Genomic DNA, 72089 nt, shown 5'->3' with positions numbered 1-72089 from the left:
TATTTTGAGAAAGGAGACTACCCAAATTATTCAAGTAGAGAAAGTTTGATTGCACATTTGAGGTAAGAGATTAAGAATTTCTTTCTTGTCAAATCTAAGTTTTATTTAGAATTAATTTTTTTTTTTATGTGGGTATTTTGGCCAGTAGTAAAACTATTTAAATATTCGAGAGTTTGAATGATGCATATGAATAAAAGTTTAGTTTTATTTTTTTGGTAAACTGGATGATGTATTTGCAGATTTTTCTAGGTTCTGAGATTTAATCTTTTTCTATAGTTTTGTTGTGTTATATAAAGATAGAGGCTATAAATTTTTGGGCTTAATGGTCAGGTTTCTGCACGGTTTTCTTTGATAAATAGTACCTAATGTGGACTTCTTAAGGTATATGGCAGAACTGAAGTGGTATTGGGGGAAATTCAGAAGCCTAGTAGTCTAGGCATGCTTGGAAGTCTGACATAGAGTCGTGTGTAAAAACAAAAACAAAAACAAAAACAAAAAACAAAACAATGAGAAAACATTAAAACAAAGTAGAGCTCAACTTCTTTCTTTCTTATTATTGTTATTATTATTATTATTTGTTTATTGATCTTGGTAGAAGTGAATAGGAAAGTCAATGAGGTCTGACCAGTTATTAAAAAAAAAAAAAGAAGAAGAGAAACAAACAAAGTAAACAAAGGAACACACGAAATTGAAGATGGCCCACGTGCCTACATAGTAATAGGAGTTATGGTCTTATCTTTGGGGCTTTAGTTGTGCCAGAAGAAAAGAAAAAAAAAAATATATATATATATATATAAATATATATAAAGAAAAATATTATGATTAGGAGGAATTTTGGTGTGAGATAATAATGGATAGTGTAGGGGCAAAGTTTGGAGCCCAAGCCCGAACTGTATGGAATCCTGGTCCAAAAAGCCCAATACAATGAATTTTGTAGAGTATGGGTCAAAGAACTAGGTTTAGATGAGTTGAACAACGGCTTGCATGGGATTAAGAAACAATCAGACAAGAATAAAAGCTATTATGATCAAAGAACCTTCTGTCCGAAGAGACTAGAATTTTACTTATGAATACAGATCACCACATTAGGGTTCTTTTACATGCTACAGTATTATCTTCTTCTTTTTTGTTGTCCCCTCTTCATGGGGGTTTTTCCACATTATATAGGCTCTTCCTGATCATCTGGACCTTACACTTGTTGATCACCTAGATCCCCACTTGAGCACCCATCCCATCAGACACCCCTTTTAGTCTTCTGTGAGTTGCGGTAGCCAAGGCAACACTGTTCAGGAGTCTTCTCCACATTAATGCGGCCAAAAAAGTAGCTGCAATATATTTAATGTGGTGGTGGCAACTCTTCTTGAGATATTTTAAGTTTTCTTCCCTTTCACGTATTCAGAGGACTTACTTCAACTGCTCGAGTATATACTTGGTCTGGGTCTGCCATGTCAGAGGAGGAGTTCCTCCTCAGACCTTCTTCTCTATGTCTCCCACCGAAGAAGCTTGTAATGTATATAATCTAAGTCGTGTTTCTCTCCTCGGACTTATTAGTGTCCTCGGACAAGGCCCAAGGCCCATTACATTATTTTGGGCCATAGTCCCCGCAAAAGCCCCTCAAAATTTCAGTTTTTCTCTCCATCCGAGGAGAAAAGCGGGGTTTTGATTTTTTAAGAGATGAGACCAATTAATTTTTGGTTCACACGTGCGGGAGTGGTTGCTTCTAGCACGTTGTAGATTACGAGGCGCTATTAATTGCTCCAGGCGGCTTTGTGTTCCCCACATCTAACAGCGAAGCGTAGATCCAACGGCTGACATTCCTCCTAGAATTTTGAGCTGGAGCAACCTTTCCCCTCCTCTCCTATATAAAGCCTTGAAGAAACTCTTTTTGCCTTTCTTTTTTACGAACATCCAAGAACTTCAGAGAATTTTAGTGCCTAGTCTTCATAAAACGCACTAGACCTTTGAGTTTCCGTAGTCATTCCTGTGAGAAGTTTTTCCTTGAAAAGATCTCTGAAAGCTTCAAAGATTATTGTACGGATACCCGTAAGTTCTCATTCCTTTACATTACCCCATTTTCATCTCGGCATTCCTCCTCGGCCCTTCAGTTCATCTAGATGGGTAAATTCAAGTGTTTAGTAGATACACCAGCCACCATGGAGGCTTTTAGAGCTAGGTACCACATTCTGCAGGGGGGTGGTTTTGGAGTATTGTCCCCCGGACCGAGTACTTACCGATAGGGATGTGGGTGAAGTTGTCATTCCCACGATTGCTTTCATAGAGGAAGGAATGACGCTTCCCATGCATAGGATTATCCGGGATTATTTGCTTGACCATAGGTTGACACCTTATCAATGTGCCCCCAACCTATTTAAGGTCTTGGGCAGCATAAATGCCCTGAACGAGCAGATGGGCTTAGGTCTCACATGGCACGACGTGGTTCATATGTACGAGTGCCACAATCTTGCCAAAGCGGGATACTACCTTAAATCTCAGTCCAAGGTCGTTAGGCTAATCTCCTGTCTTCCTAAGTCCAATAAGGGTATGAAGGATGACTACCTGATTGCCTTGGGGGAATGGAGCGACGGTCTTCATTGTCCAACTCGGGCAGGAGATCCAAGTGCAGTACCTTTAGGATCAATCCCTTAGGAAGGGGATTTAACCCTTTAGTTTTATTCCTTTCGTTGGGAAATTTAAACTTTTTTTTTTATAGAAAATATCTTTTTAGCGATCTGACTACAATCCCTTCTCAGCTATTTTGCAGATAGAGCCCACGTTGCTCCTCAGCTCAGCCATACAAACGTTCAATCCCTCAATTACCTCCTGAGGTCAGAGATCTTTGTTCACAAGGACGGACAATTACGTGCTGCTCACTTGATCTTGGGTTACGAACCCTTGTCCCGCACTTTCTTAGACGTCGACCAATCGATAAGAGCCGGTAGTTCGAGGTTATCTCGGATTAACTTGTCGAAGCCGGGGTTCTTGGCTTAAAGGGACTTTCCGCCAGTTACCTTGCCCATTCTTCAGAATCCACAACTAGCTGCACAGCTACCTCCACAAGACAATCCCGGAGCTACAACATTTGTTGAAGAGGAGACTAAGTCATCTCGTCTTTCACTAAAGGAGGAGATAGACAAGTTCTATTTTGAGGAGGATAACCCAAAAGCTCCCCAAGTTAAACTCTCGGAAGCCGAGGGCGAGCCGGATAAAAACTCTACAATTTGCATTCCTCCTCTTATTATTGCCTGCCCAGACGATTCCTCCGACGAAGAGGTGGACAACATGGCCTCAAACAAAGGCAATAAAAGTCTGCGGGAGCTTATGGCTGCTCGAGGTAAAGGGACAACCTTGAAGGCGCCCACTAAGTCCTAGGCTCCCTTCAACCTTCCTCCTGCTCCTCCATAGGTCCCCGCCGACCTCGGCCTGAAAGTCAATCCCGACTTGAAGAAGAAAAGGTCGATCAAGTCCCTTTAGGAAGGCGAGGTGGGTCCTCACCAGGGCACGAAACAACAAAAGGTGACTAGAGAACCTCGGGACAAAAGGGCTCCATCGGTGGAGAGTCAAGATGAGCTGGAAAGGGCTGAAATGCACGTGCCACAACGTACTTGGAGCCCTCAGCTCGAGGTGGACGGAGCACCAATTCCGTATAATGCCTCAATCTGGGAATACCAGAGGGGCCAAGCAGGGTACATTGCTGAAGCCCTAGAGCAGCCCATGGATGCTTACAGGCGCTTTTCGCAGAATGAACTCTTCTTGTCCCTGAAGAGGGACCTTGCTATGGTAAGGCAACTTGTCCTCTTACAGGCATAATTATTGAATCATACTCTATTCTAACTCATGTCATTTTGTGATTTTTGGGCAGATTACTCAGCAGGTCTTTGTGGCCGAGGAGTGGTGTCGCAACGCTCGCAAGATGGTCAACGTTAAAGCCATCTCTCGTGTCGAGATAGAGAAGACACTAGGGGCCCTCAAGCAAGAGCAATATGAGCTAGTTGAGAAGTTCAAGGAGGCGGAGTCAGGCCGTAAGAGCGCTGAGGCTAGCCTGAAAAATGCTGAAAAACAAGTTGAGGACCAACGCCAACAGCTGCACGTGATTGAGATCAACCTTGCCACCTAGAAGCAAGCCGTTCTAGATCTCAAAGCCGTGTTGCAGAAGGCTAAGGAAGAAGTCTAGCTAGCCAAGGAAGCAGTCGAAGCCAAGAAGAGGGCTGCTTATCAGCTTGGAGTTGAGGAGACAGAAGTAAGGCTTACCGAGGAACTGTCAGAAGTATGCAAGGACTACTGCAGCATTACATGGGATAAGGCTCTCAATGCTGCAGGTGTCCCTGCAGATTATGCTTGAAGGCTGCCTGAAAACGTCTTCCATCCTCCAGAGATCCGGGAGGTCCTTGCCGATGCCCCTGAAGCTTCTGAGCAGCCCGCGGCTATCCCTGGTGCCACTCCAATAGCCGAAATTACTAAGGGCTCTAGCTAGGTTATCGTCCAAAGTGAGGATGCTAAGGGGGAGAAGGGCAAAGGGAAAAAGCCCTCTTCCAAATCCAAGGATCCCTCTAAGGAGACAGTTATTGAGGCCGAGGGTCATGGGGTTTACCCAAAAGCCAAGGATGTTCCTCCTCCTCAGCCAGAGCAAAAGGAAGATCCCCCTGCAGAGGCTTAGCACTTAGGGTTTTTCTCATTCTTCTTTTTGTATCATTTTGAAAAGGAGTTGTATTATATTTTTTTTTTCAAAGACTTCTCATCTGATAGTATTGTATTATCTCTGTTTCTTAATATAAATGCTCTTTCTCCCATTCTTTGTTCTTCTACTTGATGTTGATTGGATTTTATTGCATTGTTCCGAGTCAATGTGACTGTGCCTTTAGTTGAAGTTTACAATGACATTTCGCCAATATAACCAAGTGTTAAAAGTAGGACTATGCAATGAATTTTAGGCAGTGAAGGCTGCCGTGCAGGACTTAGGTTCTGTTTAAAACCTGGATAGATGTCATAAGTCATTAATTTCCCCTAAGCCTGTGGTCCGAGGAGCCATGCAGAACTTAGATTCTGTTTAAAACTTGGATAGATGCCATAAGTTATTAATTTCCCCTAAGCCTATGGTCCGAGGAGCCATGCAGGACTTAGATTCTGCTTAAAACTTGGATAGATGTCATAAGTTATTAATTTCCCCTAAGCCTGTGGTCTGAGGAGCCATGCAGGACTTAGGTACTGTTTAAAACTTGGATAGATGCCATAAGTTATTAATTTCCCCTAAGCCTATGGTCCGAGGAGCCATGCAGGACTTAGGTTCTGTTTAAAACTTGGATAGTAATGAGCCGGAAGATGTGCAGTTGTCATGAAATATAGTGTAGGGAAAACTGCTTTTATTAATAATAATACATTCTTAGGTTATTTACATTTCATGGGTGGGGTACAGCTCTCTCATCTAAGTCTTCCAAATAATATGCACATATTCCTGCTACTGAAGTGATGCGGTACGGGCCTTCCCAGTTGGGTCCCAGCTATCCCCAGGATGGGTTCTTGGCATTACCCAAAATTTTTCTCAGCACTAGGTCTCCTGGCCCTAGTGGCCGTAGTTTTGCATTGGCATCATACCCCTGCTTAAGCTTCTGATGGTAATAGGCCAGTTGGATCATTGCCTTTTCTCTTTTCTCCTCAATTAAATCTAAACTTCTTTCTAGCAACTCGTCGTTGTTGCTTGGGGTAAAGGTGCCTGTTTTCAACGTTGGAAAGCTAGTTTCTAAGGGGAGTATAGCCTCGGCCTCGTAAGTCATAGAAAAGGGAGTCTTTCCTGTTGACCGTCATGGCGTAGTTCGATAGGCCCATAGGACGTGTAGCAGTTCTTCCACCCATCTTCCCTTCGCATCATCCAATCTCTTCTTCAACCCATTAACTATGACCTTATTTATAGCCTCGGCTTGCCCGTTTCCTTAAGGGTAGGCCGGATGGAATATCGGTTCGTAATTCCTAGGTCGCAGCAGTATTTCCTAAAGGTCTTACTATCAAATTGAAGGCCGTTGTCTGAGATAAGGGTATGAGGAATTCTAAAGCATGTAATGATGTTCCTCCAGATGAATTTCTTTGCATCCACGTCCCTGATGTTGGCCAGGGGCTCAGCTTCGACCCATTTGGTGAAGTAGTTTGTGCCGACCATCAAGTATCAATTGTTTCCTGCTGCTTTTAGGCAAGGGCCTACAATATCCAGACCCTATTGAGAGAATGGCCAAGGACTGGAGAGGGGATTAAGGACCCCTCCCGGGTGGTGGATATTTGGAGCAAACCTCTAACATTGGTCGCACTTCTTGACATATTCTTGGGCCTCTTTCTGCATGCCTGGCCACCAGTACCCCTAAGTGAGGGCTCTATGTGCCAACGATCTTCCTCCTGTGTGACTCCCACAAATTCCCTTATGCAATTCTTCAAGTAACAGCTCGATGCTTCAGGGTGCACGCATAATAGATATGGCCCAGAATAGGAGCGCTTGTACAACTTGTGATCCTCTGACAGCCAGAACCAAGGAGCTTTCCTTCGTACTTTCTTGACTTCCGATTTCTCTTTGGTCAATAAATCATCCTTAAGAAAACTCACTATGGGGTCCATCCCACTCAGACTCACTCTGACTTGATGGATTCGAACCATTTCCTTTTTTATTACATCTGTCTTGTACAAATCCTCGACGAGGATGATTCAAGGTAAACCCTGCTCCGAGGATGTGGTAAGAGTGGCCAATGAATCTGCATGTGTGTTCCCGCTTCTAGAGACGTGCATCAAGTCGAAGAATTCAAAGTCCGATTGCAAGCGCTTGACCTGACCAAGGTATTCCTGCATTCTTGCATCCCTAGCTTCCAACTCGCCCCTCACCTGGCCTACAACCAATCTGGAATCCGAGAACACTTCTAATGCCATTCCCCCCATTTTCTGCACCATGGCCATTCCCTGCAATAATGCTTCATACTCGGCTTCATTGTTTGTAGCCGAGAACCCTAGTCTTAATGACTTTTCTATGGTAATCTTCTCAGGGGATATTAGAACCAGCCCTACCCCGGATCCCCTTTGATTTGCCACGTCATCAACATAAACTTTCCACCATGAGGCTCCTTGTGCAGAGATTGTGCCAACCGATTTTCCATCCATATTTTCCTCCTCTACTACTACTTCTATTGGGGGTTCAGTAAATTCGGCTATTAAATCGACGAGAACTTGGCCCTTAACGGAGTTCCGAGGCATGTATTTAATATCGAAAGCCCCTAGGAACATGCTCCACATGGCAATTCTTCCTGTGTAATCGACGCTCCGAAGTACCGACCTGAAGGGAAGTTGAGTTAGAACAACAACATTGTGTGCCTGGAAGTAGTAGGGGAGTTTCCATGTAGCATGCACTACTGCCAGAATTGCCTTCTCTAATGGTAAGTAACGCACCTCTGCCTCATGTAACGATTTACTCACATAGAAAACTGGCCATTGTACGCCATCGTCAACTCGTATTAATACCAAGCTCACAACGTGAGGGGCCACTACGATGTAGGCGAACAGAACTTCGTCAGCCTCAGGGCTAGACATAATGGGTGGCCGTGACAGGTACTCTTTAAGTTGTTGGATGGTTAAGGCACAGTCCTCGTACCACTCAAATCCTTTCCACTTGTTCATCAGGAGGTAGAAAAGACGGCACCAGTCTGCAGATCGGGAAATAAACCGATTCAATGCCGCAATCATTTCGGTGAGTTTTTGGACTTCTTTTGGGTTCCGAGAAGCTTGTAAATTATGAATTGCTTTGATTTGATCTGGGCTCACCTCAATTCCCCTGTGAGTTACTATATAGCCCAAAAATTTTCTGGACCCAACACCAAATGAGCACTTAGAGGCATTGAGACGCAGTTTGTGTTTTCTTAAGATGCCAAAGATGACTTCGAGATCTCTCACATGCTTAGATACCACTTTACTCTTTACTACAATGTCGTCTATGTAGACTTCAATACTCTTGCCTAGTTGCGGTTCAAACATTCTGGTCATCATCCTTTTGTAGGTAGACCCCACATTTTTTAAACCGAAAGACATCACTTTGTAGTGGTAGTTTCCGATAGGAGTCATGAATGCTGTTTTTTCTTGATCTCCCGGGGCTAGTGGTATTTGATGATAACCCTGGAAGGCATCTAAGAAGCTCATTTGAGGGTGGCCTACAGTTGCGTCGACCAACCGATCTATCCGAGGCATTGGGAACGAGTCTTTTGGGCACGCCTTGCTCAAGTTTGTGAAATCTACGCAAACTCGCCACTTCCCACTCTTCTTTTTTATCACCACTGTATTCGCCAACCACTCGGGGTAAAAGACTTCTTTGATAGCCCCTGCCTTCTTTAGCTTTATTACCTCGTCCTTAACAGCGTCGACATGCTCTTTTGACGGGTGTCGGGGTGGTTACTTTTTGGGAATAGAGAATGAGTTAACGTTTAGGTAGTGGCAAATGAGATTCGGATCAACCCTTAGGGTATCGTAGGCTTCCCATGTAAACACGTCAACATTTTCTCTCAGAAACCCAATCAATTCTTCTTTCTCTTGGAGGGGTAGTTTCAAGCCAACTTGAAAGAATTTCTCTGGGTCATCGTCAACAGTAACCCTTTATAGACTTTCGCATTTTACCTCCTCGGCTAGCTCATCAGCGATTATTGTCGAGGTGGCTGATTGCTATAAGTCCTTTCTTATAGAGGCCAAGGATTCTGCATTTGGTTGGCGTGAGATGGCAGCCACCATGCATTGTCTAGCCATGGTTTGATTTCCTACAATCTCCTCTACTCGACCCTCTAACGGGTATTTCACCTTCTGGTGAAGTGTAGAAGAAACGGCTCCTAGGGCGTGGAGCCAAGGTCTAGCCACTACGGCTGTGTACGGTGAGTATGCGTCGACCCCAATGAAATCCACCTCCACCACGTCTGAACCGGTTTGTATGGGCAGTCTGATCTGTCCCCTTGGTGTAACAGTCTTCCCTTCAAAACTTACCCAAAGGGAATCATATGCCGTTAGGTCCTTAGGCTTTAGGTTCAGCCCCTTGTACAGATCAAGGCACATTACTTCCATAACACTGCCCTGGTTTACTAGTACTGTCTTCACGTCAAACCCCCCAATCCTAAGTGTAACTACCTAAGCATCGTCATGGGGTTGGATGGTTCCAATCTTATCCTTGTCTGAGAATCCTAGCACAGGTGAGGCTCCCTTCTTAGACCTTTTGGATTCTCGATTGTTGTCCACGGTGGAGAGCCGAGCCACAAACATTACCCTAGAGGAAAAAGAGCCGATTCTTCCCGGAGCAGCAAGGATGACATTTATCATACCCATGGGAGGTTTTAAAAATATGTCTCTCCGAGGTTCTTGGTTTGCCTGACCCAGATGACCGCTGAAAGGATGTAAAAGGTGCCGCAATTTTCCTTCTCAAACCAACTGATCCAGGTGGTTCCATAAGTTCCTGCAGTCTTCGGTGGTATGTCTGTGGTCTTGGTGGTACTGACAATACAGACTCTAGTTGCGTTTTGAGGAGTCTCTGGCCATTTTATTCGGCCACTTGAAGAATGGCTCATTCTTGACTTTCTCCAAAACCTGTTATACCGGTTCTCTAAATACGACGTTAACCGTTTGCATGTTGGTTGATCCAGATTGCCCCGTAAAATCTCTTCTCGGATGGTTATTGTTGTATCGTTCCGACCTAAAATCATTCCTCTTGTGAGGGATGATCTTCTCCTTTCCTTTCCCTTGTAGTTGGTCCTCTTCCACCCTTTTGTATTTGTCAATCCGGTCCATAAGTTGACGAATGCTAGTAACAGGTTTACCAATTAGGGATTTCCTTAAACAATGCTCAGTAGGGAGACCGCTTTTAAACGTGCTGATCGCGACGTCGTCGTAGTTACCATCCATCTCGTTGTACATTTCCCAATATCTGTCCGAGTATGCTTTTAAAGTTCCCCCTTCGCGCATGGACAATGACAACAATGAACTTAGAGGCCGAGGAACCCTACTGTTCGTAATGAAACGAGAGCCAAAGGCTTGGGTGAGTTGCTTGTAGGAATCTATGGAGTTCGTTTTCAAGCTGTTAAACCACCTCATCGCCACGGGTCCTAGACTGGACGGGAAAACTTTGCACATCAAAGCATCATTTCGAGAATGGATGGCCACTATTTGATTAAACTGGCTCATATGCTCCACAGGATCTGTTCAACCATTATAAATGGTGAACGTAAGTTAGTCAAATGCCAAGGTAGTCTAGCCCCTTCTATCTTGTGCGTGAAGGGTGACTTAGAGATCTGATCCAGAGCTTTGTTCATGTCATCATTACCCAGGCCCTTACCAGATGTGCTCTTATGTCTCCGTCCATGACACTGCTCTTTTTCATAAGAGAAGGTTTCGTTTGGGAGAGTTCTTGATCTCCGCCTATAACTGACGTCCTCCTCCTCATTATAGGATATGTCGGAGCTAGACGGGGACCGCCATTATTGTGCATGGCGCAATCTCTTTTTCAAGTCGTCTATCTCTCGCTGCATGGCCTAACGGTTGTTTTGTCTTTGGGATATGCGACTACTTACTTGGGAATGGCCTTGGCTCGTCTAAGTAGTATGCACACTCCCCTCTCGATTCCTTTCGTTACCCCGATTTTGCTCAAGGTCAGGAGGATTACTTAGCCGCTGAGGCCCAAAGGGTTCTGTCCGCTGGGGATCGGTTTAGCGTGGGTTTTCTTGGTGTGGACCTGACCCTACCATGTTTAATCATTGCACTCACTAACACCCAAGTTCTTTCCCACAGATGGCGCCAATTGTAAGGGCAAAGTTTGGAGCCCAAGCCCAAACTGTATGAAATCCTGGTCCAAAAGGCCCAATACAATGAATTTTGTAGAGTATTGGTCAAAGAACTAGGTTTAGATAAGTTGAGTAACGGCTTGCATGGGATTAAGAAACAATCAGACAATAATAAAAGCTATTATGATCAAAGGACCTTCTGTCCGAGGAGACTAGAATTTTACTTATGAATACAGATCACCACATTAGAGTTCTTTTACATGCTACAGTATTATCTTCTTCTTTTTTGTTGTCCCTTCTTCATGGGGGTTTTTCCACATTATATAGGCTCTTCCTGATCATCTAGACCTTACACTTGTTGATCACCTAGACCCCACTTAAGCATCCATCCCATCAGACACCCCTTTTAGTCTTCCGTGGGTTGCGGCAGCCAAGGCAACACTGTTCAGGGGTCTTCTCCACATTAATGCGGCCAGAAAAGTAGTTGCAGTGCATTTAATGTGGTGGTGGTAGCTTCTCCTTAGATATTTTGAGTTTTCTTCCCTTTCATGTGTTCAGGGGACGTACTTCAACTGCTTGAGTTTACACTTAGCCTGGGTCTACCGTGTCCGAGGAAGAGTTCCTCCTCAGACCTTCTTCTCTTTGTCTCCAACTGAAGAAGCTTGTAATGTATATAATCTAAGTCGTGTTTCTCTCCTCAGACTTGTTAGTGTCCTCGGATAAGACCCAAGGCCCAATACATTATTTTGGGCCATAGTCCCTACAGATAGTTATTGGATATTTTTAGTAGTCTCTCTCTCTCTCTCTATATATATATATAAAGAAAAATATTATAATTAGGAGGAATTTTGGTGTGAGATAATAATGGATAGTTATTGGATATTTTTAGTAGTCTCTTTATCTGATTGGGTACCATTATAAGTCCTTCTTAAATTATTTGATTATTGAGTAAGGATATTTAAAAATTGTTCTAGGTGATATCTAAAGATTTTAGAGGAATTGTTAAGGAAAAGTTTCTTTTGGAATAGCTTTTGAAGGCAGGTAACCTTATCCTAATTGGGTTTTATTTTGCTTATATTAATGTATTTTAACTACTGAAAATTGTTTATAAATGTGAGAATTTTTATTTCTATTGTATTACTGAATTCAAGTAAAGGATTATTACAAATATATTTTAATACTGAGTATATGATTTTTATATACATGCTTGAATAAGATATATTTTTGTTAGAAAATATGATGTCATATATATGATTATGAACAATCTGACTATGAATTTATTCTGATACCCAGCCAATGGGGGTTATTCATTGATACTCTAATACCCAAACCAATGAGGGTTATTCATTGGTACTCTAATGCCCAGTCATAGGGATATAACATGATCATAGTCATAAGATTGTTAAGAGTATGAATTATGTTTGAATATTTGAACTATTTTGAGTCCTTAAAACTACATATGTGAATTTAGAAATGTTTGAGTATTTGAACTATTTTGAGTCATTAAAACTGCTTATGTATTTTTGGAACCTATTGTAAGTTATAGATTTTGATTTATGGAAAACTGACTATTTTCTAAACCATCTATGATATATTTGTAAGATTAAAGTATGTGATCTATGTGCAACTTATTATTTTAAAATTACAAAACTTCTTCAGTTATTTTGAAAACACATATTACATATTTTCCTTTATAGATCTATTGCTTGATAGAACTTATTAGGATTTTGGTTACTTATTAAGTTGTCAACTCACCCCCTCCCCCAGGGGCGTAGCCAGGAATACATACTTGGGGGGGCCGGGTTGTAACGCAAGGTAGACAATATAACGCATCCATTGAAGGTGAGTATTCCAACCAATCCTTATGTGAAACAAACCGTGAAGGTTGAAATCGACGACGATGAGTATCATCATTGTATGGATAGACTATATTTTTAGGTTGGTATGGACCTTCTATGAGATAAGCTCATCGGATTTCATCTTGTTTGTTGATAGGAAATTCACATATTTGTTTACGTGTTCCTGGATTACGATCTATCTCTTCACATATTTGTTCATCAGGCATTGAAGTATTAACATTTGTTTCTACAACTACAGCTGTCCTAATTTCTGAATTGCTAACATCTTTTTTTCTTAAAGAATGCATCAATTGTTTTTCGTTTGCTCATAATTCTTTTAGCTTTAAGAATATGACTCAAAAATTAACCTAAAAATAATTTTAAAAAATAAAATATTAATTAGAAATTTTTATTTAGTTATATGAATGTTATTCATACTCAAGAAAAAAAAAATTCCACTATAATTTAAACAGTCAACCCATTTTTAATACAACTTTAATTAATAATAACCCCTCAAACAAAAACAAAAATAATTTAATTAATTTGTCTTTTATAATGTATTAGTTAATTTAATTATATAGCTTTAATTATTGTTGTTTAGCGTAACAATAAACTATATTGCTTTAATTTATTTATCATTAATTATATTGTTTTAATTTGTTATATTGTTTAGCCCCTTGTACATATTACATTAAAAGAGCCGAACATTATACATTCCATGTGCAGCACAATAATTAAAGTAGTGTAATGTGTTGCACATTATATTACTTTAATTATTGTTTACCCGGCCCCATGAGCCCATCTACCCCCTCCCCACCCCACTCAATAGACAACAGACAAGCATAACATGCGCCTCAATTACAATAACCAGCTGCAATCAAAAAATTTCGCAATACCAATCACAAATCACAATATAGTAAACACACGTTACACTAAAGGCCAACACACTGACTTTTAGCAAAAAAAAAAAAAAAAAAGACCAACACACTGACCAACAAAAAGGGAAAAGATAAAACCAAATTAACAAAAAAAAAAAAAAAAAAAAAAAGGTAAAAGCCAGCCAATAAGAGACCGTTCAAAAGAGAGAGAGACTTGCTGAGATGTGAGATCAGATAGCTATTAAAGTTAAAAGAATAAAGAGAGAAACGTTCACAAATTACATTTCATTTTTTCATTTAGTAGTTCAGTGAGATAGAGAGAGAGAGAGAGACTGAGAGAAAGTCAGAGAGAAAAACCTTGAGGGAGGGCCGGACTGCTGGAGGGAGCAACCGACAATGAGCACCGCTGCACCGGAGCAGAGGCAGAGCCAATCTCCGATGACGATCTACGATCTGCGGCCGTCTGCGAAAATTTCATATCATATTCTCATTTTTTCATTTCAGTGAGAGAAAAAGAGAGAAATACCTTGAGGGAGGGCCGGAGGGAGAGCACCGAGCACCGGAGCAGAGGCAGAGGCGCAGAGCGATCTTCGATCTGCGATCACCGATCTGCCATGAGGGGCGAGAAACGACGAGCTGCGGCGTCGTGGCGACGTGACCGTGGGTTTCTGGGTTTGGTTTGCTGGGGTTTGGTTTTGGTTTGTGTATTGGGGATTTTTTATTTTTTTTTTAGATAAACACCTCTGTCACTCTGTGAGTTTGTGTTTGGTTTTGCTGGAGTTTGATTTAGTTTTGCTGATTTGCTCTGTATAGGCAGTAATATTGGGGTTTGATTTCTCTGGTAGGGACGTGACCAGCGACGTGATGGGTATTTTCTGATTCTTTGTATTGATTTTTTTTTTTTTTTTTTTTTTGGTTGAGAATTCGTTGGCTTGCCGTGAGGGAGCCACCTCTGTCATCTATTGGGCTCACCGTGGGCTTTGCTTGCCGTGGGCTGGGCTCTGTTAATTTTTTTTTTTTTCAGATCTTAGTTCAAATTTTTTTTGGGCTTTTTTTTTCTTTTTTTGCTTGGAAGTAGAACAGATAATTTTTTTTTTTTTTTAATTTGAGGTGTTCCTAATTTTTGGTTGAGGGCTGGGAGAATGGGTGAGAAATAGGTAGGAGGGCCAGCTGTCTAATGTTGGGGGGGCCGGCTGTCTAAGGTTGGGGGGGCCGATTTATTTTTTCTTCATAGGCTAATGGGAAAAATTTTTTTTTTTTTTTGCAGGGGCCACGGCCCCCCCAAGCCACTATGTGGCTCCGCCCCTGCCCTCCCCCCCCCCTTTTTCCCTCCTGTTAGGACATATGTGATTTGATATTAGGAACATATGTCAACATTTTATATAATTGGCTAATCTTTTGACAAAACGCACTTTACTTGTGATTGGGTAGATCTAGGATGTGTTTAATGCTTCAAGAAACAAGGTTTCAAGTTCAAGTGTTAAAGCCATACAAGTCTATCCAAGAATCAAGTAATGAAGTGCATCTATCGAGGTTTAAAAGCTGCTAAAGCCCATGGCTCGACAGCTAGCTCGATAGATGGCTATCTATCGAGGTTTATGAAACTCAGTTTTTTAGAACTGATTTCAATCTAATCCGTGGGTATATGTTTGGGCTTTCTTTTCTCACAACCCTAAACATATATAAGGATTGTTTTAAGGGCCATCATAGCTGATGCAACTCAATGAAAAAGTTTTTCACAAGCATATTCTGAACCGAAGACATATGCCCTAGTTCATCTTTTTCTTGAAGAAGCTGCTGTGTTTGTACACCGTAGGGTTTTGTGACCAAGGAGCTTCTTGATCTTCATCGTGTGATAAACTAAAGAACTTTGCAGCCAACATCTTTCTCAAGTTGGTGATTAAGTCGCGTACTGGAATTCGCACATCAATTGGTTAGTCACATACTGGAAACCGTGCATTGAAATGAGAGATTGTCACGACAGAACAAGTCCAATAGGGTATTGGGATAAAGGTTCAATTGTAGGTTGGTATAAGGTACTGGGATTCCTTTACTTGTAACCGCTTGTTTTGATAATAGTGGATTCTCAGGAATGGTAACCTTAAAATCACCCAGTGGGGTTTTGCCGTGTAGGTTTTCCCCATTTGTAAACAAATCACCATGTCAATTTAATTTCCGGTGCATACTTAGTTTAATTGGTGATTTGTTTGTAATGCCACGTACATTGCATGTTAATTTGATTAATTAATAAACTTGGCTAATTAATCAATTAATATATCATAAGGGGTCAATACATTTTTTGCCTATCACCTGCTATTTCAGATTATGAAGAGTGGCAATTTTTGGAAGTTCTAGTGTTGTAATGTAAGCATGAAAGAAGCTTAGTGATTTGGGATTAGATGATCTTGTGACAGTCTTATATATTTTGGCCGACTGGCGTTATGTACATGACGTTTGGATTTTGTTCCTTTTAAATTATTAGAGATCTATTCATAAAGAATAAAGAAATTGATGAGGTATTTTTAATTTGATTGTTGAAATTTTAAGGATAAATTTTAGTTGCTAAGGGGGCCTTGCACACTTGTAGGGTGCTTACTTTATAAGTGTGCGGCCGTTGTCATGTGTCTATCTTAATAGTTGGGTTCCAGGCGTGACATTTGGTATGGTGCGCTCTTTACTATTTTCAAATGGTAGGTTTTTCTTCAATTGGCGGGTGGCACCAATGCTCACACAGTTGACAAATTAAAGAAAATGGGACTTTTAAAACCATCCAATACTAGTAATTTTATCGCATCTTTTTTCCAAGTTATTTTTAATTGTTATTGGAGAAAATAACATTGTTTGTGTTTTATTGGTTTGTTAAAATGTGAAATTAAAAAAAAAAAAGTGGTTACATTAAAAAAAATGTCCAAGCAAAGATTTATCGGACAAGTTAGTAGGACAAAAAAATGAATGCCCTCCAGAATTAACAAAGTTAATTATAAAACAAATAGTACAAACAAAAATATAAATATGATATTAAAAAAAAGGAATATTAAACAAACCGCACACTCACATCGCGTGCAAAAGAGGTGGGGTTGTCTAATTATATTTATGGCATGGCAGCCAAGCTCCATACCATTATCCATTTTAAAAAAATGGGAGATTATGTAGGTGGGATGTGTGGTTGAGTGAATTAACCTCCTGCCACATGCACCACTCAAAGCACGTGCTCACATGCATGCTCAAAGGCTCTTCTAACTTTTTAGGTAAAAATTAATAATTTGCATCTATTATAATTTTGAGATTACTACATTTTCTAATCACAGAAAAAACCTAGGAGTATAATGAAAAATTATTTCACTTGCAAACGCATAATATTCATCACACCCCTAGGTTTTTTTGTGATTAAAAAATGTAGTAATCCCAAATTATAATGGATGAAAATTATTAACCTTTACCCAAAAAAAAAAAAAAGAACCTTTGAGCACATGCATGAACACATGCTTAGAGGCTAGTATTCCGCAATTATAAGCTATTTTTTGGCAATTCTGTTAATGTTCTAATCAATGTTTCAATGATTGGAAGATAATGCTATAATTCAATACTAACCTTTAGGGGATATTAAAAAAAAATTTAAAAAAAAAATCCTCTAAGCAAATCTTATAAATTTAGATATGTGAAAATGTATAATGAAGTTGTAAATATCTAGGTGTGTGATGAGATGTAGTACCCCAAAAAAAAAAAACCACAAATGCATTTCATAAGATTATAGGTGCGCAAAATGTTTTTATTTAAGAGTCTTTATAGGTGTGTAAAAAATTCATTATAGTTTCTTATAAAGTTTAAGATGTATTTTATTTTATTTCTAACCTTTTATAAAAAAATAAAAAATAAAAAAAAATTATATTTGAAATTTCAAATGAAAAAGACAGGTCCAATAATTAATTTGAGTAACATGCTACAAACTATCACTGACTCACTATCTCAACACCATGCTTTATATCAACATCCATTATAAACACCGTTAACACTCTGCACTATCCCTCCATAATATCCAGATTTGACAACATTAATATCAAGAGGGCAAAATGGTCAAATACCACTGTTTGGGAAAATATGTATAGATCTACCACATTTTTTAAACTCGAGTTTGTGAAGCTCGAGTTTGGATCATCCGTTTTTGGGCAATTCTGTTAATGTTCTAATCAATGTTTCAATGATTGGATGATAATGCTATAATTCAATGTTAACCTTTAGGGGATAAAAATTAAAAATATATATATATATATCCTCTGAGCAAATCTTATAAATTTATATATGTGAAAATGTATTATGAAGTTGTAAATATCTAGGTGTCTAATGAGATGTTGTACCCAAAAAAAAAAAACAAAAAACAAAAAACAAAAAACAAAAAACAAAAAAAAAACCCCACAAACGCATTTCATAAGATTATAGGTGCACAAATTTTTTTTTTTTTATTTAAGAGTCTTTATAGATGTGTAAAAAATTCATTATAGTTTCTTATAAAGTTTAAGATGTATTTTATTTTATTTCTAACCTTTTATAAAAAAAAAGTTTTATATTTGAAATTTCAAATGAAAAATACAGGTCCAAGAATTAATTTGAGTAACATAATACAAACTATCACCAACTCACTATCTCAAAACCATGCACTATATCAACATCCATTATAAACATTGTCAACACTCTGCACTATCCCTCCATAATATCCAGATTTGACAACATTAATATCAAGAGGCCAAAATGGCCAAATACCACTATTTGGAAAAATATGTATGGATTTACCACTGTTTGCAAAATATTTAGCAATCTACCACCTTTTTGAAACTCGAATTTGCCGTGTAACTCGAGTTCTAGAAACTTGAATTCTTTGAAAAAATAGCCTTCAAATTTGCCGTGCTATTTTTTATGGAACTCGAGTTCCTAGAACTGGAGTTACATAAAAAAATTTCAAAATTTTTCCTTGGTACTCGAGTTCCATGTGCTATTTTTTATGGAACTCAAGTTCCTAGAATTGGAGTTACATAAAAAAATTTCAAAATTTTTCCATGGTACTCAAGTTCCACGAACTCAAGTATCATGGAAAACTCAAGTTCCCAATTAGTGGTAGATTCCTACATATTTCAGAAATAATGGTAGATTGCAAAATATTTTCAAAAACAGTAGTATTTGGCCATTGTGGTCAATATCAAGAAGTCAAATGTCCAACACCATGGGGTGTGGCTTGGTGGTAGGAGTCCTCATATCTTTTTACATAATGTTTGGCAATAATTAAGCAATTAGCGTAGTGGCGATTCAATGAATGTGTTATGCCCACAATGTTAGCCCTATCAAGGCCTAATGGTACAAATGAAATAGGATTGCTTGACCAAATAGATTAATCAATCAAAATACCTCATGATCATATAAGAGAAACGGATTCTCAAAAAAAAAATATATATATATATATATATATAAGAGAAACGAAAAGTCAAACCAAGTGTGGTACCACGACTTGACAAATGCATCATTCTTTTTTCTTCTCAAAAAAAAAAAAAAAAATTACGACCTGCATATTCCAAAACCACAGACAAAATTGCCTTATGCCCTTTTCACCCAAATTATATAGCCTTATACCCCCCTTCCCAAACTAATTAGAAAATGCCCCTCTTTTAAAACTCGACTTTCTCAAAATCGAGTTAAGCCCTATAGTGACATTTTTAAGGACCTATAGTGGTGTTTTGTAACTCAATTTTATGGAGATCGAGTTACAAAATGTCACTATAGGTCGTTAAAATGTCACTATAGGTCCTTAAAAACGTCACTATAGGGCTCCAATTTTTTTTAACTCAATTTTGAGAAAATCAAGTTACAAAAAAGGGGCATTTCCCTAATTAGTTTGGGAAGGGGGGCATAAGGCTATATAATTTGGGTGAAAAGGGCATAAGGCCATTTTGTCCCCAAAACCACTCACCATACTTCCATTCTACTAACATTTACATTCATTAATTGATCAATAAATTAGGCCAACAACCCCAAGACCCCCCCCCCCCCCAAAAAAAAAAAAAAACTTCTTTGAAAAACTAAACCACATCTTGCCTTTACAAAAAAAATAAATAAAATAAAATAAAATTCCACGCCTAGCTTCACTGCCACTGGTTTGTTGTTTTTCTCAACCTTTCGATCCTTTTCTTACCAGTTTGAGATTGCGGCTTTGAATACACTGATGAATTGTTAAAGTAAAGAGAATCGAGATTTTTGTCTACACTAGATAGTCCTTGATTCGTAAACAAGATGTTGGGTTCTAAAGACGTAGGATTTTATGTATTTAGAACTCTAATGTGTATTGTTGGCAAACCATGATCAAAACAATATGTTTAGACGTGTTTAGACTTGCTCAAAGTTGGTACATTTATGTAAAGTTGGAATAAGCTATTGTAGGATTCATTTAAGCTTCTCAGCCTGGTTCGATTGATCGAAGCTTAGGCTCGATCAATCGAAAATCGGGTCAGAGGCATTTTTCTGTAGAATTCAAACTCAGCCCTAGTTTATTTAAAACGTTTAGGGTTTTCTAATTTTTCCTAAGTATAAAAGAAAAACCCTAGCCACGCTTTAGTGTTGCTCATATTGCTGTTTGTGTAAATCTCTTGTGAGATCTGTGAGGAGCTTTCCTTTACACAAGCTTAGGATTATCAAGAAGGAGATTCGTTCAAGAGCTTGATGATTATTCAGTTGCTGCCATAAAAGCTTAAAGAAACATAAGCGGGTGTGCTTGTACTTGCTGGAGAATCCAAGAAAGAAGGAGTTCGTGGATTCAAAGCTTGCACGTGGTCGTGTCAATAAGTTCTACTGGTGGGTAGCAATAAGAAGTCAAGCGTGGGGGCTTTAAGTCTTATTGTATAAATTTTGATTCTTTCAAGATAGTAGATTCAGGTTTACCTTGAGGATAACTAGATTAAATCCTCCCCAGGTTTTTACCGGTTTGGTTTCCTAGGTGATCATATCTTTGTGTTATTTATCTTTCCGCTGCTATGCATGATATGATTGTTTGATTGTGTTAACCTAGATTTGGAATTTGGACTAAGTAACAACTTGGCTAATTACCTAGGTTAATCCAATTGTGTTTTAAGGGGTCTAAAAACTATCACAAGATATTAGTTCCATTTACCAATTAATTTACAAAGTAAAAAAAAAAAAATTAAAGATAGAGAAAAATAAAATCAAAACATATCATATTCATGTTTTCAAGTGGTATAAAAAAAATAAATAAATAAAAAACCAAAACATATCAAATTTCACGGCTTCATCTATCCATTTATTAAATCCATAAAAGAAAGCTAGACCTGACATCTAGTTGTGATTGGACAATGCAAGCTAGACCTGACATCTAATTTATCATCAGTATAATATTTCCTTTGGATTATGAAAGCCAAGTTTTTGCCTACGTACCCCAATTGGCTAAAGAATTTATGAACCCTGAAATTGGTATTAAATTTTTTTTTTTTTTTAAACTACCATAAAAAAAGCCCTATCAAATGAGTGTAAAATATATGTTAATGCAATTCAATAATGAGAAGGAAGAAATGGATCCAGGGCAATGTACCTTGGACAAAGAAATAGAAGGCATCGATACGTTTATAAAGAATCCAAAGACAATTCCTAAACACAACACTTCCAAAACTATGATTCAATTCTTTTGCTTATTATATATACCTAATCCAAGTAGTAGATTATACCCACGGTGTATGGTCCATCCATTGTGTTTTGCGATTAAAAAAAGTACTTTTTTCCCTTGCAAAAACTGAACTCTCTAATATAAGAAATGAGGAGATCGTAAACTGTTAAGAATGTAAATTTAGTGGGAGGTTTTAATTTGAATGATAACTGATGAGCTGGGATAGAGTTTAAAAAAAAAAAAAAACAAAAAAAAAAAAAACGTGATATATATTAGAGAGTTGGAACTAAAATTTAAGAACAAATAATTGGTAAATTGCTTAACCGTAAGAAAGATATATTAGAGTTGGAACTAAAATTTAGGACCAAGTAGTTTGTAAACTGCTTTTTTAAATTTAACTAAAATTTATGAGTTTTTAAATTAGCAATTTTACATATATAACCCTATTATTTAAGCTTTACAAACTGGTAAATTTAAAGGTATTTTGGGTATCAAAATCGAGATCCCAAATAGGAGAAGCCCTTTAAATAAGAGAGATGATATGTTTACAACATTTTTACAACAAATCACAGGTGGTTAGTTGTTATTGGTTCAAATTTGAAACTAATACTAAAATTACTTTTTTGCCCTAACAATAACAACCAGTAACAACCTACCACTTAGGATTTGTTGTAAAAATGTTGTAGACATATTATTTCTCTTTAAATAATAGTACAAATAGGAGAAATGATATGTTCACAACATTTTTACAACATTTTCATAACAAATCATAAGTGGCAAGTTGTTACTAGTTATTAGTATTGGGGCAAAAAAATAATCTTAGTGTTAAGTTCAAATTTGAACCAGTAACAACTAACCACCAATGATTTGTTGTGAAAATGTTATAAAAATGTTGTGGACATAGCACCTCTCCCTTAAATAGTAGTATTAGCCTCATCACACTAACTAGTCAGTTGAGAAAAAGAATGAGGTACTCGGTTTATTCAATTTCTCTATAAATTAGAGAAGGCTTCAGCAAGCAAAAGGAGGGGAAGACAGAAAAAATAAATAATAATTATAGAGAGAAGCACACACAGATAGAGCAACAAAGAGGAAACAGCAAAGGAGAATGTGAGAGCAAGTGAAAAGAAAAAGAAAAGGACGTAGAGCGTTTCAGCAATAGGTTTGTATGTGGGATTTCACCAGTCCCCTCTTCTCTAAATCTCTCTCTCTCTCCCTCTTTCTCAAAACTAAATTTTTGTTTGGTAAAACAAATAGGATCGGGTTCATGAGTAGTTCCTAACTCCATAAATGAAACTTGGAATATGAATCCCTGACTCACAGATCCTATATGAGGATTAACAAATAAAAATTTTCTCAAGCTTTTGTCCAGTGTTTTCTCAATTAGAGTCCTTGATTCTACCATTAAGAATTAATTTATTAGAGTCCTTGACTCTACCAAAATAAACAAATGAAGTCCTTGACTCTATTATTATGAATTAATGGAGTCCTTGACTCTACCATTATGAATTGATTTAATGGAGTTCTTGACTCTACCAATTTCAATATTAGAGTCTTTGACTCTACCATCATGAACAGATGGAATCCTTGATTCTACCATTATGAATTAATTCATTAGAATCCTTGATTCTACCAATTTAAAATGGAATCCTTGATTCCACCATTATGAATTAAATAAATAGAGTCCGACTCTACCAATTTAAATATTAGAGTCCTTGACTTTACCATCATGAACAAATGGAATCCTTGATTCCACCATTATGAATTAATGGAGTCCTTGACTCTACCAATTAAACAAATTAAAGGAGTCCTTGACTCTAACATTATGAATTAATTTTAATGGATTGGAATATTTAACTCCACCAACTAAATAATTTGGAGTTCTTCACTTCACCAGTTTAGAATGATATGATCCAATGGAATACTTGATTCTTCAAATTATTTTTAATGGAGTGGAACTTCTAATTCCTTCAAATTAATTCAATGAAGTATTTACTTCCAAGATGATTAATTCTTTGGGATTCCTAATTCCTCAACCAAAATTGGAGTTGCTACTTCCCAAAATAAAATGATCATAAAATTGATTTGAGAAAAATTTCCAATTCCCAATCTCTAAAAATGTTCATAAAAATAAAACTGCTTCAAAGGAATTTTCAAAAGCTAAATTAATTTTGGGGACTTTAATCAAAATATAATTACTTGTTTAAATTCCTACAAAGAAGCAAATGAAAGAAAGGAAAATTTGTTTGGACATTCAATTTCTCAAAAAGAGATTCTTTGGTTCAATTTCCATAAAAATATGGGTTTATCCTTGAGATTAAAATGAATTATCTCACCCAAAAACAAAATTAATTCAATGCTTAATTAAATGCCTAGTATTTGACTTAAATGTCTATCATTTAGAGTGGACAAAATCATATTTGAGGATTTAAAATCTAAAACCTCAATTAAAGAACTACGAATTGGCTTGATCCCCACCAAGGGTACGTAGGCAACCTAAATACATTATTAGGTGCAACCACAAATAAATAAAAACGCATATCCCCTCAAATACAAAAATAAACAAACCTATGTTCAAAGGAAATATGGTTGGAATCAAAAGGTCTTCCCTTGAAATAAGGGATTGTAATTAAGAGATACGTTATCTTCAATGAGCACTACTTACATCAATAAAAACCCATATGCCCAAATGTTTATGGCTGAAATTATGTTCGGTGGATTTTACTATATAACAATTTTTTTCCAACATGGTTAATACAATCATGTGTTTGAATTTATTTAATAAATTTAATTTATATCTCCTAAGAAACTATAGCTAGATTTTGCTTTTTTCACTATCGTTTAACTTGGGTGTCATTTGTAGTGGTTGATTTCGCTGCAGGTAGTTGTGGGTGTTACCTTTTTGGGCATTGGGGCCATAGGTCACTCGATGGTGGTGGGTCATGGGTTATTGGGTATTAGTTGGAAGGCACGAACATGGCATTTGGGTTGTCGTGCCCACATCCAACATGTACAGGACACAAGAAACACGTTGGGCATCACACATGCCCTAGCTTCTTTCTTTTTTTTGAAAAATGACGAACAGGGCGGTGACATGGTGGGGACACGGCCTATGCCCAAAAAAATAAAAACAAAACTGCACTACCTCTCACAACACTCTCCTCCCCCGCTGGTCTTCTTCTTCTTCTTCTCCTCCCACGCAAATCTCTTCTTCTTCTTTAGCTCTTAGATCTATCTCTCTTTTACAATTTTCCCTCTTTGCCCTTTTTCCTTGTTTTGTCTATGTGCCTTTTTATTGTTTTGTCTGCCTCACAGTGTCACATGTGAAGAGCTCTTTTATCTCTAGTTTTTTTGTCTTTTATGAGTTAAAGTTCACCACCTATCAAGCCAAGTAGTTTACTTTTTACAATTCTTTTTTCATTATCTATGTAGACAGTAGACTAGTATATATTATTAGTGGCTAGGCTTTAATATGCTTCTAAAAGAATTTTGAAAAATTATTTTAAAAAAAATAATATTTTGGTTAGAAAAAAAAAATAAGCTTAGAAAATATATATATATATATATATATATAATATACATATTCCCATCATGCATACTCGTGTCCTAATTTTTAAAAAATTACCGCGTCACCGTGTTGTACCCGTATTGTGTTCATGCATGGCCATGGATAATTAGGCATTGGGCTATGAAAAAATATATAAATAAATACTATTTTAGAATTTATTAATAGGATGTATTATAAAATGAAGAATGAGATATATAGTGCATTTTTAAAGTGAATAATTAAAGTACAAAAAGTGAATTTTTGAAGAGGTAATTTATGCAAATATTTTTTGGTTTCATTGACCAAAATTTATATTGCCTTTTTGGATAACATGTCACGCCCAAACTCCCAATTGGCAAGATATTGTTTAAGATATTGTTTACTTTGGTCACATATGTTGCACAGTTTTATTCTTCCTGACATGACACAACCTCGTAGGAAAATGTCTTTCTCTCTGTTTAGAGTCCAAGGTATTAAGGGCAAAAAAAATCACCCCCTATCTAGGCAACCTTACCATTTACCATTGTATCTCATGTGAGGAAGAGCAAAAAAGGCCTCTTAAGCATAGTTATAAAAACCGGACCGAAGGTTGACCTGACTGAAGAATTGATTCACTAGTTTATTGGTTCAACCAGTGGTTCATTGGTTGAATTGTAAATTTATTAATTAATTAAATATATTTTATAATTATAAAAGACAACTAAAATAAAATAAAAATACTTCATTTAAGTAAATTAATAAATTAATTATAACAATTGTATCCCCACCCTAACAAATATAAATAAATTATAACAATAAAAAATTACGTCATCTATATATATATATATAGCCAAAACTTAGAGAAAATCTAATTAGATTTTAATTATATTCTCAATTTTGTGTCACGTGTCCCATTTAATTTTTAATTTTGTGCCAAGTTAATTATTGAGCGTAAAAATCAAAGAGTCCAAATCCAATTAGATTTTAAATTGGAGTCTAATTTTTCGCCACGTGTCCATTTAAGTTTTTAATTTTTCTGGCAAGTGAATTATTGGATATACAAACCGAAGAGTCTAAAATCAATTAAATTCTAAATCATATATATATGAGAAACCATTATGTATTTTAGAGATGTATGGTTTAAAAAAGGTGTAAGCTAATACCATGTATAATTTAAACTGTATGATTGTTATTATCTTTAATTGTATCTATGCATATGCGCAGAACTACATACTAGTATGACATAAAGTTAGAGAGTATTAAAAAAAAAAAAAAAAAGCAACACACACACACACATCATTCACGTAAATCATCCAATAAGCAAGTTATATAGTTCAAAAGTCTTGAAACAACATATCTAATAAAAATTCAAAATAAATTTTTAGTTTAATCATTAAATCCTAGAGCATGACAAAATTATTTAAATCTCCAAATACAACTAATGATTAAAATCTGTTCTACACAGACCAATCAGTATTTTTTTGGTTTTATCGTGGGTTAAAAAGAATAACCCGTGCAATCAGGTTAGTGCATATTCGGTATTTTACACGAAACCATTCGGATACTTTGGTTCATGATTTTCAAACCAGAAAATATTGCCTTTTGGCCTTCCTTTTTGACAATTACACCTTTCAAAACATTGCTCATCCAAAATTGCACTAACTTTGGAAGTCGGTGTTAGACTCTAAAAATGTGCACAGCAAAGCAAATTTTGTGACTTGCTTGGTAGGGTGCGCCAGGCCTGAGCAGTAGTGCAGCACAAGGGCAGCGCTTAAGAACCACAGTACCAAGCTACCGAAACAGGCCCTCCCCCATTATAAGAACAGATGCTATACTTGATCTTAGCCAAAAGGCCGAGAAAAGTATGCTTAGGAATGTGCTTTGCGGCATTATTTATCTCACATTCCTCTCTCCTTGTTTCTTTGCCTACCAGTGTGGGATAAAAACCACTTTGCAAATCTTCCACCTCACTGAATGTAAAGTTGAACTTTTCAATCGCTAAAATGGTATCTTTTATCTTCTTCTTTTTTTTTCCTCTTAAACATGTAAGGTACAAAGAGATGTGGACATATACAATTCTTTTTCTCTTTTTGTTCCTATACATTCCTATAAATATTCAATCTAAACTCTTAAGAAGGGACTCGTATGGGGTTCAATCTCCGCATACACCAAAAACTAATTGGTGTCTTGGTTTGATGATAAAAAGCTATCATCAAGAGCGAACGTCATAGGTTAAAAACTCTCTAAAAATGGACTCATATAAATTGATATGTTGAACTGAAGTGCTGGATGCCTTACCCCAAAAAAAAATGTTTACAATTGATGTATGAAAAAGGTCTACTATGGCAAGCATATTTGATCAAATAAAAGACCAAAATTCTCACAGACTATATATAGCGCTGTAGGAATTGTCTTGAATTTACTTCATGTCATGCTGGTTTGAAATTATAGGCGCAGTCTTAAGTTGAAAATAATAATGTCAATCATCATTCACAATGGTCAACCCATGATAAATTGAATGGAAAAACTGGATGGACAGCAGTCCTGTTAAGCTACAAAATAAACTGAATGAACAAATTGACAATTGCGATGCACTGAGGCAGGCAAGCCATTGACCCGGCATCAGCATTTACAATGATCAAACTATGATACCTACAATTAACGCTATATATTATATTGCACGCCTAATTCTAGCATTGCTAAGCTCTTCTTCTTCTTTTTTCTTTTTTTTTTTTTTTTTTGAGAAGAATATCGGCATAAACTTTTATTGAAGAAAATCTTAAGGAATTACATCAATATGAACTAAATAAGAAATATCTGATGGGACCGCTTCCATCCACACCAAGAGAGGATAAGAATTCTTCACTCATCTAGCTAAGGCATGGGCAACTCCATTTCCTTGCCGTCTAACATGAGAGAAAGAACATTTTCGTAGCAAACCCATTATAGACTTACAGTCTTTTATTATGTGACCAAAACTGGAGCGATCAGAAACACCTTCCATTAAAGCCTTGAACATAATTTCTGAATCACCTTCAATAATGCAATTCTGGAATCCCAACTCTACTGCCAACAGAATTGCCCTCCTTGCTGCCATAGCCTCAATCACCTCCACCCCTCCGAATGGCATACCAATCTTTTCTGCTAAGGACGCCATTACCTCCCCCCTTTCATTACAATCCACAGCTCCCAACCCTGCTTCATCTAACTCAGTAAACACTGCACCATCGTAATTTATCTGATAAAAGTCTAACGGTGGTGGGAGCCACTTCTATATGGCTGGATTCTGTTTTGGTGAACCTTCGGCCTCCTTCGCCTGGAATTCTGCAAGTGAATTTGATGCAGCTTCAAACACCTTATCAGGCGATAGACACGGTTCATTGAAGTGACTTTTATTTCTCCTGCACTAGATGAACCAGGCCAAAACAGAGAATTGCTCTACGTTTTTTCCTTCGTTTCTAACTCTGCAAAACAGGTCCATGACAGAGCATGGACGGTGATGGAGGTTATGCAGCCCATTAAAGTCCGAACCCCAGCTTATCTGTATTTTCTCACACTCCCATAAAGCATGGAGTGTTGTCTCTTCTGACTTGCCACAGGCAGTGCATAATGGAGAGGCCACAACCTTCCTATGATGCAAATTTTTCATCGTTGGTAATGAATCAGTGCATGCTCGCCAACAGAAGATCCGGATTTTGTTTGGAATATTTAACTTCCAAATACCCTTCCAAAAACTTCTCTGGGTTGCCTGATCTAAACCTGATGCTGCCCCTCTCTTCTTTCTATTTCTTCAAGAACCTGATACCCAGTTTTCACCGAGTAATTGCCATCCTTGCTCCGTGGCCATACAATGCAGTCTTCTTGCAATGCCTGGCAAAGTGGTATCGCTTTTATACGCTGAGCCAGCCAAGGGGAGATTAATTGATCTATCAGCTGCCCATTCCACTCCCCTGTCTCCACATCAATGAGGCTGGACACCGTGGTATCATCTACAAACTCCTGGTTTTGAGCTGCTGCCTTTAAAGGAAACTCTCCTGGAATCCATTTGTCATGAAACACACGGATTTTGCTTCCATCCCCAATCCTCCAAAGCATCCCTTCTTGCACCACCTGCCTTGCTTTGAGAATATTTCACCACGCATAGGATCCTTTAGAGCTATTGGCATCAAAAACAGAACCTGATGGGAAATATTTTGTGCTAAACACCTTAAAGAACAACGATGTCTTGTCGGTTAGCAACCTCTATACCTGTTTCACCAACATAGCTTTGTTAAACTTGACCAAGTCTTTGAAACCCATACCTCCATCAGATTTTGGCTTACATAATGTTTCCCAATTTTTCCAATGGATTCTCCTTTGCCCACCACGTTCTCCCCACCAAAACTTCCGTATAAGCATCTCAATATCTTTACAAAGTCCCACCGGCAACATAAAACAGCTCATTGCAAAATTTGGGATAGCTTGGATTACCGCTTTTAGCAACACCTCTCTACGTGCTTGTGACAAGAGCTTTTCCTTCCAACCTTGTAATTTTGTCCACACTCTTTCTTTGATGTAATTTAGCTTGCCTTTTTTTTCATCCCCACCACTGCCGGCAAACCAAGATATTTTTCATATTCATTGATCTCCGATACTCCAAGGAAATTCAAAATCTCCCTTTTCTTCTCTTGGACTACCGCTTTGCTGAAAAATAATGTCGTCTTGGTTCGGTTGATTTGTTGGCCCGATGCTTGCTTATACATGTAAAGAATGTGTTGAATGACCTGTAAATCCTCCATTCTTGCCAGGCAAAATAACAAATTGTCATCTGCAAAGAATAGATTAGTAATCCGAGGTCCATTCTTACATAATGAGTAGCCTCTTATTAAGTTTTCCCTTGCTGCCTGTTGAAGCATTCTATTCAATCCTTCAGAACACAAAAGGAAGAGATAAGGGGAGAAAGGGTCTCCTTGTCTAATTCCCCGTGTAGGATGAATATTTCCTTTCGGCTCACCATATTTACCAAAATAGAGTAAGAGATTGTGTTGATGCATTGAGAGAAAATGGCTATCCATGTTTTCCCAAAAACCCATCTTTCTCATGACTTCAAATAGGAACTTCCACTCCACTCTATCGTATGCCTTGCTCATATCCAGCTTCAGAGTCATAAAATCTATATTTTTTTATTTTTGATTCTTCAACTGATGTAGCATCTCGAAGGCCACTAAAATGTTATCTGAAATAGCCTTATTTGACTAAAATGCACTTTGTGAGTCAGAGATAATGTAAGGTAAAACTTTTTTGAGTCTATTAGCAACAACTTTTGAAACCAATTTATAAATAATATTACACAAAGCAATAGGGCGAAAATTTGAAACTCTAGATGAGTTCTTGACTTTTGGAATTAAAGTTATAAAAGTATGGTTTATTGTGGTTGGAATAGAACCTGTATTCAGACAATTGGTGACTGCTTGTGAGACATCCTCCCCAATGGTTTACCAGAATTTTTGGAAGAACAGTGGAGGCAATCCGTCAAGTCCTGGAGCTTTCAAGGGGTCCATTTGTTTCAGAGCTTCATCCACTTCATCCTTCACAAATTCTGCCGTTAACAAATCATTCAAATTCGGCGTGATCAATGTGGGGACTGCTTCTAGAACAGACTCCAAGTTAGAGGGATTGGCCGAATGGAAGAGCTCTTGATAATAGGTGACCAAGATCTGTGTAATCTCCTCCTCATCCAAGCACATCACGCCTTCACCATTCTGTAATTCCTCAATCCGGTTCCTCCTAAACCTATGTGAAGCATGGTTATGAAAAAAACGTGTACTTTGATCCCCCTCATGTAACCACAAAGCCCTTGACCTTTGCTTCAACATTTTTTCTTCTTTTATCAACAAACCATTTATTTCCCATTTCAATCTGTGCACTCTATCCATTGACCCCCTCCTAATTGCTTCCTCCTCGGCCCTCCTTAGTTGCTCCTTTTTTTCTTTCAAAGCCCTAGTGATTTTCCCAAAATGTAAACAACTCCATTATTTGAGCTTTGCCTGGCACTCTTTAATCTTCCCTTCCACTTGAACAATTGGACTCCCACCAACAGATCTTTCCCAAGCCGAAACAACCACCTCTTTGCACCTCGGGTCCTCCAACCACATTTGCTCGAATCTCCAAGGTTTTCTTCATCTCTTTGGAATACCTTTTGGCAGAATGAGTATAGGCCTATGATCTGAAGACCCACACTCCAAATGCCGCACCTTTGTTGCTAGAAACATCCCAATCCACTCCACAGTAGCTACTGCCCCGTCAAGCCTTTGCCATATTATTTTGTTGTCACCATGGCCTCTACACCAAGTGTATTTACTCCCAACAAAGCCCAAATCTTTGAACCCACACTCATCGAGTACCTCTTTAAATGCTTCCATTTGTCTGACCGGCCTTGGTCTTCCTCCAAGTTTCTCATGTGCCTTGGCAATTTCGTTGAAATCCCCCGCACACACCCACAGTAGTGAATGCTTATTCTTCAATCGTCTTAGCTTAGCCCATGATTCATGACAGATATTCATGTCTGGTTCACCATAGAATCCTGTAAATCTCCATTCATCATCTTGTCCCTTATTCACAATGGCGCCTATGTGATTAAGGGAATATGAATCCACTATAAAATCACACTCTTTTTCCACAAGACAGCCACTCCGCCTCCTCTATTCTCTCTGGATACCTCAACCGAACCACCAAATTTATATCGAGCCTTAATTGTTTCTAGCCTAGCTTTATCCAGCCATGTTTCGGCTAAGAACACAACTGAGGGATCTTGTGCCCGAATCATGTCTCCGAGCTCTTTCTCTATCTATGGGTTCCCAAGCCCACGACAGTTACAACATAGGAGATTCATTGTCCTTGGCAGGGCTGAACATCAGCCTCTGCCAATTAAATAAGGGTCTTCCCAGCATCTTGTGAAACTTGTTTTTTCTTCCTTGGCAACTCAAGATCCTCAATGTCCACACATGACCACTTCCTTGTTTGTGAGGAAAGGGGTTCATGGGATTCTGCAACCTTTACTTGAGGAGTTCTTTTCCATGTTGGAGCAACATACACATCTTGCACCCAGGATTTTGCATTAGGTTCGGCTTAAGTAAGTGCCACATGAGGGGTAGCTTTTTTAGGGTTTTCACTTAACTGAGGCACGTGATTGGTGGGCTCACTTAACAGCTCACGTGAATCCATTAGGTTCTATGGTATTCCATTTTCTACCGCCACCTCATTAACTAAGCACTCCGAGATTTTATGCGCGTCCTCAGTAACGTGTCCCTCCTGGTTACCTTTCTCAAAATCAAACTTCTTTAATTCCTTATCTATCTCATTTATTTTATCCACAAAATACTCTCCTTAGATCGCAATTCCTCCTCTGATTAAACGTCCTTCCAGGCTGGTCTTATTCGCGTTAACTTCAGTAACGTCCGCAAAGTCTCCTTTATTAGGCGTATTGTCTTGAAACTGAAACTCCTTCCCTCCACCACCGTGAGCACCATCACTCGTCGTTGTTTATGGCACTCTTGGTTCAGTCTTCTTCCCGTTTACCCCCTTTCTGCCACCAGCCTCGAATTCCTTTCTCTTTGTTTCATAATATCCTTGTACAACGATCACTGAGTTTTTGTGCATAGGTAGTGGTGAAGCATGTAGCCCCGGGCCATATTCTTGGTCTTCTTGCCGTAGGGTGCCATTGCTTTGTATCCAGTGTTCACAGTCTTTATCAAAGTGATTCAGACAGCCACACCAATAACAAACGTTTGGTAAGCTTTCGTACTTGAAGGAGACCCAACCCTTCGATCCATCTTTCTGCGAGAAAACTCTTCCATGATAGAGGGGAAGAGTGACATCAATCCAAACCCTAATCCTCATGACTTCCCCCCTTTTAACTTCCCTAAGATTCACATCCTTGCTTACCTTGCCCACAACTTCACAAAGCTTTTCAGCAACCTCCCGACTCAAAAATTGGACTGGTATATCATGTACTTGCACCCACAAGGAAACATGGTCAAAGATTAACTCCTTTGCCGGTATGCTATTATCATAGCACCGAATCAAAACTAATGGCGTGTTTGGAAGTTTAAAAAAGGAGGGGGAGTAGAGTAGAGGGAGGGAGAGTAATTCAATTACTTTGTTTGGAAGTTTTTTAAGGAAGGAGGGGGAGGAGTTTGGAGGGATTTCAACCATCTCTAACCTCTCATTTTTAATTCCCCAAATTGGAGAGATTTGGAGGGAGAGTAGAGGAGATAAATTATTGACTAGATAAATTTCCCAATTTACCCTTTCTAAATTAATAATAGACCAATGTTGCAAGTCCATTTTCAAATAAGGGTAAATTTATCTATTTTAATCATTTCCTCTCATCTCCATCCTAATTTTTAAAACATCCAAATAAGGGGAATGACTAATTACTCTCTTCCCCTTTACTAATTTTAAAAACATCCAAACAAGATGGAGGGGAACCATTCCCCACTACTCTCCTCTACTCTCCTCCCTCTCTAAACTTCCAAACAGGCCATAAGTGTTAGTCAAAGTTCCACGGCTCCCCTTCAAAAATCCTTTCCACTTCTTCCTCATTGTCGAACACAAATAATAGAATATGGTTTCCCACATTACGTACTTTGAAACCATTTTTTGACCTCCAAATGGAGTTGAAGGTTTTGATAATGGCCTCAGTGTTTAGCGCACGTTTTGTGAGAAATTTTGCTGCAATGGTATAGTTTGGCCCTTCCGTTGTCTTCTCAAATTGAAATTCTCCCCCTTCTCTGTCATTCAAAGACAAATTTTCCCACAGTTGAGTAAGACAAATTTTATTAGTATCAATCACATCATGATATCTTAGAACAATTGTGAAAAAGATTATAGAAATTATTGTATCTCTAAACAGATTGTTTACATATTTCTTAAATGCTTTCCCATTTTGCATGCATTAAAAAAGTTTCCGTTTTTCATCATGTCTTACTTGTTATATTGGCTCAATTTCATGTGTGGACTTTTATGGCCGTTTGGATTAAGGGAGAATGGAGGGAGAGTGGAGAGGGGTAGAATAGAGTTGGCTGAAAATAGGTTAATTTTAGTTAGAATTTCATGTATATAACCTCTCTCTTCTTTTCTTTTTATAATCCAAAAAGGGGGCGAGCTTGTGGATGTGGTCATTGTCCTCCACCCACTTAAACCTAACTCGTGTATAGCGTGGAGCTACTCGAGCAATAGTAGAGCTTGTCACTACTCGAATCCACAACTTCTAAACTCGCAAGTGTGATGAGTTACAAGAGTTTCCTACCACTAGACTATGCACTCAGGTGGTATATAAATCTCTTTTTGTATAGTTTTGTTTTGCTTAATACAATACATATTTAATTCTACTATTACACGCTTGAACAAAGTGAATATTGTCAATATAGAGTATAGTTGTAGATTTTGATAGCTTCTGATTAATTTCTTGTGGCACTCTTTGACTCTTGAGAGTTGAGACTCAAATTCATGAGATCTCACATTTTTGAGTAATTGAATAGATGGTTGTTGGTACAAGCACAACCAACAACCATCTATTCATTTTTCACCAAAAAAAGTAGGTGAAAACTACATTTTTGTCCCTACATTTTCACGCGATTCCCACTTTGGTCCCTATCTTTTTTTTTCCACCGCTTTTACTCCCTATTTAGAAAAACGCATCTCGTTTTAGTCCTTCCCGTCAGTGCCCTAATAGCAAAGTCCTACATGGCAGACGGAACTATTAAAATAATAATAATAAATTTTATTCATCAGCATCTAAATTAAAAAAATTAATTTATTAATTTTAACTAAATAAAAAAATTAAAAATAGAAATAAAAACCAAAAATCATATTAATTGAAATCTAAATGTGTCTTGAACAAGAGCAACAAGAACACAAAATTAAAATCCAAATAGCACAAACCTAGAAAATAAGAACAAAAAGTTAAACTATAGATCCACATCAAATTAAACATGAACACATTAAATATTTGAACAAGAGCACAAACCCAACAAATTTAAAACCCAAAAAATTAAATTCAAACCCAGATTCAAACCTAGATTCAAAAATTTAAATCCAAAAAATTTAGCTCAAATACAAATTCATAAATCCCAAAGCCCCCTTTTTCTTAAACCCAACAAAATCATCAAAAAGACCCATAACAGGCCATACCCAAAATCTCCATTAATGAAGACCCAAATTACCAATTTCTACAAATTACTGATTCTGCCCCTCCACACTCTCTTCACCACCTCGAAGTGCTTCCCATCACTTCCCCCCAAAGCCAAGTACTTCACCGTGCACTCCATCACCGCCACGAAATATGCCGCCTTCAACAACTCTCCAATCTCCACACCGTTGTTTCAGTCCATCTCTTCAATCAATTCCAGCGCCTGAAGCATCGTCTCGGTGACCCAAAGATGGAATGAGTGCGGCAACTGTGAAGAATAGCGTGTTAAAGGTTGGGCAAAGAGTGATGTATGGAGTGCCTAATGTGGAGGCTAATGTGCTTGAGGATCAATCTCAGACTTGTCTTTGGTGTTGGGAGGTAATGGCTTTTCCATTTTTCTTTTTCTTTTCTGAAATGTTAATTTGATGTTCAGTTTTGATTTTGATTAATAGGTCCTTTGGTTTTTCTTAAGTTTTATATTTCTTTTGTGAAATGGTTGGTTTCTGTAGTTTTTCTATACTATTATTTAATGGGCTTCCCCTGTTTGGATTCCTCATTTTCATAGTTCTAAAAAACCTCTACATCCCTATGTTTAAGTAGAGACAAAACTAAAAGACAATCCGGTAAAAATATAACTCTAACTTTTACTAAAACATTGCCTAAAAAATATCCACTTATAAATTAAATTTTCAAAATAAAAATTTTATATATAAAATAAAAACACTTTTTTTTTGCTACAAAATAGGACCACTTAAAAAAAAAAAAAAAAAAAAAAAAAAAAAAAAAAAAAGCCTCACTTATAAATTAAAATTTCAAAATAAAAATTATATATAAAATAAAAACATTTTTTTTCCTACAAAATAAGACCACTAAAAAAAAAACCTCATCACAGGCACAAAGCGAATGTGATTCACTAAAAAAAAAAGCCTCATCGCATGCGCAAAGCGCATGTCATGAGGCTAGTATTTTTTATTTGTTTATTTGGGTGATGGGTTTATGAGGTTCATTTGTGCTTGATTCTCGATGCTGGGTTGTTTTTTTTTTTTTTTTTTTTTTTTTTGCAATTGAATATGAATTTATTTATTTTTTATTGATGGTTGTGTATTAGATCTGGATTTATATTCTTGTTGTTCTCGTTCATGACACACTTAGATCTCAATTAATGTGATTTTTGGTTTTTAATTTTTTTTATTTAGTTAAAATTAATAAATTAATTTTTTAATTTAGATGTTGACGTGACATTTTTTAATGTCAAAAAAAATTTTATTATTATTTTAATAGTTCCGTTTGTCACGTAGAACTTTGCCGTTAGTGAAAGGACTAAAATGAGACGCGTTTTTTCCAAATAGGGAGTAAAAGTGGTGGAAAAAAATATAGGGACTAAAGTAAGAATTGCGTGAAAATATAGAGATGAAAATGAAATTTTCACCCAAAAAAAAGTATAGATGGTTGTTGGTTGTACTTGTACCACCATGACGTTGCTGGTGGTGGTGGGGCCAAATGAAGAAAAATACCTAGTATAATTTAGGTAACCAACAACCATCTATCCATTTTTCACCAAAAAAAGAATAGATGATTGTTGGTGGTACTTGTACCACCATGACGTTGCTGGTGGTGGTGGGGCCAAATGAAGAAAAATGCCTAGTATAATTTAGGTTGAACGTTTCAGCACTTGTCTATTGAGTACAGTTGCAGGTTGCAGCTATATCTCTTATATGATTTAATGGTTAATGATTCAGCCCCAATTAACTAAAATGTAATTACAGAAAAAGCGAGTCGTGGGCTTTGCTTGACCTTTTATTCCCAGTGCTGGTGATGAGCACTGTAAGGTCTGTGACTGACTGGGCATTGGGCAACTTGCCAAAGAATCTCTTCAACCAATTGTTAATTATAAACCCAGTTTTCAAATTGGGATTTTACTAATCTGTATCTTTTTTAATTTTATTTTTTTAGGTTATTTTCCAACCTGTATCACAAGCACCAACAAAAAAGTAAAGTCCATGACTTCACTTATTCGCTTTCATACCCTGAAATTTTATAGAAATGAAGATCGATTATGATATTGAAATTGACTCTTTTGCTGTATTGACCAAACCATCATAGTGGCGAGCTATACTGGGGAAATTGCTGGAGCAGTACTAAGTTGATTTTATACCTAAAAAAAAAAGTTGATTTTATACCTAAAAAAACAGGATTTTATTTATTTGAGAAAGGAACAAATTGACTATGAAACCTGACATTATTTATTTGATGTAAACTCACCTAGCTTATTTAATCTAAAAACTAGCTTTATCTTCATTTTATCAAACCACCAGATCAAACAACTGAGACCCAAAACCCTTTAAAACAACTGAGACCCAAAATCCATCAACCAAAAATTGTACAATCTTGATCATTGGATCCACCTCCGACCCACTAAAAGCAAGTCCCACCACAACCCAACCTCTAGAAACCCAGCTAAATAATCTTGAAGAAGGAACAAGATTGACAATGGCGCCGAGTGAACTTGAGAACTGGTGGTGGCGCTGATGAAGTGGAGCTAGTGATGGGTGGCAACGGTGAAGGGAGAGCCGGTGATGGGTGGTGCCGAATAGGGTGGAACCGGTGATGGGTGGTGATGAAGACGGTGGAACCGGTGATGGCTGAGAGAGAAGGGTTGAGGGTGGGCTGGGTTATGGAGAGAAATCTGAGAAAGCGTAAAAGTGAGAGAAAGGTAGTGCATCGAGGCTGAGAGAGTGCAATAAATGTAAAATATTTTACTGATATTTCAAGTGTAAAATATTTTACACAAATTTGCCTTAGTTGGTTTAGTTGACTGAAAATATTTTATTTTTAACCAAATATTTTACTTTAAAACAAACACTGTAACATGTGAAAATATTTTCCTGAAAATATTTTACATCGAAACAAACGGAGCGTAAATCACATAAATCACATACAATGCATCTCATGTACTATGATAATGTCCCATTAGTTTATTTATAAATAGTCTCATATAATTAAACAATTTAATTATTTATGACATGCCAATAAATTGGATTTTAGGGCATAAACCCTAACAGATGGAGCATAATGTGGAAGATAAAAAATAGTATATAGAATGCAGTTTTCTTTTCATGTGAACATACATGTGCCTTGAATATGTAGACTTAAATAGTTGACCTAGCAGGGAGAAAGGATCTTGATTGAGACCAAAATAATGGACAATTTTTTTTTTTAGCACAAATCATGGACAATTATGTTGTCCATAATTTTGTGTCCATGATTTTAGTCTCAATCAATGATAAGATTACGTTAGAATCAATGTTATACAGATGCTAACAGTTAAGGCATACTAAAACTAAAGAAAGTATAGGGGCACAATAAAATTTCACATCTCCCATAACACTTTTGTTTTGAGTTGTGATGCATTCCAATATAATTTTATTTTAACATGTAATAGATTAACACATCAGCTTGCTATGAAAATGTTGTGAAATTTTGTTGTGTTCGTAAAAACAAATCGACTAACAAAAGGGCATGTGACTCCATTTTGCTACAAAAGCATCAATCAAATTAGACTAAGACAAAAGAATTGGGATTTACCTTTTTTGACGATTTGGCAGTTTTGTGATTATGAGTTGGGACGCAGCAAGTGGTGAATGCGTGGACATTGGGATAAAGTGATAGCCTAAAGGGCTTGCTTAGGGATTCTTTAGTTGAATTGTAAGATTTTTTTTTTTTTCATTAAAAGACTTAATGCTGTCTATATAGAGTTTATCCTAATTATTTAATTATTACATATTTAGTTTTATGTTTTTTATATGATAATGAGAATGATAGATAAAGACCTATCCTCTAAGGAGTTTATTTATAAACAGAATTTGGTAAATAGACTTTTTTGATGAACTGATAGTTGAAAATTAACTATATGTGATACTCCTTGATGGAAAGGGAATAAATAACAAATCACTTTTAAAATTGAGGGGATCCCTAGTCTAACCTTGAAAAAGCCTGCTGTGCTCACTCCCATATGTTATTTGAAGAGAGGTCCAAAATTTGTAAATCTTTCAGAGAAAGCACAAATTCAATGGTATGCTTCCATAGGACTTATTGGAACGTAGGATTAGAACAATTAACTATGGCAGATCTTCCCAAACCATACTGGTACTTTTCCAAAGAATCTTTTCTCTCCTTCTTCTATAATCATCAAGGAACTGAAATTTCTCAAAGGCAAAGGTAAGTAATAAGCAGATCCAACATTTCAAGCTCAGACAGTGAACCCAAAGAGCTTGGAACTTCCCCATAGAAATTGTTGCCAGCAAATTCAAAATAGCTAGGTTAGGCTAATGCATAAAACAATTAGCAAGTCGTTTGGATAATATGATTGGTCTAGGCATTTCAACAACCCACCATTAATATTACAAACAAACAAAATTGACGAGGAAAATCGATTTTTGGAGAGGTTCAATATAGAGAGATTAGTGGGGAAAAGTGGTCGTGGACCCTCTAGCTAAATGGTTAGCACTCAAATTAATTGCTAGAGCATTGTAATTTATCGGTTAGTAGAAAGTACTACTACTGCCACCAAATAGTGCAGTGTTTCTGGTTTCACACACTTACAAATACTTGGACGACGTATGAAATTATCTGCAATGTACAATTGATAGTAACTTTAACATTTTCTAAATTTTAATTGTGATATCTTAGGTTAATTAATTTCAACCATGTAGTTTTATGAATCAATGAGTTACATAGTTTAATTTAATTATACTTGTGGGAAGATAAAATCTTCTTTGTTCCCTCTGTCAATGCATGCAATCACATGGTTGAAACCATACCTAAATTTTGATAGACATTCGATTATATATGTTGGGAACAGCTAGTGTGGTAAGGGAGACATTTAGAAGAAAGATTGGTAGCTATATTTATATTTTCAAGTGCAGTTACATCAAATACAAATTCTCTGTATCACATTTTGTGTTCCACTTTATTAGCCTATTTGGAAGTTAAAAAAAGGAGGGAGAGTAGAGTAAAGGGAGGGAGAGTAATTCAATTACCTCATTTGGAAGTTTTTTAAGGAATGAGGGGGAGGAATTTGGAGGGGTTTCAACTACCTCTAACCCCTCATTTTTAATTCCCCCAAAGTGGAGAGATTTGGAGGGAGAGTGGAGTAGATTAATTATTGACAAAATGAATTCTCCAATTTAGCCTTTCTAAATTAACAAAATTACAAACCAATTTTCTTTTTCTTTGCTTTCTTTTTCCACTGTAATCACCTGTGGCTGTTCGATCACTTTGAGCTTTTGATCTTTTCTAGATCAATGGCCAGCCTTTCGTTGAAGGAAGCCTCTGGTTCCGGCTCCGGCTCCGACTCCAACCAGGAGTAGAGCGAGCGGTGCGGCAGCTACAGCCTGAGCTTTGACGTCAGCGAGTCGAAGAGCTGTAGCAGTAGCTTCTCATGCCGGCGGTTCGAGACTGAGTGTGGAGCTTCGAGATCGATGAAGTCAACTCCTCGTCCGGTGGCTGGTAATTTCCATTTTTTGGCGCCGATGATGCTGCCGGTGATTGGAGGCATGGACATGGTGGTTTGGGACGAGAAGAAACCCGAGAAATCGGAAACCAATTTGTCCAATACATTCTATTTTTCATTTTTATTATTTGTTTTCAGTATTTACTATTTATTTTTGTTTTCTAAATTAAATAATTATTTAATCTAATAAATTAATCATATTAATGGTATTTGATGAAAAGAGAATGTTGATTAAATAATTATTTAATCTAATAAATTAATCATAGGCCAATATTACAAGTCAATTTTCAAATAGGGATAAATTTGTCTATTTAAATCATTTCATCTCCTTTCCATCCTAATTTTAAAACATCCAAACAAGAGAAATGGTTAATTACTCCATTTCTCCTTACTAATTTTAAAAACATCCAAACAATATGGAGGATAACCATTCCCCTCTACTCTCCTCTCCACTACTCCTCTCTACTCTCCTCCCTCTCTAAATTTCCAAACAGGCCATAAGTGCCACCAAAAAGAGACTACAATATTGTATGTTTTAAGGGATTGCAAATGGGCTAAATTACGTGAAATTAAACATTGATGATTGCAGATAAGGGGAGATGGTTATTCGGATTTTCCCTCCATATCGGTTATACACCAACAAGCTGTGCAAAATTATGGGCTATTCCGATTCGTCATGCACTCCATAGGGCATATGGGATTTGGGCCATAAACATATTATTATTGAATTTGACTCAATCATTGCCATAAACTTGATTACTAATCGAAAAGATCCTTCTATGTATCTTTATACGTATTGGTTCATGATGAAATAGTGTTTATTCTCTTGTAATTGAATCCTTAATAGATTTCAATAGTTTGCAGGGCTTTGTAAGGTGTTTATTCCAATAAGTTACTTTCCTTATATTCTAGGACTTTGATTAATCTTGTTTATACAAGTTACATTTAGATTTCACTAAGAACTTAGTCTTCTTAGTCTATTGTTTTATAAAAAATAAAAAAATTAAAGTCATTATTTTATTAAGTGTATAAAATATTTCCTGTTTGCAATGAAACTTAGAATAATCTTGAATTACTTAGATTCCTGTGATTTAATGGCATTAGATTTCACTAAGAACTTAGTCTCCTTAGTTTATTGTTTTATGAGAAAAAGAAAAAATTAAAGTCATTATTTTAGTATTAATGGTAATTTTTCTTTTTGTTATAACTTTTGAGTCTTGATTTAAAAGTCAAAATAAGATCCGGTCAATTCTTGACATTTTCTAAATAACTAGGGTTCCCTCATCAATTATTGTAAAAATTAATAAATATTTATATAAAAATAAAATGAATAAATATTTTGTTAAAAAAATAAAAACCTCTCTAAATGGTTAACTGCTACCAAGAACAAAGAGAAAGGGATTTTTTTTTTCTCTTTCTTTTTTGAAATAAAGTTGGAATTTTTTTTTTTTTTTTTTTTTGGTTTGTAATTCAATAGTTGGAAGTAGGAGAAGGCTCTTGGCAAAGTTAGATTTTGATATTGTCCAATTTGCTCTACTTTTCTCCCTTATATCGTAGTCAAAGGCATTGGGAACAAGTAATTATTAGATACTCTTAGAGTGCGATGACATGGTGCTCCCTCCTATTGCGTTCACAATAAATCCCACTAATTAAATTCATGATGAAGTCTACCATGAACGTGAGATGAGGAAACACCATATCATCATACTTTAAGAGTATCTAATAATTTTCCCCTTAGAAACCTTAATACCCCACCCACCTCATCAATTTACACCAATGTCATTTTTCCATGACACTCAACACCTCAATCAATGCTACCTAATTCAAATAGAGAACGATAATGTTCTCGCAAACTCAATGCTATACACACCATATACATTAGGTCCACAATTTCACATGTGATGTTCACATTTAAAACGTAAAATGATTAGTATACGGATTATATACAATAATGAGTGATAATGATTACTATTTAGAAAATAGACAAAAGACGGAATGCATGTGATAACATGGACAAATCACATCCCGAAGTGCGAAAACTTCATCAAATGATCAATCTACAAAATCTTTTCTCCATCCACTCTTCTACACTCCAAAAATCTTACAACAAAATTCAGTTTCAGTTCTAAGGGAATGCACTCTTCACCTGGACAAATAAATAAATAATTAAATTACAAAATCTTTTCACGAAATGTAGAAATTGAGATTACAAATAACTCTAAACAATATATTCTATAAAATTTAAAGTGGGTCAACAATCACCCCGCCCCCATTTATATTTCAAAGAAGTTGAGATCTGCAAACTTATAAGAAAATTTTCCACTGGAGTGATTATAGTGAGATAAAGAAATATAATTTTTTTTTTATCAGAGAGAATAAGATATCTTTAAGATATATAAACTGATTATGGTCCTAAAAAGAAAAGAAAAACCCACAAACAGATAAAATATGGGATTCTACTAATTTAAAATTATTCTGGCTGAAATCGAAAAAATTAGAATAAGTTGGGATCATAGGTAATTGAAAAGTTGATTTCCAATATCCACTTAGACAGATATGGCAGAAGTTTGGAGAAACTGTACAAGTTTTAAGAATGAGAGGAACCTGGCCACGCTTCCATCTCAGTCATCATCCTCAAGATCAAGTACCATTCTCAACTTCCTTCTCATTACATTACTCTTTGGAGATGCACTAGGAGCTGATTCATCAATTGCATCTTCCAATTCCTCATCCACTACCTGATCCGACAAATTATCTAAATCGTTCACAGGTGCAACATCTAAACGATTTCCACTGCCAATCCTTCTTATTAGATTACTCTGTGGAAATGAACTGGGAGCCACTGCATCCCCAAAAGCTGCCGAAATATCAACTTCTTGTTGTACCAAATTATCTAAATGATTCACAGGTGCAACGTTCAACAAACTTCCATTGCCAATGCTAGTCACTTCAGCTTCAGCAGTGCCATTCAGACTGCCATAATTAAAAGAAACATTCACATCAACTCCTGCAGGTTCCACCTTACTGCACTGGTTGTTAACATCACTGAAAATACATAAGATTAGTTCTATGTTCAAGTTAATAAATATTATCAGAATATTTGAACAAACAAGAAGCTAAGCTGAAGCTATACTTTTCTTCACAAACCAGAACTTAATGCAACCAACATCAAGTAAATAACAGAGGTTATTCTTTATTAGTACAAATTCCCTTTGAAAAGAAGCCAGCTTGATAAACACAACCCTGCTTTCCAAACATAACAGCTTAATAAGGATATCAATTTGTAAAATTATAAGTAATACTGCTAACATGGGTGTCCAAAGCTCTTCAAGCACTTGACTAATCCCACATACTAGATAATTATAGGGAGGAATCCATTGGGAGTGGCCCCAAGATGCAAACTAGGAGTTTTGAACCCAGAGTCTCATGTATCTCATGAGGCCTTGAGAATTTAGTTTGGCATAATTCCTGCAAGTGTTTGTAGTAAACTGTCTGAAACTCATGATTAAATAAAAATAAAAATTTAAGAGGCTCAAATGACCCAACTTTATCACTTTTTTTGTTCACTTTATTTCCTCCATCGAATTACTCCTTTCAATGGATATATACTCTAAAATTGTCAAAGCAGAAAGCTTTTGCTAGTCTTTCAACAATTTTGGAAGAGTGCTATTCCTTTTCCACCTGAAATATGCAGTCAAGCTCCAACAAGAATTGGATTGACAAAGTTTTTAAAGGTCCTCCTTATTCGAGTTTGTTTGATATGCTCATAAGAGCCACATTTGATCTGGAAGGTCACTCATGGTTTGTTTGAAGCCTGAGTTCTCAGGTTGTGATGTTTTCTTCTCTTTTATTTGATTTTCTCGTTAGTCACTTTTGTGCCTTTGGTTAACTGTTTCCTAGCCTCTTGCAACGTGTAAGGTCTTTTCTAGGCTAGGTTCCAATGTCTCTCCAGTTGTAAGACTTGTTTCTTTGGGTGCTTTAGGGGATGTCCTGAAGAAGCATGTTTGAGAGCTTTGTCGTGTGTCTTGATTTTATTTTTTATTTTTTATTTTTGGCAGTAAACTTACTATTTACCCATAAAAAAAATGGGTCAATTGAAAATTATTTACATCCAGGCATCCCAGAGAAGTGGGCATCAACTAAATAGATTCACTAAACATTCAACAGCATCAATCTCCCTCATTTCCAACATGTTCAATTGTAGGAGTAACTACTTGGAAATGGAAAAAAGTGAGATTAACATTTCAAGTTCAACCTGAATATTCAGCATTATATGGATTGTAGAATAAATTGAATAATGTAGTAACTAGCAAGAAGAATCGTGGTGGATGAGCAACATACTGTATTTTGACAACTTCAGTAGGCCTATTTCCAGGATCATTTGGAATTTTTGTTCCCTGAATTGAGATGGCTGTGAGCTTCTCATCCTTTGACTGAGGAAGTGGCCTTCTAGTTTTCCTGTACCCAATAGATTAATTAATTATAAACAAAGGACGGAAAGAAAACATAACAGGAAAAGTTGTTGCCACTCAGTGATATGATTAGATTTAACACACGGATACTCTAATTTAGAGTTACGGAGTAAATGAATATATAGATAATTATGTTCCAAACAGTACTATCTTCAAAAAGGAAACCACAAAGGATACAGGTATAAAATTATGAAAATTAATGACATGTTTAGAGTGCTGCAGCTATTTAGCATTTAAACAGTTATAATATAATGAAAGGATTCCATTATGATTTCCAATGTTTTCTACATAATGCAGAGGAACTTTTAGATCATTCAAAAGTAACAGAATTCCAATCAATGTGATGCAGCATAATTAAGGTGTCATGTGCTATGCAGATATTACTAATATCATCACCTGATATCAACTTGAGTCTCAGTCCAATTAATGTGTCCCATTTTCAAATAAATGAGACTTGTTCCCAGTCCACGGGAAAAAGGCAAATGATGGATCCAATAACATAGATACCATGCATATATTCAAAAAATTGTGTACCATTTACATATAAGAAGAGCTGTTCCCAGGCTAAGGACAATTCCAAGAAAATTTTTTATGATAGGACAAACAATGAAACCACTAACATAGACTCCATGCATAAAATTGATAATATAGGTTTAAAAGAATTCATCATAAATATGGATGAGACAATGGAACTGGCAGTGCAAGGTTCATGTTGAGGGCCACAAATAGAAGCAGTGCTATGGACCACAAACCAATAACCACAAAAATCAATGAAATATTAAAGCCAAGAGACATTGTAGATGTAAACAAATAACAAAGCAGATTAGTTGGAATTTTTTTCCTTGGTTCTACAGTGGACTAGGCAAGAGAATTCTTGATTTTCAGAAATATATTTGACACCATATATGCAAATTTAATAAACAAAAGTGAACTTTGTCATTATTTGGGTAAGTACCAGTCTTAAAAATAAATAAAATTTAAACTATGAAAGATAAGAGAATAAGAAACAATATGACAGGCAGTTCTGCTTTTGCTTACCAAGCAAAATTCAAACAAAAGTGGAGATAACAACCATGCCATTTTTAAGGAAAACACTGAATATTTCAAACACAGTTCATAGATTCCTTTCAAATAAACAATGATTCACAGATATGAGTCCATTATAAGGAAAGGTAACAGCTTCCAGATATAAATAACCAATATAATATATACACAATCAAGCTCCAACAACTATAAATATTTATTCTTTGTGATGAGAGAGAGAGAGAGAGAGATTTACTTAAGAACAGAGCTTAGGAGTTCATCATCTGAATCATCTTCGGGCAATAATCGTTCAACTTGTTCTGGTAATTGCTCACCAAATAGCCTCTCATTCTCTCTTTTGCGCCTACAGTTTTTTAATATATATAGATCAGTAACATCAGGAAATCCAGCAATATTTGACAAGAGATGTCAAATTCATCTGAACTTGGAAAAATGAAAATGAAAATTCATATATGTAGGGAAAAAGTCAGATAAAATACAAATATAATGAAGGGATGATTTTGGCAATTGCACGTCCATCAGTAAGAGAAAACCAAATATCTGATATTAAACCAGCCATGCCCTATGGTTTGACTGATGGGAAATTCTAAAAAATAAACATATATATGAAAAAGACAAAGAGGAAGGTTCAGAAATGTGGAGATAAATGATGATGCCTGGATGGATGAGCAGTATGATAAAAAGATCGATTCAAAGATCAACAGAATTACAGACTTGAAACTACAACCACAAGAAACAAAACAAAATTGTAAAAACATCTTGAGATGTTAAGCAAGAAAATAAAAACTTGTGTCAATGGAATGTGAAAATGCCCAATTTCATATTAAGAATTATTATACCAAACATAGTGGAGAAGTTAAAAGAAATGTGAAAGCAACCTACAATAACTAAATGATGACTAAGCTAAGTCAAGAACATGAAAAAGCACCATACTTCTCAAATGAGTATCCCACCTATTCACAACCTCACATTGATAGGGTTCCCCAAAATTAAAGCTTGACGCATGCCACCAAACCCATTAAAAGGAATGTACTGAACTGTTTGGAATACTTACTGAACTTAATACCAAAAAGAATGATTTTAATAACTGGGATAAGTATACAGGGTGCACATCAAGAAACCCTAATGTTTCAATCTAAGAAGAGCAACAAAATCCAAATATGAATAGCACAGGATACTGCCTATGAATATAATATTACCTATTCAATAACGATAACAATGTTTCATCATCAGGGTCATGTGCTTTGTCTGTGAACAAACTATTAGAATTCTCATTTTTTATAAGCATGTTGGATTCAAACTTCTTCTGTTGAGGAACTCGTAAACCAAGTTGCTTAAGCTTATGAGAAACTTGAACAGCTGTGAATTTATTATCTGCATCCAATGCATTTGCAATCATGTAGCTACACCTCTTGTGCTCTTTGAATCTGTGAGTATCAAGCATAGCCCAAACTTTTTTTATTTAAAAATTCAAATAATAACAAAATAACATATTCCATCACATCTTTATCAACTTTTTAGCATATTTGATGTAAAAGGAGACTTAATCTAATATTGTAACCAGAAACCAAGCTACGCAACACTCACTTCTCATATAGAGCTCTGATCATATCTTCCTGATCTTCACTAAAAGCAGAAACTCTTTTCCTTTTGTGCCTATAGAAATATAGTAAGGGAGGTATCAGAAACTTTTTCAAAATAGAAGGGAAAATGAATAAACAAAGATTTCAGACTAAAAACATAACACTAGAAGCTTTTATGTGGATAATGCTTTCCATTATCAACCACTGCTTTAGAATACAATCTTATACAACGCACATATTATCTATAACATTCATAAAGTACAAATTTCTTATAGTACTTACAAAGGCCTCAATAAACTTCCCTCCATATCATCTGAGTTATGGAGATTACTAACTTTTTCCACCGCTTTTCCATCTCCATCATGGTCATCATCATAGCGCACCTTTTTCCTTGGTGCAACTTTCAGTCCTAGCTGTCTAAGCTTATTAGAAATTTGTGCTGGTGAAACTTTACCATCAGGTTCTAGAACTTCAGCAATAAGACGACTACAATGCCGATCATCTTTGAATCTAAAAAGGCCACATTTTTTCAGAAAAGACTTGAGCAAAAAGTTTAGAAATCAGAAGAAAAATGATACAATACACAATTGATAATACCCATCAAACGTTTTGTATGCTTCAAATAGTATCAGGTATAATTACAATAATCTAAGTGCTGTTTTAGGAACAACATTTGAAAGAAATAAAACAGCTAAATTAAAGCACACTTACTTCTCATAGAGATCCTTAATTTTTCTCTCCATTTCGCCATCAAGAGAAAGTCTTTTCTTTCTTATAGGATCGCTTTCAGATTCATGTTCCATGGACTGCCCCCTACTGCAACAACCAAATGCACCAAGGAGTTTTTGATGTAAATGTATACCTTTTACACTTCCAATCAAGATAAACATTTTTTTTTCTTAAATGAAGAGGAACTTCAATAAATTAGAAGTACAAAATAGCATCTCTGAACAAGACTATAAATGGATGGTTTGAGATTCTAGGGACATACTTTGGCACACTATTTCACAAATTGCACGTGTTAAGCGGTGATTGGATTACTTTTTACCAAGTAACAGTGGTGGACCCATGTATAAGTGACATGATCCAATCACAGGTTAACACGTGCAAGTTGTAATGAAAGTTGTGGCAAAGTGTGTGGTTGTAGAAGAATTGATTCTAGAATAACTTGGTTTGGAATCACTGTAAATATGCAATGTAAGAAACAGAAAAATGAAAAGGTCAAGAAAAAGATAAAGACTAAACAAATACTCAAGTTTCCATAAAAATTCTTACTTCTGATATCCTTGCTCATGAGAGATCACAACATCAGCTTCATCTTCACCAAGAGCATCTGCAATGCTTCTACCAGTCCATCCTTTGCACTGTGATGAACCGAGTTCTGCATCCTCTGGAATATTTTCCCAGTTTCTACAATCTTTCTTCAAAGAGCCAATCTCATGCAACATATATTCAGCATTAATGTAATGGCTTTCTTTGCGCGTCTTCCAAAAGAGAATTTCCACAAAAAGAATGGGTTGAATTTTCATTTTTCTTAGCATCCTTCTGACAAAACTTGTCAGGAAATCAACAATGTTTGCATAATCTTTTGATGGACATGACTTCTGCTCAACTAGGATACTATGGAATGTGATCAGGATTGATAACTGCCAAAATATGTGCATAAGAAACAAATAAGATACAAATTCATAAATAATTGGATTTTTTTTTTTTTTTTTGGTTTTGGGTGGGGTGAGGTGGGGGGGGGGGGGGGAGAAAATATGGATGTCCTAGTTTTCCTTGAGAAGATAAATCCTAATATATTTCACCAGATTAATAAACCTTACTTTTAGATATTTATTTTTATCAATAACTTCTTCCTAAAGAAGTTGAACTACTTTTACAAAGTGATCAATGCAACATTAACCATTTATTTTTTATGAAGTTTTTTGTACGTTTATCCCTAAGATCTAAACACATGCTATATATATATATTTTTTTTAATTATCATATATATTTCAAAAAGATTGTTCTTAGCCAAGTCATTTTTAACCTGCTAATGAAAATTATTAAATTTGGACGTTATTTGAATTTTTTATTTTACCTAAGACCTTGAGTTTTTAGATAAGAATAAAACTCACAAGTACAGATAAGGAAATTTTTTACTCTAAAATAAGCAAGGTTCATCATATCTGTTGGGATGATTTACTTCACATTTTCTTATTAACAAAGAAACTAATTCTTCTTGTCTATAACTATTTTATATTTTAATTTTATGATGGGGTAAAGTTTTGCTTCAATTTTTTAAGAAGTTATCACTTCTCCTCATATTGTTGGGGTAAAATATCTATAATAAGCATTACAAAGGGTAGAGTTGGCATAAGTGATTTTAACAGGGAGCAATTAAGCTTTAATTGCACAGTACTTAATGGTCCTATGAAATATAAGTTATTGCCTTTTGAAAAATAGAACATCCATGCTTTTTCCTTTTCTTCTGAAAAGTAAGTAAATCATGAAGTTTTACCTGATACAGCATTGGAGAGAGCTCCAAGTCATCAGTAATCCTCCGCAACATGCAAATTATGTAGTGATTTGTAGTGGCAGAATTGCTCTTATAAAACTTTAGTAACCAACATAATTTATGAATAATGTTGTTGTTTGCAAAAGCAGATATCAAAGTTGACACCTTAAAATCAACTTCATCAGTTGCATTTAGCTGCTCATCATCAGAAGAATCACCTGTGCCATAACAAGGATCATCATTAGCATGATCAGCACTTTCATTATCCATACGTGGCACACTGCTTTTAAGGTTCCCTGTCCCCGACATGGATATATCAGGTTCATTGACCTGAGCAGAGAACATGATGTTTTCTTTCCCATCAGAATTTGTGTTAGTTAGACTTCCCTTCTGTGCTATGCTCATATCTGCTGATTGCTCACTATTAGAGATGCCAATCTCATTCTGAACATTGACATGATCACCCTGTATGTTTCCTGCTTCCTTGTCACTCGATGATTTGTTCTTTCTCTTTCTCCTTGATTTTCTAGAAACCTAAAAAAGGAGAAACAGTTTTAACAGAGATCCCCACAACAAAGGCTTCCTTAGACTGATAAACAGAACATTGATAATAAATAACCTCATTAATTAAAAAGAAAATCAAAGATGTTAATATAGAAGTGTTTTTTCCTAGAGATTGCAAAATGGAAAAAAATGGATGCATGTGTCTCACAAGGAAAGTTTTCAAGCAAAAAGATGCATGCAGAAATTCAAACGGATTAAAGAACAGAGAGTCGGAAGAAATCCCAATTTTCATAGAAGAGTATAAATGCATGGGAGAAGCATTGCATAGAATTACATGACAATTCACTAAATATAAAAAGAAAATGCACTAATTTCCATCAGCGCAAAAAAAAAAAAAAAAAAAAAACCAGGAAAATACAAATCAACTTTTACTGATAACAAATATAAGTTAAATGAGGAAAAAAAACACCCTGTATAGGCAATTGGAATGCATATGACATATACTGATTATCATTAAGATAAGTCTATTAGAAAAATGATAAGGGGAATGAGTTAACTTTGTATGTCTGTTACATTATTGTTTTTGGAATAGGAATATCAACTTTGTGGAACGAAATTATAAAATTTTCAATTCATGGCAGACATGAGTTAACTTGAGGAACAAATTATAAAAATTTCAATGTATGCATGTATTGCACTTTTGCTAGTAATTAAATCAAAAAAAAAAAAAAAAAAAAAACCAGGAAAATACAAATCAACTTTTACTGATAACAAATATAAGTTAAATGAGGAAAAAAAACACCCTGTATAGGCAATTGGAATGCATATGACATATACTGATTATCATTAAGATAAGTCTATTAGAAAAATGATAAGGGGAATGAGTTAACTTTGTATGTCTGTTACATTATTGTTTTTGGAATAGGAATATCAACTTTGTGGAACGAAATTATAAAATTTTCAATTCATGGCAGACATGAGTTAACTTGAGGAACAAATTATAAAAATTTCAATGTATGCATGTATTGCACTTTTGCTAGTAATTAAATCAACAATGAAAATTAAAGAAAATGTGATTGACTGGCTAACAAATAAAAAAAGGGGGTCATTTTTTGTCAGGATAGATCTCTAAGACCAAAAAATATCAAAGAAAAACAAACAGATTTTCCATCTAAATTTAACCATTAAGGCACAAACAAAAGCATAACACACCCTCAAAGTTCCACGTGCTTGAAGGTTCTCCATGAGCTGCACAACTTTATGCATCATTTCTACCATATCTGCGAGATCACTGAGAAGAAGAGTATCATAAATATGGCACCAACACAACAGTAACAACAAATCCTTATTCCCAAAATTTGGGGTCAGCTATGGCACCAATATATTCAAAAAAGAATTACACTTTTTCATAGTGAATAGATGATATAAGCATGTGCAAGTGGTCTGGCATAAGTACCTATAGAGGCTAGTGAGGCTACTGGGGGAAGGGGTAGGTACATTCATGGTTGCATACACATTGTTATTCTGGTATAATTTATGCAGGTAGGTTTAATTGCAGGAAAGAAATAGAAGTCACATAACTAATATACATAAATTGAGATGTCCAGATTTAAGTGAAAACGAGAACAGACACAAACAAATGCAACTCATATGCATCAAATCAAATTTCAAACTGGAAGCTTGATTATAGAGAAACATTTCTAAGAACAAAAGAATTAGTGAGAGAAACTTCCTTTAATTTTAGTAAAATCGTAATTTTTCTAACATGTATGAACTGGAAAATACAAAAGAGTACTTATCTAGCATACGGTCAATGAAATATACTACCTATAATAGAAAATTTTAGAAAGCATCTATGTATGTGGCCAATATAAATGAAGGCGTATAACTAAGGGAGTCATTTCTCCCACCCAAAACTAAAAAAAGAAAATGAGAAGCATAAATAAAATCTAGCAAGGTATTTTCCTCCCAAATTTAACAAGTGGAGGAAGACCAAGAAGCCAATCACAAGTGTTGCCTGATGATCCATTAGCATGGACTAATACCTGGCAGAAGCCTGAACCCATCTCCCCTTTCTAAAGATTATAATAAATAATTGAAATATGAAACCCTAAAAGCAAGGGGGAAAAAATCCTATCCACCCATCAACCTGCCCATTTCGATCTTCTGGTACTGAAATACTAGAACAGGATATGAAAGATAAACAAATCAATCATTTTGGGTTGTTAGTGTGAAAGGGGAAAACCTCTTTGGTTGTTTGTAAGTGTCAAACGTTTTGATCAAATTCAAGAGGAACTGAGTCATCCCTTGATCAGTCTGATCATAAAATAACTTGTAAAGAAGAATGCGAGCTGTGTAAAGCTCCTTAGCGTCGTCTGGCAACAACTTAAGCATCAAATCTAGCATGCTAATCTGCAAGCAGGAAAACCAGTTAGGAAGGACATCACAAGGCTACTCAATATCACTAACTTATAGAGAAGTATCACAACAAGGTCAGTTTGGATTTATATTTTAATGTGGATTCAAAAGTGCAAAGGAAATTTGTAGAGTCTGTTCTACTATGTATGAATTGTAAGGCAGAGTCCCAATTAACAAGTGGTACATCTTACACACAGCAATTTGCAAACCAACAAAAAAATTCCACCTTATAATAGATAGACATTATACGCTATTTTTACAATAAGAAATGTGTGAATAACTTAAAGAGTGTCTGTTGCTGTATAGAACCCAATTGGATACACGGATAGGAGAAGGACTAGAGTAGATAGAATATTATATATGTATCCTGAGGACAAAACTGGATTAGAGTGACACCATATATGTTATCTACGGGTTGTTTGTCTGGCCTTCAGTGACTTAAACAAGTTTTACACTCCCAAAATTTGTATTCTTGATATTATAAATTTAAAAAAAAAAAAAAAAAAAAAAAAAAAAATTTCATTGCACCCCTTCAGTCATTTCTATGAATCTTTCTCAAGAAAGGTTTCCATATTTGAAATTTTAGCTGCTATAGAAAATTTCATTATTTAGACAAAACTTCAAAATTACAGAATCCAATTCCAAACATGGGAAAGACAAACCTTTATTCCAAAGTAAATTTATTCTCCAATTAATTTATTTGCATAGATTATGCATTGATTTACTCTTCCCCATGTCACAAAAATCAAACCTTTTGCCATGTAAAAATAAACTGAGCTACAAAAACCTTCTTTATACAAACAACCATCATCTAAGGAAGGTTTATGGGGGGGCCATAACTACTGAAGCATATATTGTCAGGCTAGCAAAGCCAATGTAACAGAAGTTTTTGTAGATAAGTAACAGAACTCTGAGTTGGATTAACAATTACCATGTTTTTCATAAGAGAACCAGCAGCAGAGAGAAACTTGTAATCATTTGTTTCCTTTAACCCATCAAATGCATTACGCCACTTTATAATGACTAGTTGGAACATTGACTCGTTCATGGATTCAGCAATTGGTCCACATATATCACCTCTAAAAATTGTGCTATCAGCATCTTTATCAAAGTCTTCAAAATTATCTACTCCCACATTTGGCTGTTAGACACAGGAAAACGAGGTCACCAGCTAAACAATTTCTATAGAAAAACAGAATGCAAATCAAAGCTAATTATGATTAAGCAACAAGAGATATGTCAACCTTTTTTTTAATAATTTGATAATTGGGGGAGGAGGGATTTGAACTCTCGATGTCTCATTTGGAAACACCAAGAGGTGCCAGCCAATTGAGCTACAAGACTATTGGCTATATATATCAACTAGACATCAAGAAACAGAACTTGGGACGCAGTCTTACAGCCTGTAGAAACCAACGACTACAATTGCATGTTTTGGCTTTCAATCCAAAATTGTATTTAACCCTTTGTATATGAAACATCTACAGTAACTCTTTTTGTAAAAATATTTGGAAAACTCGATTGGAACAATGAAAGTCCTCAAATAGATCAAATTTCCTGGTTAAGAAATTCCATCAATACATATTCCCAAAGCTCAAAAACAGGATACGACCAGAAGTTTGCACTATTCCAGAAACCTTGCCAGTGCCTATATGATAAGAGCAATGTGATTTATTTTCTTCTGATCATGATTAGAGATTCAGGGGAAAAAAAAGTGCGACAAATCTCTTTCAAATCTATTCATATTCTATTGTTTGACAAAAATATAAACAAGAGAGAAACAAAAGTGTAAATTCATCAACTTCTTTTCTTTACCCTTTTTTGGGTTTTCAAGCATTAGTCATCTTAGAGGATCTTTAGAAATTCAACAGTAAAGTAGTGCTCTAGATAAGTTGTTAAAGGATTATTGGATGGAATTAAATAGGATTTAAGAAGGGATAGATTATAGAAACTGAGTTATGTGCACGGATATGAAAACAAATACATAGGTTAACATGCCAGAATTCATGTCTCACCTTAGAATTCAAAAACTTGTGATGTTGAAAAGAGGTAACAAACTGAGCAACCTGAAAGAAAACAATGACATCGTTTTTCTGAATTGCATGATGTTCCTTTTCAATATCCTCACGAATCGACTGCATCAAAACTGGAAAAAAAATTGGATTGCATTAAGATGTGTAATAAAATTACAATGCTGTAAGAAGCAAAACTTAACCTAAAAAAGACATTTATTTCCAAAAGCACTTGCCATTGTAACCTCCTGATAGAAACTGGCTCACAAAATCATAAAGCAACTTCAAAATTTTATCCTTGGTGGGAGGTAATCTTCCAATGTCCCATGCAATCCTTTTAACAGGACCCCGAGGAATTTTGTGAGGATTAAGCAGGGTATCTTGAGATGCAGAGTTTGGATTTCCCTTTAATACTGCCTTAGAACCATCCTGTAGTAAAAACTGCCAGTGTTACTAAAGCTTTCAATGACAACACTTGCTAGCATCAGCAACAGAACTTCATACCATGGTAACCCGTGTAAATGTCCCAATAAACTGTGAATGACGACTCATATTGCGTAATCTGGAAAGTCTTCTTTTCTCTTCTTCCTCTTTCATAATGGACTCGAGACTACTAAGAGAATCTTCAGTGTCTTCATCCACCTAAAAAAATTGAACATGAATTATCAGACTACCACACACATATATATGCCATTAAGCAACTATAGAACAGATAAAAGATGGCATTGATAGATAGCACTAAGGAGTTCAATAGCCATAAACTTGAAGAGAAGGACAATTTTAACCAATCCAATTCGTATCTGATGAGTTGTAGTCATTCTGGCAAACCATATTTATGCCTGTGATGGTGTCAATGTAGTTTCAGTATTTCACATCAGAGGTTACAAGCTTTACTTTATCCCCTTCTATTTTCCCTTTCTACTTCATCCCCTTCAATATACCCTTTCATTTTTTTAGCCAGCTTGATCTTGTTACCATAAAAGACAGTGGAAAGAGATGAAAAGAAACCAACCTTAAAACCCTTCAGATGTGCTTTGGCGGTTAACTCTGGCTCTTGACCCATAAAGATGTAATGGAAAATCTCTAATAAAAGTAAATTGTCTTGACGAAAATAGCCATATGAACCACCAACATGCTGAGTTATAACGATAATTAAGTCCATTACATTCTCATGGAATAGAAGTTCCAAAAATCTTTCTCTCAAAGATAAAAATTGACTTGCACATCCCCCAGCCTTTTGCTGTAACGGGATTTCTTGAATAGCTAGAACATTTCGAAATAAAGTAAGTACAAGCTGCACCAATTTCCAGTCATCCTCTGTGAATGTTTCACTGCATGACACAGGATTAGTCATAAAACCAAATACATAGAAAGTAGGTAGCAGTCACAAAATGATAATTAAAAAGTTTTTTTTTTTTTTTTTTTTTTGTGATTAGTCCACCTTATAAAAGAAATCAAAATGATAATTCAAACAGTTACAGAGCACTTAAAACCAATGTGAAGATAACAATAATCCAGGGATGGTAATGACATTTAGAGATTTTTAAAATGTATAAACAACTGGCATCTCTAGATGCAGCAAAAATAAAATAACACTGACTAACAGATAATTCTTAAATATACATGTAAAATTATTAGGCTCATATATTTAAGATACAGCCAACACACATTAGTAAAAATTGGAGTACATGCTCATAGGATCCTTTAAAATATAAAAGTCCATTTTGCCTAATTATTACAACTGCCTCAACTCCATAATTACTATATTTGTTTGGGACTAAGGCTTTGTCCATCACTCCTTTTTCTTTTCACTTTCTTACATTTAAGAATTTTTGTATCATTGTACTCTGTCATTTTTAGCCCCATCATTGCACTCTAAATCACATTCTTTTAATTTTAACTATTTAGTAAGTACTATTTTTGAGAAATAAAAAGTAAAACAACCAAGTCCTACTCTCTTTAAGGCAGTACACATGAAGCATTTATTTTTTTTTTTTTTACTTTTGCTTTTATACTAAAAAATGGGGTGGGGGGGACAGAAGTGTATGTAAAGCATGAAAAATAATAAGAACTCTTAAAGTTTAACAAACCATTAGCTCAGACAAAGAGGCAATAATTTCTATCTGAACAAGCACACTAGAAAATTTTCAAAGAAAAATGAAAAATGCCGGCCTTTACTGCAAAAATCTTGTCTTGGTTCCAGTTCAACAAAAATGCAACCTGGATCAAATGATAGAAACTCAAGGATTCCACCTATGTGTGATCATTACTCACCTTTCCAAATTCTCCAATGGGCTTTCCAGAAGTGAGACTATCACAGCGACAATGTCACTACACGTAACTGACGACTTCAACCCCCACAGATACTCTAGCTGTTGTGAAATATCTTTCGATGTAGGCTCAATAGGCATAGTAAGGAACACCAAAACCTTCACTGTCAAACAAATAACAACAATAATAATAAAAACTCATCCTTTAGCTCTCTTTCACAATAAATATTAGAGAGATAAGAAAACCTGCCTGCATTCAAAACCAAGTTACGATCATCTTGGCAGTGTTCTATAATAGGAATCAGATCTTTCGACACAATGTTCCATTTACAGACTTGCTTGAACACATCTCGTGTATGTGGATCGTCACGCCTCAAAAACCTCAGTAAATCTTTCAAATTATCTGACATAAATTTGAAAATTATAACAATTGTCAATATCAAATCCCCATTTACTTGTTGAGGGAAAAAAAATAGCCAATTAAATGAATTAAATCCCAATTCTTGTGATTTTCATTATCTGGGACCTTTAGAAAACAAAACCCCATACTCAACTGAACCTAAAAGAATATTCTTATCTTAACCTAAAGGCAAGCTTATCAATTTCTATAACCCAATTTACAATATAAAACAAAAACCCAACAATTAAGTGATAGGAGAAACTGTAAATTTGATCATTTAGGTTATATAACCCCCCCAAAAAAAAAAATCTGATTTTGGATTATTTACAAAAATAAATCGTTTCCTAAAAATCAATGACAAGTTTAAAATTTTGGGAAACGAAAATTCAATTGCTGATACTAAAATGAATTGAAAACAATACCCAATGCTATCGTTCAGCTTGTTTGAATTGAACTTGAAAAGGCAAAAAGTAGAGGATAAGAGCTTCAAAAAAAAAAATATTTGAATTTTTGAGGTGTACCTAGACAGTACTGGCCCTTGGAGTAGCCAATCCGATTGCCATTGTCGTCTTCTTCGGCGATTCCGAGACCCGCGCAGATTAGCGATAAGCCCTCGGTGTCCATGACTAGATTGATTGGTTTTTTAGGGTTTTTACGGAGAGTGAGAAATGAGGGGGTTTTTCGGTGTGAGATGATCTCTCTGATCTGATTTCCGAGAGTGAAAGAGGGATGGATTTGTAATTAGGGCTTTTTGTGGCGCGAAAATGTGGATGAGAATTTTCCCGCGCTTTTTCTAAGGGTTACTCTGCGAGGAAAGGAGATGATTCGGTGCTTCGTGTGTAACAGGTGGCTCTTGCATCCTTCCCATCCGATGATGTGGCACAGCCACACTATGAATTTTTTTTTTTTTTTTTGCCAATTTTGGCAGAGCCCAGATCCAGACATTGATTTTGCCAAATTTTACAAGGAAACTTCTTTAATCTTCACTCTTTTGTTTTTTTTGGAGTAAAAGGAGAATTTTAATTATTTTTATTTTTATTTTAAACTCTTTTTAAATAGTAAATTTTTCACTATTTTTTATTTAAAGTTAAAGCTTTCAAAATGTTAAATTTAAAACTTAAATTTTTTATTATTAAAAAAAATTAAAATTTGAAAACAAAATAATGTAGCATTTAAGGGCCCGTCTGGTAAGTTAGTAACGTTATTTAAGTGTTATGGAAATACATATAGATAAAAAAGTGTAATGAAAATACGTATTATGTTTTTGTTTAGAATTGTTATATATAGGGAATTGCCTTAGTTGGGGTACGTTATTTCCATAGTGGCTTTTTCTTCGAAGGTGATCTCCATCAGTTTCCAACTTGTTCATCTAATCTGGTGTACATTGCTTTATGATATGATGTGTTGCTATTGTTAGGAAAAAATTCTATATAACTGTTGTAAGGACACGATTTGTAACGACCCTTAACAGTGTTGGGTTCGTACGTAAAAAGACCCAAACAATATCATTTATAAAGCGTGGGTTTGAAAGGTTAGGCCTTGGTCACTAGACGGTGGTTTTTCATGGTGTTCATACATAGTTAAATCGTGTTCACCCTAGGAGTTTTTCTCCTGGAGGCGGGCTGGGAGGCTTTGGTTTTTGGCCATTTTTCCCAGCCCCCTCTGTGGTGCATTAATCTTTACATTATATAGTTCGGCTTAGTTGATTTTAGCCTTCCACTTGTTGGTCAGGCAGGTGCCTACTTCTGTACTCGTCCCATCAGCTGTCCCTCCTTACTTTCTGTTAGTTGCGATGATCGAAGTCATCCTACCCAGGCGTCTTTTCTCATTAACATGGTCAGAACGCAAGCTGGTGCATTTAATGCAAAAGGGACGTTTTTACCTTGAACCAATTTTGCACCGTACCTCCACGTAGGCCCCATTCTACTCTCATCCCCTTCAAGGGGCTGTTTGGGGATAGCCTTCATCGAGGCGTTACTCTTCCCATTGAAGTCCTGGATTGCCGAGGAGAGGGTCGTCCTCAGTTGTCCCCCTTAACTCTTTGGCCTTTCATCATTCGTCCTCGGCACACACCCTCCTCGGCATGGGCCCTGAGCCCTAATAGAACGTGGGCCGGATCATAAGCTCCCCGACCTCACAATAGCCCCTCAAAATCCTGCTATCCGACTCCTCGGGCGGATAAGAGGGTTTTGATGACATCAGACATCTGCCAATACCTGTCAATCCTTGTCACCTATCGGTTTCCAAGACTTTCCATCTGCCTGAGACACGTTCCTAGAGCCCTTGGAAGGCAAAACGTGGCCTCATTAAATACGGACGGTTATGTGTCTCCCACGTTCTACGGCATGATGAAGATCGAACGGTGGTGATCCCTTGGTCTTTATGGGCAGGAAAATTTGTGCAGTTTACCCTAGAAAGTATAAAAGATTTTTTGGAACAGATCCGCCTCTTCAGTTTTGCACTTACGAGTTCTAACGCGTACACCCTGGGTTCATCTGAACTTTCGTCCAAACTCAAGTCTATCTCCAGCACAAAAAGCCTATCCGAAGCGTCTTTCCTCTTTTATGTAAGTTTCCTGCTTTCATTGACTCGTGCTTTTTCTTTTCTGGGTTTATTTTTCTCTGGTTCCCTTTCTTCTCCCGTCGCTGGTTGAGTTTATTTACTAAATCATAGAGATGGCCAAATCGAGACTGAGAAAATTAGTTGATAATGAGGAGGCGATGAATAAGTTCATTACCGATTACAAGATTCCTCCCAACGTAAGTCTGAGGCATTGTAAGATGGGGGAGTGGCACTATAAGAGGGAAACGGGCGAGGTAGTAATTCCCGTCCTCGCCTTTGTAGAGGGGGGTATGAGAATCCCTATGGGGCCGGTAACGAGGGGTTACCTCAGGCACTTTCGATTAGCCCCCACCCAGTGCACCGGCAACATGTTTAGGATTCTGGGTTGCGTGGATACTTTAAACGAAAAGATGGGGGTTAAGTTTGACCCACCATGACGTGAACTGGTGCTATAATCTCCAAGATTTGAAAGGGAAATCCTACTACATGAAGACGAGAGATGAAAGGGTTCGACTAATTCAATGTCTCCCTGATTCCAACAAGGGGCCTGATCGTCTCCGGTGAATGGTATGATGGTAATCCATGCCCCATAGTAGAAGGAAAACCAGGTGGGGTATAGGGAATGGAAGGGTGCTAACCCTTTGCGCCATTCCAATCTGATGTGGTTCGGTAACTAATCATGCATATGTGTTTTTCTTTTGCAGATCCACACGCTTATCAACGGCATTTTCATTTAGTTAACTGGGTGGACTTGGAGACCATTCTACAAGCGACAGTTTTTGTAAATGACGAAGATGGTCAAGTCCGAGCTGCTCACAAAATATTAGGGTACGCTCCCGTTCAGAAGTCATTCGCGGACCCTAGGCAAGTGATCAGCAAGAGCCGCCCTCATCTTCCAAAAATTACTGTGGTTGAGACAGGATTTCTAATCTCCGACACACCATCTGTCCCAAGGAGCATCCCATTGGTGGGCCCCTCCTCGTCTCATCAAATAACGGAGGACGAAGGCGAGTTAGATCAGTCCGATGAAGGGTTTAGGGTGTTTGACCTAGCCAACCAATCCGAGGATCCTCCTGGTGATATAGGTGACCCAGCCTTGTCCGAGGCGGAATTGTCATCAGTAGGCACATCTTCTCAAGTCGAGATGGGACTCAAGAGAAAGCCCCCGACCACCCTGCTCGAACTCCGCGAGGGCCAAACAGGGAAGGATGCGCAGGGACCGATATAGCCCAATGCTCCCTCCCTACCGCCTCCGCCCCAGGCTATCCAGACTAGGTCATCCTCCTCAAAGTCACAGCCACAATCCCCTCGCCCCAAACTTCCTACTTCTCTCCCACTAGCTCTGCCTCCTCAACCGGAGAGCACTGATTCAAAGAGGAAGAGGAGTCCGAAGGGTAAGGAGACCGTGGATGGGGGAAAGTCCCAACCTTCTAAGGAGAAGGAGGAAGCCCCGCGTGCGAAGCAGTTAAAGATTGGGCACCAAAGTAAGGGTAAAGAGACCGAAGTCCAACCTTCCCAAGGCAAGGGGAAGGGGATCAAGGCCCAATCCTTGCCAAGCGCCTGGCTTCCCGCCCCAATGCTCCACGGAAGTCCACTGTTGGAAACCGCGTCCATGAGGGACCTTGGAGATGGCGAGGGTGGTTACGTGGCAGACGCATTAGGGAGAACCATGCTACTTCCCACTGACATGGATGGGTTGAAGAAAATGAGGATGCAGGAGGTCTTCCTCAGTACGAAGAGGTACCTGGGCATGGTAGTGCTCTTTGAAACCTAAAATTTTATTAACTCTCACTCCCTGTTTGTCATTTACGATGTATTTATTTCCCTTGACAGGCTCTCCAGGCCACCTATAGGATGGAGGAAGAAGTGAACAAGAAGAGTAAGGCGGCCGAGGATGAACGCTCCAAACGCTTAATGGCCGCGTGAACTCTCCAGTCTTCTGAGGAGGACCTCGCCAAGGCCAAGGCTGCCTTAACAGATGCAATCCGAGAGAGGGACAACGCCTCGGCGGGCTTGGCTGGCGCTCAAAAACAAGCCGAGGACCAAACAAAACGTCTGCTAGAAGCCGAGGATCAGTTGCAAATAGCTAAGAAGCTGATCAAGGATTTAAATAAAAGATTGGTCGCAGCAGAACATGATAAGGGTGTGGCGAAGTATGCCCGTGACGAAGCCATAAGGGCCAAGCGGGAGGCCGAGTTTGCCAGAAACGAAACTGAGGCTGCCAAGGAAACGGCCGAGGATGATGGTTATAATGAAGGGGTAGCTCAAACCCAAGCCATCCTTAAAACCCAGATTCCTGAAGTATGCAGGCTTTACTGCTCCTAGGTTTAGGAAGAGGCCTTGAAGCGAGCTTGGGTGAATGATTCATCCGGTTTGTGGAAAGCGGAGAACATATTCTACCCCACAGCCATTCAGGAGGCCACCTTCACCAGCTCCACAGCTGTGAGCGATCCGCCCGAGGAAGAGGTCACTCAGTCGGAAACCGTACAGGTCGGCGCCTTTCCTGGTGAGTCGCTTAAAGAGGGAGAGCTTCAGGGGGTGATTGAAGCATCTCAGCATAAAGATCTTGAGATATCTAAAGAGGCTGCTGAGCCCGTGGTTGACACTCAGATGCCTAATGTCGAAGAGCCAGTCATACTGGCCCAGCCCCTACAGGCAATTTCCCTTGTTGTGGTCCCATAAAGCACCAACGCCGATCCTGCTCAGCCTTCCCCAGAAGAAACTGCCCTCCAAGGCACTGAAACTGATCCCGTTCCCCCTTCCCAGGACGTGGCCGAGGCAAATTTAAAGAAGTAGAAACCCCGGCCAGGCTTCGTACTTGTTTTTAGTTTAACGATTAACTTGTTTCTTTGTTATTTTGAAAACTTTTTAATCTGCTAGTAGATTGAACTTGTTGAACACGTATATGAAATTGAAATTCTTTTCTTCCTTTTACCTTTTGGTTACTTGTTAATTGCCTTTGCCGATGCTTACTATTGTTTATGAGTTTTAAACTAATTATCTTAACACGTATGAATAATTGGGCATGCGATGCACTTAGAATCATGTTTCAGAACGTTAGCTTACCTGTGCCTGTAGAGCATTGAACTCATGTCTGACCCTCATTCAATGGAGATATAAGCATCATCCAAGATGTCACGTGTAGTGTAAGGTCCTGCTTAGTACCCAGGTTTCTTTAAAGTAGTTGGATCCCCATAGGTTTGAGTCCGAGAACCATGTAATACCCTGGTTCTGTCCAAAACTTGATAGATATTTAAGTAGTTGGTTTCTTCATAGGTTTGAGTCCGAGGACCATGCAATACCCTAGTTCTGTCCAAAACTTGATAGATATTTAAGTAGTTGGTTTCCCCATAAGTTTGAGTCCGAGGACCATGCAATACCCTAATTCTGTCCAAAACTTAATAGATATTTAAGTAGTTGGTTTCCCTATAGGTTTGAGTCCGAGGACCATGCAATACCCTGGTTCTGTCCAAAACTTAATAGATATTTAAATAGTTAGTTTCTCCATAGGTTTGAGTCCGAGGACCATGCAACACCTTGGTTCTGTCCAAAACTCAATTTTTTCTTCTAAGTAGTTGGTTTCCCCATAGGCTTGAGTCCGAGGACCATGCAATACCTTGATTTTGTCCAAAACTCAGTTTTTTGCTTCTAAGTAGTTGGTTTCCCCATAGGTTTGAGTCAAAAGACCATGCAATACCTTGATTCTGTCCAAAACTCAGTTTTTTGCTTCTAAGTAGTTGGGGGAATTAACCCCTCGACTATGGCCTGAGACCTTGGTTTTAGGGGAGTTAGATCCTCGGCCAAGCCCCTAGAACCATCCACACGACTGCCGCTATGAAGCGTAGCCCCTAGTAAAGAAACATAGCCCCTAGTGAAACTTTATACTAGAACACTGCAACCGGCTTCTAAGTAGTTGGCTTCCCCATAGGTTTGAGTCCGAGGACCATGCAATACCTTAGTTCTGTCCAAAACTCAGTTTTTTGCTTCTAAGTAGTTGGGGGAATTAACCCCTCGACTATGGCCTGAGACCTTGGTTTTAGGAGAGTTAGATCCTCAATTAGGGGAGTTAGATCCTCAACCAAGCCCCTAGAACTATCCGCGCGACTGCCGCTATGAAGCGTAGCCCCTAGTAAAGAAACATAGCCCCTAGTGGAACTTTACGCTAGAATACTTCAACCGGCTGTTAGAAATGACAAGGGAACTATCTCGACCTATCGCCTATGCCAACACACAAGCCTCCCCACAGACGGCGCCAATTGTAAGGACACGATTTGTAACGACCCTTAACAGTGTTGGGTTCGTACGTAAAAAGACCTAAACAATATCATTTATAGAGCATGGGTTTGAAAGGCTAGGCCTTGGTCACTAGACGGTGGTTTTTCATGGTGTTCATACATAGTTAAATCGTGTTCACCTTAGGAGTCTTTCTCCTGGAGGCTGGCTGGGAGGCTTTGGTTTTTGGCCATTTTTCCGAGCCCCCTTTGTGGTGCATTAATCTTTACATTATATAGCTCGGCTTAGTTGATCTTAGCCCTTCACTTGTTGGTCAGGCAGGTGCCTATTTCTGTACTCGTCCCATCAGTTATCCCTCCTTGCTTTCTGTTAGTTGCGATGATCGAAGTCGTCCTGCCCAGGCGTCTTTTCTCATTAACATGGTCAGGACGCAGGCTGGTGCATTTAATGCAGAAGGGACGTTTTTACCTTGAACCAATTTTGCACCGTACCTACACGTAGGCCCCATTCTACTCGCATCCCCTTCAAGGGGCTGTTTGGGGATAGCCTTCATCGAGGCGTTACTCTTCCCATTGAAGTCCTGGATTGCCGAGGAGAGGGTCATCCTCAGTTGTCCCCCTTGTCTTCTCGGCCTTTCATCATTCGTCCTCAGCACACACCCTCCTCGACATGGGCCCTGAGCCCTAATGGAACGTGGGCTGGATCATAAGCTCCCCGGCCTCACAACTGTGAATAAATTTTAATAAATATAGTGGAAGCATAACTACACAATAACACAAAGATTTACGTGTAAACCTTTTCTCCTTAAAGGAAAAACGACAGCATAAACTCCAAATAATTTCACTGTATTAAATAAAGATTACAACACTTTTAGATATACAACTTAAGCAAAAAAAAAAAAAAAAAAACTCTTTTTCTTTTCCCTCATTGCTCTCCTTTTTACTGTATATCTCACACAATTTTTTCATACTCTTTCTATTTTTCTCTCTCTTTTGCTTGCTCTCACTCATGCACTGCTTTAAGACTGCACCAGTCCTCACACTCTGGGACTTGTACTCTTTCACTCTACCACAAATGGCCGAATGGCCTTTTCCTTTTATTTCTTTCACCTTTTCTTCCTTTCTTCCTTCCACACTCTTCACATCAAATCACAATAAATGCAAGCCACTTACTTTAACTTTGCTTCAACCAAAATCTCTTTCTTCAGCTCTCATTGGCCGAATGGCCTTAATGCATCAGCCCCTAATTTCTTCTCTTCTTCTCCTTAACGTGTCCAACACGCCTAAGCCAACTAACCCCAATAACTCATGCTGACTTTTTTATATAATGAAGAAAATTTAAGAAACATGAAAGACAAGCTCATTAAACGAGCATGCCTGTTACAAGTAGGCTAGACCACGGTGCAGTGCACCCAACAGCTGTTTGTGATTAAAAGGTTGTTTAGACCTTCATTGGTTTTAATTATTTCAAAATTACCAAATAATTTAATTAATCTAAGTATGCAAAGATCCAATTCAATTTTGATGGGTAGTATGGTTTTTAGATTTGGATTGTTCAATGAACCGTTAGAGGAAAAGTTCAAGATTTTGGAAATCAGATCGAGGTCGAACCGCGATGATGTTATAATTAATTTAATAATTATTTAAAATATAAAATAAATATAATAAATTATAACAAATAAAAAAATTTGACTAAAATAATTCAATTAAATGTCTATTACAAGTGGGCTGGACCATGGTGCAGTGCACCCAACAGCTGTTTGTGATTGAAAGGTTGTTTAGACCTTCATTGGTTTTAATTATTTCAAAATTACCAAATAATTTAATTAATCTAAGTATGCAAAGATCCAATTCAATTTTGATGGGTAGTATGGTTTTTAGATTTGGATTGTTCAATGAACCGTTAGAGGAAAAGTTTAAGATTTTGGAAATTAGATCGAGGTCGCACCATAATGACTTTATAATTAATTTGATAATTATTTAAAATATAAAATAAATATAATAAATTAGAACAAATAAAAAAAATTGATAAAAATAATTCAATTAAATGTATTTTTCATATAATGTGTAATTATTTGGTTATTTATATGATTCCATAATGCAATCAATTACATACTAGTTACAACAACGCGTTATGGTAAAACTTTGTTTAAAACAATGTGGTAAAAAGCAACTTGAGACTTGAGGGATATGGTCATATGTGAATTCTTATATCCATCATTTTATTTTTATAATAATTAGATAAGAATGAGGGCGCTCTTGGCTTGACATTGTTTATTCTTTAAATGTATATAAATTTATAAAATAAAATGCTAAATTGCTAATTTTTTTAAAAGTATGAATGATTAATGTTTATATATTTAATCAGGTAATGGTATAAATAGTTAAATACAACTTTTATTGCATGCAAAAAAGGCACGTTAAGGACAACACACAATGAATAGAAAAAAACATATAAAAAGTCTATCATCTAATAGAAAAGTAAAACACGACATTTCATTAAATATTCCAACCTACTCCCACTTCTTTCTTTGCCTATATTTCGGCATTTCAATTTCATACCATTACCACCACCTCATTTCCCTTTTATTTTGTATTTTGAATATTTTCTCATTCACACAACTTCTAGTCTCTGACTCCTCCGTTTTTACCCTTCTTACTTTTGAATTTCTTCTCATCTTTATCTTCACTTTTATCATTTTATGTTTTGTCTTCTTTGTTATTCTTTCTACCGGCGCTTCTTCTCCACTTTTCAATCTTAGTTTTCTCACCATAACATTTTTGTTTTGTTTTTGGTTTTGTTGTAGATGTAGTATGAATCTTGACAGCAGACAAAACTCCGCTCTTTCGATCTTTTTCTGCCTCACCATGCAGATGATATGAACTTAACCATTTGATTACATTCAAATTTAATGTACCGCAGTAGAATGTCAACATCTATGTATAAAAAGAAAAATGTTTAAAAATTATACAACTGTTGGCCATTTGTAAATAAGTTTGATGAATTTGTGAAAAATAGCAAGTAAAGATTCTATTTGAATACCGCTTATTCCTAAAAATTGAAAATTTATTACTGAAAATACTGTAGTAAAATAATTTTTAAATTATGAATAATACCTGTGGGACCCCGATTTACTTCTTATTGCTGCATTTTATGTACTTGCTAATCCATGAATGGTGTATGGAACCCAGAAAAAAAACGCATAACGCAAATTATAAGTGCTTGGCAAATGCACGCAAAATGTCAGAAAGAACGTCATTCTTGTAACTGTAGAAGCATGCAAAGTTTGTAGCTAAAAGAATTTAGGAGTGCAACGTGTTTATTTGCCTCAAGTGCAATCAGAATCATCAATTTTAACTTTTAAACAACTTCCAAGAGAAAAAAAAAAATGGTATATCACCAAGTATCTAATTAAATTACATAGTAAAGAATTGCTGAGAGAGAAGGTGACAAAATGAGAATGAACTATTCCTACCATGCAGTTATTATGAGTTGATCTCAGAGAAAAGAGGAGTAATTTTTCATGAGCCACCTCCTAACATGAACTGGGTTAAAGAAAGCATTCTCTTGACTCTCGAGATTCTTAAACTAACACGCATATCCATTCAACAATGTCTAAATGCCCCCGAAAGAGGGGCCACATGGCTAATAACCACCAATAACATCACAATCGAAGGTACAAGTACACTTCAACTAAATTAAAATTACATAAGATCTGTTTGTAAATTTACATTATTGAAGCTGACAATGATGGTGATGAGAGAAAAGGTAATAAAATAAATCATCTAGACCACACCCACACATATATTACAAACGAGTCTTGACACTCATATATACATGTGCAGCTCCAGTAGACAGACATTAACACCAAGGTAAAAGAAAACTATTAAAGGCACTAGATAGAACCTCTTCAACTTCATGCAATTGCTAAGTGAAATTTACCATCCAGGTTAAATGTATCGCTTTCAGTGGCAATCTCTGCTACTTCCTGATATGTAATTTGAAATATGACAAGAATTAGTAATGATTCTTAGCACGTGTAGCGAATAAAAAAAAAATGTGAACAAGAGTAAAAAAATAAAATAGAGAACAAGTTAATGAACAAGACCGAAATAAATTGCCACATAATGGCAGAAATAGAAAATACTCAAGGACGCTTAAAGATGGACCTTATCATAAATTTAATAAATGGACCCAATCATGAATGTGGAGGAGAAAACACAATTCTTTGTGCTCCGAAGTACTTAAGAATTACTCAACAACAACAAAATATATCTAAAATCACGGGAAAAAGAGCTATAGATGACTTACTTTGTTAACCTCACATTAAAAGTGGTTACGCCTGTCTTTGAAACATCCTCCAAAATCTTGCCTTGTTCACCGCCATTGTTACGTATAGCCAATCCTTCATGTTGTCCAATAATAAGAAATAAGAATGTCTCCATGACCGCTTTAGAATCAAAGAACTGCACATGCCCCAAAAAGCTACAGCAAATCCAATTCCTGCTCCAACATAAAACCGTTTCTTGAATTCATCTCTATTGTCCTCGTAATCTTCAGTACTGCCATTGTCAGTTGGTAAACTTTGGTTTGGTGTTTCTTCACCTGGACACTTTTGTTTCAGTGGAGGCCCACAAAGAGCCCTATTTCCAATAAAACAAGTTGCATCAAAGCCTTGGAGTTGAGTGCCTGAAGGAATTTTTCCAGATAAATTGTTGAAAGATAGGTCTAGGTAGCTCAAAAACTGTAATTCTGACATACTTGATGGGATTACGCCTGAAAACTGATTCCATGACATATCAAATGATTCTAACTGCTTCAACTGACCAATTGTTTGCGGAATTTCTCCAATTAAGTTGTTTTTGGATACGTTCAGTACAACTAACTCCAAAAGGCTAGTGATTTCAGTAGGAAGTTTTCCTGTCAAGTTGTTACTTGAAAGGTTAATGATCTTTAGCAATCCAAGATTTCTGCCAAACTTGTACTCCCTTCCTTTCAATGCAACCATAGCACTGTCAACATAATCTCCAATATATTCATTTCTGCTAAAAAAAGGACCCTTAAAAAGATTAGTCGAAGAGTTAGCTTTGTGAGCCATGGCAGTGAAATTATTGAGGCACTGTGGTATAGTTCCAGAGATGTCATTTAAAGAGAGATCCAGGATTCGTAAATATTTCAACTTACATGTATCCCATGGTATGCTTCCACTAAACTTATTGGAACGTAGGATAAGAACAATCAATTGTGGCAGGTCTTCTGCAATCCATGCTGGTATTTTTTCAGAGAATCTATTGTTTCCCAAGTCCATAAATCTCAAGTTGCTACAATTTTTCAAGGAATTAGGAAAATCTCCAGAGAAAGTGTTATTATGTAGACTCAATGTCTGGAGATTCGACAAGAAGCCGAAAGAGCTTGGAACTTCCCCAGAGAAATTGTTGTTTGCCAAATTCAAGATAAGTAAATTCGGCCAATCCATAAAACAATTAGGAAGTTGCCCAGATAATAGGTTATCAGATAGGTCTAGAAAACCCAACCACCCATCATTGATTTTACAAAGAGGTGAAAGTGGCCCTGAAAAGCGATTTTTGGAGAGATTCAAGGAGCTGACATTACTTGAAAAAAGTGGTAGTGGACCCTCTAAACGGTTAGCACTCAAATCAAATTCTAGTTCACTCAAAACAAATTCTGGTTCAAACCAACTCATTGTCGACACATTAGGTAGCTGTCCATGTATTTGGTTGCTAGAAATATTTAAACTATATAATTTAGGAGGCAAGTTCGCAAACCACTCTTCTGGAACGGTATCAGAAATTTCAGCATTGGAGATGTCAAGGACGGTAACATTCCTTTGGGTTCGGATCCAATTTGGAAATCTAGGCCCTAACTTACAAGATCGCAAATATAATTGTTGCAATTGGAAAGGGGGAACCCAATTGAAGTCAAATTCAAGAGTAAGAGAATTACCAGATAAGTCCAATGACAATAATTTGGAAAGATTTGAGAAATGTGCTTCAGAGATGATTTCCTGCAAATAATTCAAAGAAACATCCAAATGCTCCAGATTATGAAGGTTTCCAATGGTTTTGGGCATAGTCCCATTTAATTTGTTGGACCAAAGATAAATCTCTTTTAATGATGGAAACATTGCAAAATCAGGCAATAATCCCCATAATTGGTTCCTTGCTAATTCCAAAACCTCTAATGAGTCCTTTGCACATCCAAACAAGTCATTGATATGCTCAATGAGTTGTCCATTGAGATTGTTCCCTGACAAACCCAATTCACGTAAAGTACATATATCCCCAAAGAATTTTGGAATGTCATTAATTTCATTATCACCGAGTTGCAGACTTTCAAGAGAAGTAAAAGATTTTGAATGATTGAATTGGGAAAAAGATGAAAGACTCGTTAGAGGAAGATTACATGCCGACATATCCAAGGTTTTTAAATTAGGGAGACCACTCACAACTTCAAGCCAATCATTGGCACCACTGAGATTTGTTAAACTTAGGTCAAGATCTTCTATTGAAGACATATGAGACAACCATTCGAGATTTTCAGATTTTGTCAAATTATTCCAGCCAAGATGAAGATATTGGCCCACTAAGATTGGACGAAGAGAGACCTAGGTGTTCTAAGTTGCTTAGAGAACCAATGAACTCTGGGATATGGCTATAATTAAAATCATTGTCACTGAGATCCAAATAAGGCAATTCAAGTAGTGAAGGACTAATCATACCTCCCAAACCATCGAAACGAAGCTGAACTACATGACCTGTTTGGTTGCTGCAGTGAATTCCTTGCCAGTTGCAGCAATTCCTTTTTTCATCTTCGCTCCCCCATGAAGAGAGACCGCCATAGGGATCACTACTGATTCCTCTTTTGAACTCAAGCAGCGCTTGTCTCTCACCTTCTGGAGTTGGAGTTGTTAGCATCTCCAACTCCTGGAATGAATCCGCCAAGGGCTAATCTCATCAAGTGCACTAAAACGAGAAGCGTTAAAAATGTATGAGGAAGCTTAAAGGACCTTCCACCCAAGATCATAGTCATGACCAACAGATCACAATTGATATGAAGAAGATAAGGATGAGGACAACACGCACATGCAGACACAGTACGGTCCCGAAGCAAGGAAGACAATTTCGTAACGTACCGGCCGGTATATTTCGTACCGGTGCGTACATCGGTACAGAAACGGTGGTGTTTCGTACCGTACCGGGATATATACCGGGTTTCGGCCGGAAATTAGATACCGATTTGGGATCTCTTCACCTTGGCCTTACACTGGTGATAGCAAATCTAGCTGGCAGTGAACAACGGCACCGGCATTGAAGCAGTGAAACGGAGTTGAATGCCTAAGCTAAGACCTAAGAGAGAGGGAGAGAGATCAAATCTGAAAACATGTTTTGGCTAATGGAAGGGAAAAATCTGAAAATATGTGTGGTGGGAAGAGCAAGTCACTTGAGAGAGAGTCTAGGAAGTTTAAATGGTGTGAAATAGGAAGTTGTGCTGGACGGTAAGTTAACGTGTGTGGAATAAAAAGCTGACAAAAGTACTTTTTTTTTTTTTTTTTTTTTTTTTTGAGGAGAGCTGACAAAAGTACTTGAAAGATGGAAAAAATTGAGATCTTTGGTTTTATCACCCATAGTTTTTCTAATTATTTAATCTTTTTCTACCAACTCCCTGCCACGTAATATCTTTGTTCCTTTTTTTTATAATAAACTTATAAATAGTTTATTG

At 36.8% G+C, this 72089-nt stretch overlaps 2 protein-coding genes and 1 pseudogene across 6 annotated transcripts; all 3 read right to left on the bottom strand.

Moving 5' to 3' along the window:
- Window positions 1-26393: 26393 nt before the first annotated feature.
- On the bottom strand, window positions 26394-26534 carry LOC115962340 (annotated as a pseudogene).
- A 15621-nt stretch (window positions 26535-42155) lies between these two features.
- On the bottom strand, window positions 42156-58336 carry LOC115960412 (protein timeless homolog). Of its 3 annotated transcripts, XM_031079298.1 has the most exons (20): window positions 58076-58335; window positions 57405-57557; window positions 57159-57318; window positions 55897-56215; window positions 55389-55526; window positions 55121-55313; window positions 54888-55018; window positions 53804-54013; window positions 52700-52866; window positions 51667-51745; window positions 49954-50484; window positions 48726-49096; window positions 48162-48266; window positions 47733-47960; window positions 47455-47523; window positions 47067-47294; window positions 46103-46210; window positions 44693-44809; window positions 42956-43396; window positions 42156-42497 (listed from the first exon to the last, which is right to left on the bottom strand). In XM_031079298.1, exons 1-19 carry the CDS (start codon window positions 58176-58178, stop codon window positions 42973-42975), a joined length of 3834 nt encoding a protein of 1277 aa, XP_030935158.1. In that variant the 5' UTR covers window positions 58179-58335; the 3' UTR covers window positions 42156-42497; window positions 42956-42972. The 3 variants fall into 3 exon arrangements, with proteins under 3 accessions (XP_030935158.1, XP_030935159.1, XP_030935160.1); XM_031079299.1 differs by lacking the exon at window positions 47067-47294 and having other exon boundaries at window positions 58076-58336; XM_031079300.1 differs by lacking the exon at window positions 58076-58335 and having other exon boundaries at window positions 57159-57313; window positions 57405-57516.
- Window positions 58337-67899: 9563 nt separating this feature from the next.
- LOC115960409 (receptor-like protein EIX2) lies at window positions 67900-71843 on the bottom strand. Of its 3 annotated transcripts, XM_031079294.1 has the most exons (3): window positions 71089-71843; window positions 68661-70374; window positions 67900-68337 (listed from the first exon to the last, which is right to left on the bottom strand). In XM_031079294.1, the coding sequence occupies exons 1-2, from the start codon at window positions 71098-71100 to the stop codon at window positions 68686-68688; spliced, it is 1701 nt and encodes a 566-aa protein (XP_030935154.1). In that variant the 5' UTR covers window positions 71101-71843; the 3' UTR covers window positions 67900-68337; window positions 68661-68685. The 3 variants fall into 3 exon arrangements, with proteins under 3 accessions (XP_030935154.1, XP_030935153.1, XP_030935155.1); XM_031079293.1 differs by having other exon boundaries at window positions 68661-71843; XM_031079295.1 differs by lacking the exon at window positions 67900-68337 and having other exon boundaries at window positions 69304-69394; window positions 69534-71843.
- Between the last annotated feature and the right edge of the window lie 246 nt (window positions 71844-72089).

The sequence above is a fragment of the Quercus lobata genome, chromosome 9 (assembly GCF_001633185.2).
Source record: "Quercus lobata isolate SW786 chromosome 9, ValleyOak3.0 Primary Assembly, whole genome shotgun sequence".
In the NCBI taxonomy this organism is placed as follows: Eukaryota; Viridiplantae; Streptophyta; class Magnoliopsida; order Fagales; family Fagaceae; genus Quercus; species Quercus lobata.
This window is presented reverse-complemented; position numbering and strand designations above follow the sequence as displayed.

Bases quoted from the DNA above. Each gene is read 5' to 3' on its own strand.
- LOC115960412 (XM_031079298.1), bottom strand. From the start codon at position 58,178: ATGGACACCGAGGGCTTATCGCTAATCTGCGCGGGTCTCGGAATCGCC. The intron at 49,097-49,953 runs GTAAAACTTCAT...ATATTTTGGCAG, and splicing joins TCTCTCCAATGCTGTATCAG to TTATCAATCCTGATCACATT. The intron at 44,810-46,102 runs GTAAATCTCTCT...TATTGGGTACAG, and splicing joins CTCCTAAGCTCTGTTCTTAA to GAAAACTAGAAGGCCACTTC.
- LOC115960409 (XM_031079293.1), bottom strand. From the start codon at position 70,884: ATGTCTTCAATAGAAGATCTTGACCTAAGTTTAACAAATCTCAGTGGT.